Source organism: Mustela nivalis (genome assembly GCF_964662115.1).
Source record: "Mustela nivalis genome assembly, chromosome: 11".
NCBI lineage: Eukaryota > Metazoa > Chordata > Mammalia > Carnivora > Mustelidae > Mustela > Mustela nivalis.
Window position 1 is genome coordinate 14,072,273 of NC_139030.1, and position 72,089 is coordinate 14,144,361.

Genomic DNA, 72,089 nt, shown 5'->3' on the forward strand with positions numbered 1-72,089 from the left:
AATAGACCCATATATCTATGGCCAAGTGATTTTGACAGCAATCTCAAGACGTTTCAATGGAGAAAAAGCGTCCTCTTCAACAAATGGAGCTGGGACAACTGAGCCTCCACACATAAAAGAACCATAGTTACATCCTTACCTCACATCATATACAAAAATTAACTGAAATGGATCAAAGACCAAGATGTACGAGCTAAAGTTATAAAACTCTTAGAAGACAACATAAAGGAAAATCTTCATGATCTTGGCATTAGTAATATTTTCTTAAATATAACATGAAAGCTACAAGCAATAAAAGGAAAAAATGGTAAATTAAACTTGATCGAAATTAAAACTTTTGAGCATCAGAGAACACTAGTAAAAGACAACCTACAAAATGCAAGAAAATCTTTGCAAATAACGTATTTGATAAGGGCCTAGATTCTAAAATAAAGAACTTTTACAACTCAACACAAAAAAACACAAAAACAAACCCACTTTTTAAAAAGAGCAATGAGGGGCGCCTGGGTGGCTCAGCGGGTTAAGCCACTGCCTTCGGCTCGGGTCATGATCTCAGGGTCCTGGGATCGAGTCCCACGTCGGGCTCTCTGCTCAGCGGGGAGTCTGCTTCCCTTCCTCTCTCTCTGCCTGCCTCTCTGCCTACTTGTGATATCTCTCTGTCAAATAAATAAATAAATAAATCTTAAAAAAAAATAAAAAATAAAAAGATCAATGATCTGAAAGACCAATTTTCTAAAGAAGATATACAAATGCTAATGAGCACATGAAAAGAGCCTTAAGACATTAGTCACCAGAGCAATGCAAGTCAGTCTCAAAAGATACAATTTTACACCTACTAGGATGGATATAATTTAAAATACAAAACATAACAAGTATTGTCAAGGATGTGGAGAAATTGGAACTCTTTTTTTTTTTTTTAAGATTTTGTTTATTTACTTGAAAGATAGAGATCACAGGCAGAGAGGCAGGCGAGAGAGAGGGGGAGGCAGGCTCCCTGCTGAGCAGAGAGCCCGATGCCTGGCTCTATCCCAGGACCCAGGGATTGGGGATCATGACCTGAGCTGAAGGCAGAGTCTTTTAACCCACTGAGCCACCCAGGCACTCCAGAAACTGGAACTCTTAACACTTTTCTGCCAGAATGTAAAATGGTCCAGCTATTGTGAAAAACAATCATGGTTAAATAGGTCTGGGGTGGAGTCTGAATTTCTCATTTCAAAAAAGCTCTCGAGTGTTGTTGGTCCATGGTCCACACATTGAATGACAAACTGCCAGGGTAATCTAGGAAGATATTTACCTCTCAGAGAAAAAAAGGGAGAGAGAGAGACTGAAAGAGAAACTTGCCTTCCATCTTGCATTTGATATTGTCACATGAAGCTGTGATTCCTGGAGCTGCTGTAACCTTTTTGTCACCATGAGGACAAAACAAAGGAAACCACAGAGGAGATCACACAGAGCCCTGAATGACCAACCCTGAATCCCCAGCCCTAGACTTCCTGTTAGATGACAGAGAAAAGCCCCTTATATTTTAGGCTGTTTTATGGGTTGAGTGTCCTATCACAGATGAAAGCCCCCAACAGACACAGTTCCACTCTCTACTGAGTGTGTTCCCTGGAGAAAAAAGGAGTGACATGGGAGCTGTCCACCTGTTACATTTGAAATTAGTGTCAGGTTCCATATTTCTGTCACCGTGAGGATCTCACTTGACTGAGTGAGAGATGAGTATTTTCCCCCATTGGAAATGCACTGGAAATGACCTGTGACGTTAAGACAATCACTTCACCGGTCCTCTTCAAAAAAAACAAAAAACAAAAAAACAATCACTTCACTTGTCCTCTAAAAAAAATCTGTTTCTGGAGAAACAATCAGTTTTGTTTGTATTTGCGGAAAGTATTATGTCAAATCTCTAACCAGGCACGCAAATGTGGCCAAAATGAACCTAGCATTGATGGCCATCAGCAGTCACTCAAGAGACATTCATTCGTGGGGAATTTTTGGGTGATTTAATGAATTTTCTAAGGAAAGTTTAACTATATAAATTTTCCACATTACATTATGGACTGAATTTGGAATCTAATTTCTATTTAAAATGTAATCCCACTATTATTCTATTTTTTTCCCCACAGAATGGAATGGTAGATTCAGAAAGTCTATCGTATCCTCTCTCTTTATTTTGTAGATGAGTGAACCGAGGGCCAAAATGGTGAAATCCCAAATCACACTATTCCAGGACTCCTGATGCCCAGACCAGTGCCTTGTTTTGCAAGAAGATAAGTTATTACTGCATTTTTGGTATATCGATTGACTTGAAACACAAAATTTCTAATGATAAAGAAGCAGTTACAATTGCAGACAGACAACCGGGCCCTGAATTTTGATAGGCAGGAAAGTGAACCAACACAGAAGGTGAAAAGAGAAACGTATGTAGAAGTATGGAATAGAAGAAGTCAATAAACTAGAGAAGTCCTTCCATCAAGAAGGAGCTAGAACATGTGATCATAAGTAAAGGGTTAATGCTAATAAATGCAACAAATAAGAAAGCAAAATTCCAAATAAAAGCAGACTGAAAGTATAATTAAATGTTAGTGGTACAATGTCGGTGTAAATTGATGGGTATTTCTGAAAATTTTTTTCAACTGTGCCATATGTTCGAATTTTTTCAAAATGAAATGTTACACAGACATCCTGATGAAGCAATCCAAAAAGAAGAAATACAAGCGGCTAAAAAAGATAATGAAAAAGTGTTCTAACTCCCTAGTAAGTAAATAAATACGAACTACTGGATACTCAACATTTGACACTTAATTAAGCATCGGAGACTGGCTCAGCTCTCCCCACCTGCGGGGCACATCAAGGGCACATCAAGGCACAGGGAAAGCACCTGAAGCAGTCAGACGCTATCCTTGCCGGAGGGGCCGCCTGGCCTGCATCTAACCCCAAGTCCATTTAAGGCAGTAGTGGGGTCAGGCAGAATGGGGGTGGCCCTACGGATGCACCAACACTGGGTTTCCGGGGTTGGGCTTTTACCAAAACCGGGGGTCATGCGCGGTACCCAGAGGCTCTTAAGGTGGAGGTGAGGTTTCTTCAGTCTGTAGTCTCCTCCCAGGTCCTCCTGTAGGTGTGAAAACGAGCAGATGGGACTCCGCTCCTGAGGATATCTGCATCTGTCTGATGAGGGCCGATGTAACTATGGGGCTAGAAGGGGGCTGTGGGCACAGGTCAGCCTTTGCTTGGGCCTCCCTGGGCTCATTCAGGGGTGCTCTGCCTCCACTCGGCCACCTCTACTGACTCCCGGTGCAGAAAACCTAGTCTCTCTCCTGCAGGCCCCATTGGCCTGAGAGGATCGACCCCCACGTTCTTAGTCAAACACATTTATTTTCATTAAGACAACATAAAACTAAAAATAGTCCTCACTATTGTGGTGGCTTTCCCTTCCAAATATATCTGAAACTTGAAATTTTTAAACAAGTATGGAATCCATTGAGGGCCCAAAGAGAACACAAAGGCAGGAGTAGAGCAAATCACCTTCTCCCTGTTGGAGCTGGGGCACTCATCTTCTCCTGCCCTTGGACCTTGGTGCTCCTGGTTCTCGGCCCTTTAGACGTGGCCTGGGACCGACACCACTGGACCCCCTCCAGGTCCTCAGACTTCAGGAACGGGACTCAGCCACCCCACGGCTTTCCAGTTTGCAGATGGTGTATTGGGGACTTCTTAGCTCCCACACTCTGGAGAACCAATTTCTAGAATAACTCTGTCTCTAGATAGATAAGAAGGCAGATAGATAGATCGATCGATCTCAGGCCAGTAATTCTACCCTACATCTATTCCCAAGAGAAATGAAAACCTGTGTCCACACGAAATCCTGTTCAAATGTCCGTTGCTGCATTGTTTATAATAAACAAAACACGGAAACCACCCAAGTGTCTGTCAGTGGAGAACCAGATAAATAAAATGTGGTTATAGTCACACCATGAACTGTTCCTTGGCCACAAGGAGGAACAAAGTGCTGATACGTGTGAAAACATGGATGAACCTTGAAAACGTGTCAGGTGAAAGAAGCCAGGCACACTGGGCCTCCTACTGTATGATTTCACTTTGATGAAAAGTCCAGAACAGGCAGAGCGATAGGATAATGGGACTGGGGAGGGGGACAAACCATAAGACTCTTAATCTCAGGAAACAAACTGAGGGTCGCTGGAGGGGAGGGGGTGGCTGGGTGATGGACATTGGGGCGGGTATGTGCTATGGGGAGTGCTGTGAAATGTGTAAGCCTGATGATTCACAGACCTGTACCCCTGAGGTAAATAATACATTATATGATAATTAAAAAAAAAAGACAAGACAAAAAACAAGACAGAATGTGGATAACAGTTGCCAGGGCCTAGGGCAGGAGGACGTAAGGGAGGGACTACTAATAGGTACCAGGTTTCTTTGGGGCAAGGGAAATGTTCACACATTGATTGTGGTGATGGTTGCACAACGCTGTGGGTGAAAAACGCTTTAAATGTGTGAATGAGGGATGCCTGGGTGGCTCAGTTGGTTGGACGACTGCCTTCGGCTCAGGTCATGATCCCGGAATCGCAGGATCAAATCCCACATCAGGCTCCCAGCTCCATGGGGAGTCTGCTTCTCCCTCTGACCTTCTCCTCGCTCATGCTCTCTCTCACTGTCTCTCTCTCAAATAAATAAATAAAATCTTTAAAAAAAAAAATGTGTGAATGATATGGTATGTGAGCTACACAATAACGCAGATCTCAATAAAAGTACTGGAAAGTGCTCAAAGGGAGGCGACCCCTCCAGTCCCTCAGACCGTCTGGCAGGCCTGTGCCTTCACTCACTCTAGAGTGGGAAAGCCCTCCAGTTTCAGCTGCCATTCTCCAGCTGGCCCCACTTGGGTATTCTGGGCAGGGGGGCTTCTCCTGTTCTCAGGTCCATCAGCGGCTGCATTCTTTCCTCCTCTGCTTTGTCGAGAACAAGCAGGTCTCATGGCTGTTCGGTGCGTTGTCCCCCTCCCCCCACTTGTATTTTGGGGACACCTGTCACCTATTTCTGTTGCAATTATTGCCTGCGGCTTTTCAGTTTTGCTCTCTAGGTGCCCCCACTTTTATGTGGGGGGGTTCAGAAAAATCCAAAAATGATCCTGGCGTGGCTGCCACCATCTTCCCAAAATTCCTGTGGGAGGCCTTTGAAAAGACCTTCTTTTTTGATATGAATTTCAACACTGTCCTTCCATCCCCATTTACACGTCTTCTATCATTTGAGCTTTTGGGATGGGTGGCTTGGAGGTGAGTCGTGGGGGAATCTCCAGGGGAGTGACTCCATTTCCCCTTCCCCCACCCCTAATTTTTAATAGCCTTGAGACTGGTGGAACAATTTGGACTTTCTCAGGTTACTAGTTTCTCCTGGGCTTCTCCCATAACGCAATGCAGTTCACCTCTTGCTCAGAAAATATTGCTATGGAAACCTACGCAGGCATGAGAAGCAGGTCCTTAGAGGTGAGGCGGAAGATGGACAAAAGCAGAGTCCTCCAGGCTTTTGGTCCCATTTATGCCCCCAGGCCCTGAAAGAGTTAAGGGAGGTGCACACATAAAGGTTAGTTGCCAGGTAGTTGGGCTACCCCCACTGAATTTGTTGGGGGACGATTCTCTAAGGCAGGGAAAGAGGTGAATTTAATTCCAGGCCACAACGGGGTTTGTAGAATTGTCCGTCCTGAGGCCACTAAGTGTCCAATTTAGGGTCGACACACAGCTTGTCTTAAAGTTTCTTCAGTTCCTGTGGAGTTCCATTAACATTTAACCCTAGTTTTTATAGCTGTGAAACATGGTCCCAAGACAATACAGCAGCCCGGCTTTTTACAGCTTCTTTCAAATGGTTGCCAAGAATCCTGAGAAATGTGCACGTGTACAAGCAAGTCCTTCAACTGGCAACTGAGGGTGCAGAGAACGAGGTTGAGGCCGCACTCATGTGGTTTCTAACCTTGTTTGTTCTCCTCAGTGAAAGCCGGTGGCCCAGGTAGCCATGAGGCGTGGTGTCCTTGCCCGGGACCAGCAGCCCCATGAGGACTCAGGCTCTCAGGCACTGACCGCTCTCCCCCGTCTGCACCCGGAAGCCGGCTTTCCCTCTCCTGCAGGAGTTCAGCCCACCCAGGAGCCCAGTGAGAGGGATGGTGCCCGGCTTCCAGCCGAGGACAGCACCACGGAGACAGTGCCGTACCTAAGTGGCTAGGCCATCGACTGAAGAGCTATTAGTGACCTTCCCTTAGCTTCCTTTTCCTCTTAATGTGGGGAGGATACCTGTCCTGCCCAGGGATGTCGGGATGCAGGTGTAAAGGAATTCAAGTCTCCGGAGCTCTTAGGTCAGAGCCTGGCCTCTCTGAGGGTCCTCAGTGTCCTGAATGCTCGCTTTGAGGATGATAGAGCCTGGTGGGTGTTTGCTCCTTGCTCTCCCCCAGACTGTCCCCTTCTCTAGCTGGAGAGAAGCAGCCCCCTGCAGCCCTCCTCTACCACAAACCAGAGCCCAGGAAACCCCTCACTCCCAGGAGCCTATGCAGAGATGTGGGGGGAGAGCCAGTGGGCCTGCAGCAGCCTCACCCCTTCCAGCCCTGGCTAAGGGCCCTCCCTCTGCTGCAGAGCTTTGGGAATCAAAACAGGGAGAAAGGCCAGTTTCTTGGCCTAAGGCCGCTGAACACATGACATTCTGGTGGTGGGGAGAGCAGGGAGGTCCTAGAGAATATCATTTTGTCTTGTTTCTGACCATGTACCTACCCCCTTTCCTGATATTCTTGGAAGTGGTATCAACAGCTGTCATTTTTTAAAAAAGATTTTGTTTATTTGACAGAGAGAAAGATCACAAGCAGACAGAGGGGCAGGCAGAGAGAGAGGGAGAAGCAGGCTCCCCGCTGAGCAGAGAGCCTGATTCGGGGCTCGATCCCAGGACCTTGAGATCATGACCTGAGCCGAAGGCAGAGACTTAACCCACTGAGCCACTCAGGTGCCCCAACAGCTGTCATTTCTAATAGGTGAAATGCTCTGCTAAATGCTTCTCTAGCCCGACTGCACTTAATCCCATGGCCACCACCGCTTCCCCTACAGCTGAGGATCCTTGGCCCAGAGACGGAAGTTACTTGTTCAAGGCCTCATAGTAAGCAGTGGAACGGAGACCCCACCCAGTTCTGTCTCCCTCCAGAAACTGCTGCCTGGGGCCATCCAAGGACTGTCAGCCTGCCCCTTCCCCTGGCTAGTATTCCTCAGATGCTGGGGGTACCACTTTCTCTGGCCTCCGAAACCTCCAGCAACACACCAGCTTTTCCAGAATCTGTTCCGAGAGGTGACGAGCTTGTCACTCATTCTTCCTTTGACGCATCTTTGCCTTTCATGCTTCCAGTCTCAGCCTTGCTACAAACCCATCCTTCCCTCTGAGCTCTGGAGCAGGGTGGCTCTGGGAAAGGAGAGCTTGAAGGATAGGAAGCAACCTAGATACTTTACCCACAGAGGGAGAGACCAGACTAGTCTGAGAATCACTAGATGTTAGAAGGGCCTTGGATTCTCAGTTACGAGCAACAGAGAGCTACTCTGAATTCATCAAAAGGAGTGAATTCAAACAATGGCAACTGTAGATGTTTCGGGGACCAGGGCTGGAAGACCCAACCAGTCATGCCCCGCAGTCTCCTGGGTGGCCCAGCAAACCTGGCCTCTGCTCCTGGCACAGTGGCCTCTGGAGCGGGATGATGAAGCTGCCACCTGCTTCACTAGTATCTCCTTCAGAGGCTTGGGAGGCATAGCTCATCTGTCAAAGCTAGGTCACAGACCACTCCTGGCTGCAGGGCACCTTTCTGATGGGAAGTGCTATGAGGGCCCAGCAGGGCTTAAATAGCATGGTCTCCAAACATAGGAAGGTAAGACACTGGGCAGCGGTTCCAACAAAAAATGTCCACTAGTGTCACCCACTTTAAATTGTCACATTCCCCCTTAAACATGGATGAGGAGACAGAGTTCTAGACAAGTGGCCAAGACAAACTCTTTCCTCTCCCATACCAACACCCATCAACTGAATTCCAATTGAATGGGGGTTCTGGAAGCTCCGACTAGAGGCAGTGGGGGCCATGGCTGTTAGGATGAACTACAGTGTGCCTCTTCCCATGTAAGCTGTTCAAACAGACTCATAGCTGTTCTTTCTGGAAAGCCCGGTCTGTGTGCCTCCTTGGGGCCACCTGTTTGTGGATGACTAAACATCCTAACACCATTTCCTGCATTGGGCATTTTCACCCTGCAAGATGAGAATGTAAAAGTTTTATTACTTTCCATATCCATATGCATATGGATATTCCTAAACCTATCTGTACATAAGAACACTCTAGAGGTTCTTCTGTCCCACCAAACACATCAGTCACGATATCCTGGACATGCAGCAAGAAAAATTTCAAAACATGTTGCTGTTTCTTAAGTAGCTATTCTGGCACAACCAATATTTGGTAACTCCCATGCCAGAACAGAGGGCTACCTTCTACATGCAGAGAAGTTTCCAGTACCTTTCTACCAGCTAACGTTTACCAGAATCCAAGAATGTAGATTTCCCAGGCTTAGAAATGGTTGAAATCTCTATCTTCCAAGTCATGCAAAGGCTTGGAAAACAATACTCCAATTGTTTAGGACACCTCTTTCCCTTTGCTGTACTGTAACCAGGTTTCTAAGAGGAGCTTGGCGTATTTATTCCTGTCCTCTGGCAGTGAACAAGCTTTCGATTCATGATGACCTGGGATTATCCGAAGGCACAATTACTGCCTCCATCTAATACACAGTACGATGGAGAGTAGCCCTGAAAATTGCATTCTTCTGACAGTTGCCTGAGAAAGATGCTGACCTGGAGCACTTTCCAAAACCTGGGCCAGATCACAACTCCAGGGGACTGAACGGCCAGAAATCTCGTGTGCACTCCAAAAAGCCCAAGCTGGCTCTGGATTTGACGAGCCACTGTAGCTGATGCTATTAACAGCAGGCCTTTCCTAGGGAGTGCGCTCAACAGAGAGCATCCTAACCCTCCTGGATGAAGCCACTTAAATCCTGTTTGTCCAGTTCATGGCCTCAACGCATACCACCAGTGGCTGTGCTCATAGCATAGAAGCCCAAGTATCTCTTCCTCTTGTACAAATGAGCCTTGCATATGAGGCTGCCCTGACCCTGTTTCTGCTTCTAGTCACTGGCTCCCTCACATCCGAATCCTGGCCAGGTTGGTCAAGAGTAACTGTTAGGTCCTTGTCTGGGCCACGCCGCCAGCAGAACCTCCTGACTCCGCGAGGACCTGGAATGAGCCATTACTATAGAAAGCACAATCTTTCCTACTTAACTCATAACATCTCTGCAGACTGACTTCTACTCCTACTGGATGTCAACCATGGCAGGACAAACAGAAGCATGAGACAGGTTGATACAGGAGAGTCCCTTGGGGATGAGTAGGGACTTAGAATCTTGGTCTACACAGACCAAGCAGGGGTTAACAAAACAGTCATAAAATGAAATATAAAATGGAAGTAATTATTTAATGACACAGGAAAATAATATGTTATGAAACAAACTGGTTACAAGCAGGGAGTAAAGGATGACTTCATTTCTGATAGAAAATTTAAAAGTACGTATATAAAGCCTCTGATGGCTATGTATGAAAATACTGAGTTTTCATTCTTGCTCTGTGATTAAAGAGTCTTCCCTTTGTTTTTGTGTGTTTTTTTGAGACATAATTATTTCTTAAAAAAAAAAAAAAAAAAAAGTTACTAAAGGTCTTAGGTGAAGCATTCTTAAATGCCACGAGTCTAACAGTCAAGGCCTGAATCTGAGGTCAGGTCCGGCCAGTGGACAACAGTTGAACCCAGACACAGGGAATCACTTTTTTTTTTTTTTTAATTACTGGGATGCTATTTGTATTAAGCTGTTTCCACCACATTTGATGTTCTCAGTGTATTTGTACTTAACAGGAGACTATGAATATTAACTAGCACAACAGCAAAACAATGCCAACAACTTTGGTTTCAAACTGATCAAAATGTAATAACCATTTTATAGTTATAAAATGTACTGGAAATAGAACAAGACATACTAAATACTCTGGAAGTCAAGAGTTCTACAACAAAAACCCCATGTGATGAAACCCCCATCTTTGCTGCTCTTTTTGACCGTTGTTCATTTCCAATTTCATCATAAACCTACTTTCCATTTCACAGATCTAGAAAGGGCAATTTTTCCTCAAAAAATGTTCTGCCTCCCTGAATACTCTGCAGAGTTAGAAGGGTTCAACAAAATCCAAACCACTTGGAACAAAGTTGAATGAGCAGTATCATCATTATGTGCCTTTTGCAAAAAGATATTTGCTAAGTTATTAAAGGGAGAATAACAGATGATTACACATATATTGGTGTAAATGAGGCTCAAAAATCTCAGGTTCCCACTGTTTCCAACAAATGTTAGGACTGCGAAGGGTGCTTTATTCAAATAACAATGACAAATAACCTACACTGTGGGCTCTTAAAAAAAAGAAATTAGGGAAGGCTCACCACTTTAAAATCTGGAGTATACAAAAACCCAACGCCACCTTTAATGTAACATGCTTCCTAGCCACAGTAGCATTTTCAGGGGAAGTCAAGAACTATGGTTAAGGTCCAATAAACAACCAAAACAACAACAAAAAAACCCAAAAACAAAAACAAAAAAACTGAGATAATTTTCTGCATCACCACCCCAGTGTACCAGGTCACTGCCTCCGAAGGTAGGCTGAACTGGGTAATGGACATTAAGGAGGGCACGAGATGTAATGAGCACTGGGTATACAGAAGACTGATGAATCACCTAACTCCACCTCTGAAACCAGTAATATATTTTATGTTAATTACTTGATTTTAAATAAAAAAATAAAAAATACCCTGCCCCCCAAAACAATGACAAATTCGGAGGCAAAAGATATAAAATTCTCTGCTGCCCAACAAAATCCAAAAGATCCCTTGTTTTGCTCTTGAACAACCTAGAAAAATTGAACTCGGTTTTACATCCCCAAATAAGAGCGGTATCTCCCGGAAGTATCAGTGCCTGGAGCTTGAAACCGTCAACTCATACTCTTGTTCCATCAGTCCCAATCCTGAAGCTACAATTCCTTTGTTAGAGAAAGGTGAAAAAAATCCATTTCAGGACAAAGCTACTCGAGACAAAAGGAAGGTGTGTCTTCAGTGGGAGAACTGCCGGCTGTCAGAGGACTTCTTGCTAATGTGTTTGAAGATTTTGGACTTCTCGACTTTTTTGGCTTTCTGGTAGCCGAAGCCACCACCACCTCCTCTCTTTTTAAGCTTGCCGTCATTGCTGTTCACGTCTAAAGGTGAAGGTTAAGGAAATTAAGCAACACCAAGACAATGAGCTCTCATCTAATACTCACACAGAGAACAAGCCAGCACGACCCCCACCGCTCCACTCCCACAACCCCTTCCCACACTAGGAAAACGGGACCTTAAGCCCACTTGACCCATTTCCAGGAAGTCTGGAGTGGTCACGGGATCACTGACTAAAGTGAGCAGGTGGGACTTTGAAACCCAATGTAAAAGCTGTATTGTTTTCCATGCACAATGAAACTGAAGACCATGATTTATAAGTTTGAGAGGTACATCAGCAGCAAGTCTAGAGAAACACAATAAAAACCACCCTGTCAAATGACTTTCACCTCTGTTCCGAGTGGAGTGGATTCAGGAATGCTTAGCCACCTGAAGGAGTTGCCGCTCTTCCTCACGATTCAGCAAGTATGCATCACAGCAGACACTTATTCACTACCTACAATGAGGACGGGGACCCCTGTCTTGTCCCCTTGGAGTTGGCGCCACAGCGCTCACAGGCCTCACTTTTGCTGTTTGTGCCTCGCTGGGAAACACGAAGATCAAGTACAGATGATCAACTGCAACAGAACCAATTGCAGGTGTTCCCTTGGCTTTTACCCTGGGTAGCACTTATGTGTTGCTGTCTTTTGCTAGTCTTGCAACTTCCTTGCACGAAATCCTTCCATGGCTCTGAGGCGATAAACATTCGGAGGCCCCATCTTCTCCCTTTAGCCCCAGGGTGTGCTGCTCTCCATGACCTCGTAAGGGGAAGCCTCAGAGCGGCCGAGCCCTGCCACTGTACCTCTCTGGCTTCTCTCCGGAACGCACAACTCTCTCGCTCTCCCGGTCTGCCTGACAAGTTCCTAAAGGCCTAAAGCCCAGGTTGTCCTGTGTCTGCAATCCCCACCGCGACAGCTAACCCCTGCCCACGTTGTGCTAGCGCTGACAAGCAGACAGTGACCAGAATGAACTCCCAGGGCTCCAGATAGTTGAAGCACACCCCAAACCAAGTGCTAAGCCCAAGTCGACCTTCTGTCAACCTTCTGTCCCTCAGTTCCCAGATGAATTCCTGCCAACAAAGAAAAGGATACTCAGATCAACAAAAGGAGGCACCTTGAAACCAAAAGAAAGAGCAACCTGAGGCAAATTTAAGTTATTAACATTGAAGATCTGTTTCAGAGAGTGGGAATCATATGCTCGAATGTAGGACTTATATGCTTCCTGGGCTGACTTATGAAGAAAGTAGTTCTTTTCAATCAATTTTTCAAGCTGAAACGAAAAGAGACATTGGTTTCAATAAAATACAAAAGCAGATTTCGTATATATTAGAACAAAAAAAATTTGTTCCAATACACTTATTACAAGTTTTGTAATATTTGCAAAATTAGGATGCAGTAAGAATAATGTCATACCTTATAAGGTATGAACTGGAACAAGGTAGGGAACACAGAAACATGGTAAGCAGCATAGCAAGGAACCTAAAAGATCACAGTCCAAACCTGGTTCATGAAAGGGGAGAGTCAGAGGACAATGATTACCAACTGAGACTCCCTCTTCCTCACAAATGTTTAAATAAAAAACCTCCAAAAAACAAAAACCATGCAAATAAAAATACCAAACATACCAAACATACCTGAGACTGAATGTCAGAAATTTTGGACCAGGAAAACTGAAATTCACTTAATGGAACCTAGAAAACAAAAACACGAAGATTAGTAAACCAAGATGGATCAATATTCAGACTTGTAGATGATCCAGCAGTGACAAGCGTCCTGTCCCATGAAGAACCAGAAGGACAGCCAAGCCTGCGGGACTCCCTCAGGACAGAGAGAGCCACTCCTCTGGTTTCCTGCAGCCAGTGGAAAAGTCTTATCTAACCTCTGCTATCTTCACATACACTGTGCTGAGGAACCTTCCTGAAAGGAAAGCCGAGAAACTAGACAGGAACATAAGTCAATGAAGCCCTTTTTTCTACGGATGCAGCACGAGACAGCCTGATGCTTCCAGTCAGGACCACTGGTCTCTCTCTCCATGTCAGGAGAGCTGTCCTACTGCCACCCTGCCCTGTGACTAGGGTCTGTGATACTAGAGCTCATGATGACCACACACCCTCTATGGGAAGGATCTCTCACCAGTCATCACTTATTAGGTAACTGAAAAAATGCCAGATCTCGGAGAAGTGCTAGAAAAACAGCTGTCCAAGTCCCGCCCTCAGAGCCTGCAGTCTTGCATAGAAGATAGGTTGGGGGTAAGGGTACAGCTGGATGGACACTCGTGCTGTGGAAACTCCCAACAACAGGAGATCAGTGATGGTGTCCCACAACATAGCACAACTCACTGAAACCAGGAGCATTCAGAAGATCCAGAAATGGGTATTCTAGAGCAAGGGCACCAAGGCCATTTCTGGGAACTGCACACACTTTCAGGGTGGAGGAAAATCCTCCCGGTAAGACTGTGCCAAAGGAGGCCAAAGGGGAAGCAAATGTCAAGAGAAGTCCTGACAGGTGCACACAAGATCGAGCAACAAAGAGGTCAGGTAGGAGTCTAATGAAATCAGGTGTGGTGGATGGAGTTGAGGCCAGAGCCAGATGAAGGTGGGCCAGGGATCAGGCTAAAGGGACAGTAAACAGAGGAAAGAAAAGCCACTTTCCAAAACAGCAGAAGGAAGAAAGACAATCAGCAGCAGCCATGGTAGAGGGAGAAGGAGAATAGATTTAGGGTCGAAGTTGTTTTTTTAGTAGGAGACTTGAGATGTAATAGGAGAGACGGGAGGTAAAAGAGGGTCAAGGACTATGGGGCAGGAAGAAGGAGAAGAGGCAGGAGTGAATGGAGTCCTCATGAAAACAAGGCTGCAGCAGTGGGGCACGTGGAGACAATCTGGTATGAGGGAGCTTAGAAGGAGTGGAAGCGGTTCCACACAGGGCAAGGGAAAGGGACAACACCTGGGGACACTGAGATGCACTGTTGAGCAAGAGGGGTCAAGGGCTGTTCACTTTTCAGGCCAGATGCTCATCTTTTCTTCACGGCCCAATCTAACTGTTCTAACTGTTCCCAGAGCACTGCAACAACTCCCGACGCCTCAGACCCATCCAGAAATGGTGCGTAAGGCCAGTGGTACCGACGCAATTTCTACCAACAGGAATCTGCCCCCAGCTTACAATTTTCCAAACCAAGATCTTTACCTTGGATTGCTTCAAGTAACGAAGGAAACCCAATTCTTCAGGGCGTAAAATGAGCAAGGCATGCCCTCTCCCGTTTAGGCCTCTAGCTGTTCTTCCTACACGATGAATATATTCCTTTGTTGGAGAGAGAAAACCTGAATTAATACACCAACTTCCATGGGTACCTGCCTTTCTAGAACCTCCATCGTAATGGACAGAGCATGTCAGCCCATCTGGATGAGATAAGCGCTCTTCCCCTAGGGCCACGCCACACACATGCTGGCCATGTTCCCTACTTCTGTATGGACCATGACCAAAGAGGTAACGGCCATGATCGAGGCCTGATACCCACTGGATGAGGTATTCACATTAATGACTACTAAGTGTGCTTTGTCTTCAAATTACTTTTTGAACATGTTTTTGTGCTAGCTAACAATTTATATCATATACCGCTGTTAACAATATTTAATAAAACTTCTTCTACTACATATCCTGCAGAATCTTACCTATTTTCTGGAAGTGAATTTTATTTTCTTCTAACACCTACCACTCTTCACAGACCATTCAAAGCACATGGCACTCCCAACTTCAGCCGCACTGAGGCTTCTCAAATCTTGGCACACCCCCTTTGGATCTTGCTACTGTAGCCCTAGCTACCAGAGAAATACTGCAGTCAGCGTGCAGTACAACAGGACATTGATAAATATGGATCAATCTCTGAATATGAAATACGGTGTGTCTCAGGGAAACCAGAAAGTTCATTCCTTGGCACAGAGCCCTTGGGGAGAAATCCCAAGGATGCCAGTTACCTTGGGGTCATCTGGAGGGTCATACTGAACAATCCAGTCGACTTCAGGAATATCCAGCCCTCTCGCTGCCACGTCAGTACATAACAGTATCCCTGAATCTGCGTTGCAAAACTGGAAGAATGTGGTTGTACGCTTATTTTGCTTCTGCCTTCCCTAGAATCAAATCAAAGCATCCATTAGAGCTGGAAACTTGAGGTCATTTCTGGGAGGTCTGGATGTACAACCCCCTAGCTGTGGAGTTGTTAACCTGCTTCATTTCCATTTCACTCTCTGCCCTGGATCTCATTTCCCTAGGTGAATGGCATCTCTTATCCCTTTGTGGTCTGCACCCTTCCACACCCAGCAAAACTCCCTCCACATATGATCATTCTATATTTAGAGAGAGTGATACCGAAAACCCCACAATCCATATACTTGATAAGTGTTAACTGTTTTTTAATAAACTCATGATGACCACTTACATGAATGGCCAAGACAGGCAAATCGATGTAGTTCAGCAACTCATAGTGGTATTTCACGGACTTACAGGATGAAAAGAAGACCATCAGTTTCTTCTTCCGGTTCTTCTTAAGGAATGTAAAGAGTAGGAGGAATCTCTTTTCCGAGGGACAAACAACATAGCCCTAGAGTCGTTCAAGTGAACAGATAAAAATAATCACACTTTCAGCTTCATGAACCAATATAATTTAATGGAGAGCTCAGATAAATAGTGCGTATATACCAACGTGCCTGACCTAGAGCAAAATTACTGAGTTCATTATAGTAAAGCATCTCTAAACTGAAGACTAATTGTAGCCCTTCTGACTCCTGTTACTGGGTACAATCACTAAATACTAAATACTTTTTGTATTTCTGAGGTTACAGACTTCTGGTTATCCACAGTTTGTGCAACCATAATAAAGTAACATCTCTACGTGTTGGAACCCTCAAAGCATAGCAACGCTTCATTTTTGAAAAGGTCCCTAGTAGCAAGATCTCAAAAAACTACAGCCTGAAGGCACTGTCTTAAACAAGGTAACAAAGCCTAGTAAATATATTTTAAAAAATATACAACGAACACAATTTTTTAAAGATTTTATTTATTTATTTGACAGACAGAGACCACAAGTAGGCAGAGAGGCAGGCAGAGAGAGAGGAGGAAGCAGGCTCCCCGCCGAGCAGAGAGCCAGATGCGGGGCTCGATCCCAGGACCCTGGGATCATGACCTGAGCCGAAGGCAGAGGCTTAACCACTGAACCACCCAGGTGCCCCTATAACGAACACAATTTTTAAGCAAGATCATTATTTGAAATATTTTATTCAGCAAAATACTCAAAAGTTCTGTCTTCAATCCACCTAGTTTGGATCTGTTACCTCATTTCCAATTTTTCACAGCAATGTCCTGAAGCCAGCCTCTCTATCCGCTAACTCACCTTGCATCTTAGAGCAAAAGATCATTAAAAAACTTTCACTTTTTATTGCATTTACACTTGGTAGTGATCAGTGTCTCCTATGCAGCAAGAAGTATTAAGAGACAGAATAAAGAGAGCTGATCAAATTATTCAGAATTCAACATTTGTGATGTCAAGAGCCCATACCCAAATTCACTGTATTTGAATTAAAAGTTCACCAGTCCATCTGCTTTTGGGATGATCCTCCAAACAATTATAAGGACACACCGAAGATGATCCGAAAATATAAGATTTTGGGGCACCTGGGTGGCTCAGTGGGAGCCTCAGCAGGGAGCCTGCTTTCTCCTCTCTCTCTTCCTGCCTCTCTGCCTACTTGTCATCTCTGTGTCAAATAAATAAAATATTAAAAAAGAAAATGTAAGATCTTGACAAAGAGTACCTGCTCAAGACCATCCACTGTTGCATTAGCTTTATCGTCATCAACACCAACATACAATGGCTCCTTTTTCAAAGAAATCCTTGCCAAGTCCTCAACTTTTCGAGTTTGTGTGGCAGAAAAGAGCATGGTTTGCCTGCGTGCTGAAACAGATACAAATAAAAATAACCCCAATATTTCACGGACTTGTTAGCATTGCCTCACTGCTAGAAATACTGAGTAGAACTAGCAAGAATGGGATGTGTGATATCACTACAGATATTAAGATGGGACTATCTCAAACAACTTTACATCTATAAATTTGACAGATAAAACGGACAATTTCCTTGAGAGATAAATGGCTAAAGCTCGCGTGAGATAAAAGAGAAATCCTGAGGGGCGCCTGGGTGGCTCAGTGGGTTAAAGCCTCTGCCTTCAGCCCAGGTCATGATCCCGGGGTCCCGGGATACAGCCCCGCATTGGGCTCTCTGCTCAGTGCAGAGCCTGCTTCTCTCTCTCTGCCTGCCTCTCTGTCTACTTGTGTTCTCTGTCAAACAAATAAATAAAATCTTTAAAAAAAAAAAAAGAGAAATCCTGAATAGCTTTGTATCCATTACAGAAACTGTAGTTAAAATTGTCACATAAAGAAAACTCCAGCCCCAAAGATTTCCACTGGTGAATTCTATCATATACTTAAGGAAAAAATATTAATAATTCTGCACAGTCTCTCCAGGATCTGCCAAGTTTTTATTTCCCAACTCATTCTTTGAAGCCAGCCATTACCCTGATACCAAAACCGAACAATGATTCTTAAGCACAGATGCAAAATTTCTAAAAAATTTGAGCAAAGGTGAATGCAGCATATAAAAAGGATAATGCATCATGACCAAGTGGGGTTTACTTCAGGAATGCAGAGCTGTTTAATATTTGAAAATTAAGTGATAAAATTTACTGAGTTAACAAATTTAAAATTTAAAGAAACATTTAATGAAAAAAGCAAACATCTGATCATTTAACAGGCATGGTAAGAGCATTTGATAGAATTTAGTATCTATTTCTGATTGTGATGTTACTGTTCCGTTTTATGCTGTTCCTGCATTTTTTTTTTAAAGCTTTTTAAAAAAAAAGGTTTTATTTATTTATTTAACAGAGAGAGATCACAAGTAGGCAGAGTGGCAGGAAGAGAGAGAGGGAGAAGCAGGCTTCCCGCTGAGCTTGCACTGCAAACTACCTCTAGGGCTGACTACACTACCGCTTGGCTTGGCAAGATTACAATTCGGGGATGACTGGCTTTCCTAGAGGAACCGCCCTCATCTCTTCCAACAACCACTTGGCAAACCACATGCAGCTATTAAGCCTACTTACTTGGCAGAAGTTTAATAATTTGTTTTAATTCCTCTTCAAACCCAACATCCAAGATACGATCAGCCTCGTCAATAACCAGACACTGCAGATTTTTATACATAAACCCTGGGGTATTCTAGCAAGACAAAGGCAAAGAAAAACATATTAGCTGTCAGGTTCAGGTTTCACACGAGACAAGAAGACAGGCAGCCCCCTCCAGTGTTGCTCTACCTGCATGTGGTCTAGGAGGCGGCCTGGGGTGGCCACGATGATGTTGATCCCATTACCGAGTTTCTGTGCTTCAGCCGACCGGTTGCTGCCACCCATTATCAAGCCGTATGTGTGAACATGGTACGTCATTAGCTCCTTAAGAACACCGAAAGTCTGCATGGCCAGTTCCCTAGTAGGTGAGAGGATAAGAACTCCCGTTCCTAAAAGGCAAAAAATGACAAAAGGTTAAAGCCTAGCTGTAGTTATTGACATGAGCCCGTAACAGCTATGATAACCTTCTATGGAGATAGCACCAAAAACCACTAGATCAGAGACTCACCATTCCTAGGCATGAACTTTAACTTGACAATGAGTTCGACTGCAGGGATGAGAAACGCCAGCGTTTTGCCACTACCTGTTTTTGCAGCTGCTAGAAGATCCCTAAATATTAACAATGGAAAGGAAAAAGAGACATTCAGTCTACTTATTCAACAAGCATTTACTGAACACCTACTATGTACTATCACATTCCAGGCATCAAGGCTAGAATGTGAATAAGAAAAACAAAGTCCCTAGCTTCTTTATCACTGAAATCGATCAGAGGTTACAGATCTAACCCAGAAATAAGAATTATGCTATAAAACAGAAACGAACACTTTTCTTCAAACATTAGTAACTTAAAGCCTTTAATGAAGCGTGGATGTATCAACCCAAAGCACAGTGCAAACATCAACAGAACATCTTCTTTCTAAATGACTAGCACTAAAAAAGGCACTGATGGGGCACCTGGGTGGCTCAGTGGGTTAAAGCCTCTGCCTTCAGCTCAGGTCATGATCTCAGGGTCCTGGGATTGAGCCCCACATCAGGCTCTCTGCTCAGCAGGGAGCCTGCTTCCCCCTCTTTCTCTGCCTGCCTCTCTGCCTACTTGTGATCAAATAAAGAAATAAAATCTTACAAAAAAAAAAAAAAAACCTAAAAAAACAAAAAACCTAAAATAAAGGTACTAATGCCCAAACATCAATGTTAATCATACCTGCCTTCCAGAAGTGGTCTGATACTTTTATGCTGAATTTCAGTCATGTTTGTAAAACCCATTTCTTTTATTGCCCTGAGAGTGTTCTCATTGACAAGATCAGTAAGAGAAGCAAATGAAGTATCCTCAAAAGCGCCTAAATAAAAGATTTATATCATTAGCAAACTTATCTTTAATAGTTAATACTGCAACGGCTATATGAATTAGTTTTGCTGTTTGAAAACATCACCGGGTGGCAATGAAGCTGAAAACAGCTTCTTCCAGTAAGAAAGACTAACCCCCACCATTCCCATATAATAACGAAGAAAAAGAATCTGACTTTTCAGTTTCTCCACTGCTGACAGCTGTGTAGCGTCTAGAACCTACCCTGTAACAAAAATAGTAATGGGCAGAGAGAAGATATAGTCCAGGGACTTGTGTGAGATGAGTATGTCATGCACTGGGGTGGTGCCGAGAGAAATGAAAATGTTTAATAAAAAGTGAAAGCATCTAGTATAGAGAAACTAAGTGCAAAATCAATCAAAAGAGCTGTTAATCTCACGCCAAAAAGACAAGCGAGAAGATCAGATATAGCCACACCCCATTAGACTGGACTCACACGTCAAGCGTGCAATGGTTCTTCAACCGGGGAAGACAACAAAATCCCCTGGGGAGCCCCCACCCCATCCTTGCCCAGCTTGTCAGCCAGCTATTGTCCACCTTGGTGCTACTGACATTTTGGGTTGGATAATCCTTCATTGTCAGAGGCTGTCCCATGATTATTGGATGTTTTGCAGCCTCCCTGACCTCCACCCACTAAATGACAGTACCAGCCCCCAGTTCTGAAAACCCATGGTTTCATGGTTTGCCTGTGACTAGTTTATGCACAGGACTTTGGCTGCTAAAATTGGTCAAGTACTGAGTAAACCGGGATGATGTGATCCCCCCTCCAAGGAAGGAGAACTGCCCTGGTTGAGAACCACTGCCATAACCTTTACAATTTTGATTAAGCAACCCTGGGTTAGAGTTAAATTTAAATATATTTAAAAAAATTTATTTAAAATTTAAAAACAAATAAATTTAAGTAAAAATTTAAGTAAAATTTTTATTTTAACAAATAAAAAATGCACACCGAACAACTCAAGGAGCTCCTAGACATTTCTGGTTTGGGCAAGTTATTTTGGCCAAATTCTTGACCTTACGAGGAAACAGGCCAGAGGAAGTCACCCTGGCAAAAGTCCCTCAATAATGTGAATTTCATCCTTCCTTACTACTAAGTGGGTCAGTATTAAACTTCTGGGCTAATTATTTTCCTACTACAAAATGGAATGAACTTTAGAAAACAACAAACCAAAGGAAGAGAGGACCCCAAAAGCTGTTTGTGTGCTAACCAAATATTTAGTGTCAGAAATGCAGAAAAAAAATAAAACAGAGAAATGACAAGAACTAGGCATATAATGTAGATAAAGCAACAGTAACTAGATAAAAAATATTTCTTGTCAATACTTTTCCTAGGTAAATTAAAAGTTACAACTGAAACTTCAAATCCTATAGTCCAGAAGGCATGCCATGTTTACGGTCTCTCTGGAAAACTTCGTAAAATTACCTGTTAGTCCTAGGGGTAGGCTGGGCACTTCATTGTCCTCTTCCTGATCATCTGGCTTCTCCACACGGTTTTCTGTTCCTTCAGGAGCTTGGGCCCCTTCTTCAGAGTCCCCTTTGTCTTCAGTTTTCACTTTTTTGGTATCTTTGGTTTTCAAGGAAAACACCCCCCCCCCCATTTTTTGGTTAAAATAAAATACCAAATGCAATCACAAAACTAAAAGATGTGTAATGCAAAGAGGCATGTTTTCAAAAGCTTAACACACTTCCAGTTTTAATATGCTAAGAATGTCTTTTTCATGACTAGAGATTTAATTATATGTAAAAACCCAGGGAGACATGCATTTGCCAACAAAACTTCATTTTTCAGGTCTATTCTAGCAGCCTGAGTGATTTTATATATATATATACCGTTTTTTTTGGGACAAAAGAACAGTAAATAAAAAGAGTCATTAATGCAACGTCTACTGAAATAAAGGCCTGAGACGACAGGAATGTGTATATATATATATATATATATATATATATATATATATATATATATATATATATACACTTTAAGATTTTATTTATTTGAGAGAGACACAGTGGGAGAGGGAATACAAGCAGGGGGAGCGGGAGAGGGGGAAGCAGGTTTCCCGCTGAGCAGGGAGCCCAATGCAGGGCTCGTTCCCAGGACTATGGGATCATGACCTAAGCCGAGGGCAGACGGTAAAGACTGAGCCACTTGGGTGCCCCGAATGACCAAGACATATTTGAAAAGTTGAACCATCTAAGTATACTGATTACATCAAGTTCTGTGTATTCCACCGAGGGAAAAAAACGACTGTGATTAATAGTTTGTCGAACTCTTAAAAAGCACTAATTTGTCCGACTGTACCATTAAACATAAATCTTCCATTAAAAAGCTAGCTTTGGTTCAAAGATGAGCAGAAACCCTGAGGGCTCTTCATGTTACTAAAGAGACCTCAGTGCAAGTACAACTCCCTTAGTCAGGCGTCGGACACTGGTAGTTCCTGGAAACCAAGTGGTGAGGGGAAGCAGGGGGGAGGCCTCCTGGCATTTCACTTCTACATATAGCTTTCCTAACAGGGCCCTACACTATCCTTCCAGCCTTACCTCCCATCACACTCCTGAATGTTCCACTTGGGATCAATGGGTTAACTACCATGCTGGGCTCCTACAAATTCATGGTAGCTAACTATGCGAGTTAGAACAGAACTGACTTGAACCAAAACTCAGGACTCTCTGTGGCCCAGGACTGGCCTCTTCCTTGCACCTGACTACCACCCTTCTGGAAAAGTCAACCAATGAGCAGCAAAAGCTCCTTTCTAAATGAAACCCTCATTTCAGCTAAGTTAGATGAACAGGAGATTCTAACTCAGGTGTTGAGAAACTTTTTCTATAAAGGCCCAGAGAGTGAACATTATAGGTTTTGCAGGCCTATAGGAATTGTCACAATAAAGACACAGGGATTGTCACAATAAAGACCAAGTAAACAAATGTGCACTGCAGTGTTCCAATAAAGCTTTATTTCCAAAAGTAGGTAGAGGGCTGCATAGTTTGCTGACACCTGTTACATTCTCCCTTGAAATCTCTGCTTGCTTACATCTCAAATAAAATGCCTCTCTTTCACGTAAGCTTATCCAAATCCAACCATCTTCCAAAAGCATCCTGCCCCCATCCTGGCCATTCTACTCATTGGAAATTAACATTCCATATATACAGAAGTTACCTGCTATTTTTATACACTTTGCACATCCAAATTATTACTAAGTCTCCTTTCAAGAGGAGGAATTTACAGTAGGCAAAGAAAATTGGGACAAAAAAACGGTAAATAAAAAGAGTCATTAATGCAACGTCTACTGAAATAAAGGCCCGAGACGACAGGAATGTATTAGCCCAGATGTCTTTAGCGTAATGCCACAATTCTGTTTGAAAACAGTTAATAAACCTAAAACCCTATGCCATAATATGGTCTGTTTAAAAGCCTAGCCTAGGGGTGCCTGGGTGGCTCAGTGGGTTAAGCCACTGCCTTTGGCTCGGGTCATGATCTCAGGGTCCTGGGATCGAGTCCCACATTGGGCTCTCTGCTCCACAGGGAGCCTGCTTCCCTCTCCCTCTCTCTCTGCCTACTTGTGATCTCTGTCAAATAAATAAATAAAAACTTAAAAAAAAAAAAAACGCCTAGCCAACTATCAAAAAGAGCAAATTTCTAGAATTCAAAGGAGGCTTTCATTGAAACTCAAGGTTTTCTTCAGTCCTTAGAGCATGTAAAAGCATATGAGACATTTCTCAGTATCTTAATACAAATAAAAATGTCAAACCCCCAGTCCGTACTCTGCTTCTTTTTGCTACTAGGTTATTTTCTGGTATGTTAGTGAGTATAGTGACTCTTGCATGTTGTGTGAATACAACATTAGAAGGAAGGTGAAACTCTGAAAATTGTCTGAATGTCTGAAGTTCAAGGAAACTGAAGTACTTACCAGGCCCAGCATCATCCACCATTTTTCTCTTTTTCTTTTTCTTCTTTTTCGGTTCTGAATTGGGAGGCTGTGTTGCTGCTTCTCCATTGATTTTTATGGTAGATTTCTTTTTTTTTTTTTTAACTTGTACAGTTTCCACTGTTTCTTTGGTTCTCTCTCCATTCTGGGCTTCTGAGGAGCCCACATTCACAGACTGTTTCAGGGATTTTTTAACCTTTCCACTTCCCACTGGTTCTTCAGACATATCCACATTTTGCGTTTCTGATATGCTCACATCCGAGACTCCTGTTTAAAAACAGAACGCAAATTGTGAACAAAGAAGGGGTTTGCTTAGAAACTTTGGAATCCCAGGTAAGAAACCTCATGGTATCCATGACTGAAATGATTTAGCTTTTAATACCCTTTCAAGTACATTATTAAAACCACTTAAATTGGGACGCCTGGGTGGCTCAGTTGGTTAAGCAGCTGCCTTTGGCTCAGGTCATGATCCCAGCGTCCTGGGATCAAGTCCCACATCGGGCTCCTTGCTCAACAGGGAGCCTGCATCCCCCTCTGCCTCTGCCTGCCATTCTGTGTGCCTGTGCTTGCTCTCTGTCCCTCTCTCTCTCTGACAAATAAATAAAATCTTAAAAAAAAAAAAAACACCACCTAAATTTATGGCATTCTACTAAAGGACAAGTAAGTTTCCTTTAATGAAAAATGCTGCAAAAGGGAAAGCTATATTGATTTCTTAACTTCAAAAAGCCACATCTCTGTCCATACGGCTTTAAGAATCTGGGACAGCAAAACTTCAGTGAAGTTAAACATTTAAAAGGATGGGGCCAGACACCGGTAGCTACAAATAAACATTTTTGTATTAAGTATTTGATAAATATATGGCTAGCTGACATATCAGAAAAGACTATCATCTATTCACACAACTACTGCTTTTCCTGTAACTTCAAAACTTTCATTCTAACTTTCCTAAGCAGCAGTGAATTGAAAATTCACTTACTGGTCCCAATATTTATCATGTATATACAAATGCCTAAGGATGTCTTTAAAAGTTTCCCTGCTTACATATAATAAAAGGTAACAACACTTTAAAACACTTTATTTTTTTAGAGTTTTAACGGTCTCTTTAAGTACCAAGATGTAGTTAGTAGTGCCATATAATTCGTAAGAACTGAAAATACAAGGGAAATTCAAAAAACCATTTCTAAAACCCACAAACCTGTCCTCGTCTTCAGGATTCCTCCCAAGCAACTAATCTCTGCTGGAATCCAGCTAGGGTCAAGAATTATGCCTCCAACATATGACCCCAAAAAGGATAAGGTAACTTCAAGATCTCTGGCTCACTGTTAGGAACTTAGAACTGCAGAGGAGGTGGGTAAGAAAGGTCACGGACATTCAGGTAAGCACCTTTCCAACGAAGTCTTTATTAAGGATGCAAATACCTGGAAGCGCTCGAGGAATTCATAACCTAAAGTTAGGAGCAACGGGAAGAGAGGGAGGGCACGCGCTGGACACGTGCAGAAGGCACTTCTAGAGCTGAAAACAGTATTGTCCAGGAATCGAGAGAGCCGACCTGAGCAGGGGCAGGCGATGGTGAAACGAGCTTGTCTGAAGCAATGCCGGCATTACATAGAGGTGAAAAGGCGGCGCGTGGAGATGACCGGTTCCACGTGTCTGAGTGGACATGGGCCGGCGGGTTTGGGTGGGGGCTGAGGTGGGACCTGAAAGTCGGAGGGACACAGAATAAGGGAGACACAGAAAAGCCGGCTTGGCTGGAAGCCCGGTGGGAGGCCTGGAGAGAAAACTCAGGCGGCCTGCTCCTGCTGCGACTGTACGGGGACACTGAGGCTCGGAAAACCTCAGGAGCGGACCGGGGGCACGCGGAGAGCGGCGCCCGAGCAGGAGCGACTGGAAACCGCGCCAGGCTGCCTTTCACTCTCAACAAACACACGTGCCGCGGGGGCAGCGGCCGCGCCACCTCAGGGATGCAGGGACTCCCGAAGCAGAGCAGCGCCGCGACGCAGGGGCGGGCTCCCGCAGTCCCCAAGCTCCGCGCATCTCACCCTGAAGCTTTAAGTTTCGCTGGCGCAATTTGAGGTTCCGTTTCTCGATCTTCTTGCGCAGGAGTTTCATGGGTAGATGGGACATGTTGTCGGTAAAGCGCCTCCGCTGCGGCGCCACAACTTGGCTACCGGGTTGACGTTACTTCCTCCCCGTCGCACGTGCGTACCCCGGACGACCGGAAATACGTCACGGGACCCCCTGGAAGACGGCCGACTGATAAAAAAATGAGTCCGGGGTGGAAATGCTTCCGGCGACCGGACTCTGCGCAGCGCCCTCTAGAGGAGTGGAGGTCCCACTTAGGTTCACATTGTGTCCGCCGGTGGCGTGTGTTAGGGGCGGTGGAGGGTCCTGAGAGTACGAGCTTCCGCAGAGGAGGCTGAAGAAACAACGACGAGCAGGGGGTTTAGGGAGTCTCCAGTTTCATGTGTCCTCTTTGTATCCTGGGCTATTCGGGATATTGAATAAAACCTAAATTTCATCTTTACCTCTGGAAGAAGATTCCGAAGTTAAGCAGTGCCAAGAGAGGGTGGGGAGCATATTGAGAAGAGGGGTCTCTTCACGGCTCCTGTTTCAGCTCTTGGAACACCTTGAGTTCTTGACTTCGGTCAGTTGCAGCTGGTTGGTTGGGACCGCCTGCAACACATTCTTCTACTTCGGACTGAAATAGAGCTAATGTAACTTCTGCAAGCTAGATTGACAATGGCATAATAAATAGTCTTTTTAACTTTGCGGGGGTAATAGTAATTCTTTTGAAACAAGTTATGTAACCTTGTGGCTTTTGCCTTATAAACCTGCTCTCCCTCCTTGCAGTTCAGAGTCTTGACACTTTTAACAGAGCGAGTTTCGAGGTCTAGCAAACAAATCAGTATCATTAGATCAGATCCCAGAAAGCCTCCAGGAGAGTTTGGGGAGGTGGAAATTGATCATGTATGTGCCTCCGAAATTCCTTTTGTCCCTCACTGCTAAAACCTATCTTAGTATCTGTTCAGTGTATGTTTAACTATTTGAAATTTCTGGCTTGGGGTCCCCATCCCAAGTGTCTCTTTTTCCAGAATATATTCATTATCAGTTATTCACTGATTTAGCAATTTTTAAAAGCATATGTATGCTAGTAATATGTGATAGGTGTGTGCTCCGTCCTGGGAATAGAATGGTAGGTAAGATGCACACAGTTCACCTTCATGAAACTAACAGAGTTGACATATGGAGAGGATAGAAAATTAAACAAGGTAAACTACACAGTGACCAGGGAAGCATGTGACAGTTCAGCACCTCTCGTGTGGGAATGGGGATCTGATGGAGTCTTTCATGCCATACCCTCTGTGCATATGCACTGTGCTAGTAGCAAACAGAGAAGAGAATGAAGATGATGCCTTTATTTAAATATTTAAATTTCATAGGGATCATGGCTCACCCATGCAGTTCTTCCAATTTTGTTTTGTCACCTGTGTGCACCCTTGGCCCCCTGAACTCAGGACTGGCTCCCTGAACTCAGGGCTGACCTCCTGAACCCAAGACACTCCTAGAAGCTTATGCTTAATTTTTTAGAAACTAACTAACGAACTGCTGAAGCACAAAAAGAAACATTTGAATAGGAGGTTTTCAAAGATGAATCAGGAAGTGAGGGAAATGACCAAGAGTTAACCTCAGCCTCAGTACAATGTTAAAATTCCACTCCGAACATCATTGCAAACCCTATTGAAAGGATCCTGCTTTCCCTTGTTCAGGGAGTCATGTTTTGGAAATTATTTAACAAAATCACCTTGTAAGGCAATCACCTGGTGCAGGTTCTGTGTATAGCTCACCAAGGAGCAGGCTCTATTTGATCCAGTAACAATCTGAGATCCTTAAGCCTTAGACAAGTGTTCATATAGTGAAAAGAAGATTTATGTGTATTATCTTTTCATTCAAATAAGTTAAAAAAGCCTCAGTTTGGAGTACATGGGTGGCTCAGTCAGTTAAGCATCTGACTTTTGATTTCAGCTCAGGTCATGAATTTGGGGTTGTGGGATCGGGTCCCAGTTCCTACTTCTTTATGGGTGTGGAGCCTGCTTGAGATTTTCTCTCTCCTCCCTCTACCTGACCCTCCCCCCACAACAAAACAAAACAAAAAAGTGGCACTTCACTGGGATAAGAAAACATGTCTATTTCACAAACTCCTGAATTTTAAAAACAAGTAACTCACTCACTCTCTCCAACCATTGCATTAAGACTCCTTCAGTGATTTTCTGGGAACTTTCAAATGCTAGTTGTTACAGGCGAACCACTCTGTAGTGGATAGGAACTTAAAAAGGTCTGCATTACTGTAAATAAGTGGGGTGTTTCTCCCTTCAGGTGGCTTGACTCTGGTTCTCTGGATTGTACTAAGCAGATGGCTGGTGCTTAAGAAATGTCTTCTTCAATGAACGGATGGATGTGAAAAGGAGAGATGATTTCAGGGAGCCCTGCTACAATTCTCCAATGCATCATTGGTGTCGCGCTTCTAGAAAGTGGAGAGGATATAGAAGTACATTACAGAAACCTTTCTCACGAGAACTACATTCACTTATGGTTTTTAAAGAAATCTACTCTGTGCCAGGTGCTATTTTGGGCCCCTAGGGTCAGACAGTCAACTAGACAGGCAAGACTTTTGTTTCCAGAGAGCTTACCGTTAGAGAGGGAGACAGATATGGATCAAGTAGACAAGTGAGACAACAAGGTAACTTACATGGAGCTAAAATCTGGGAAGACATTAAAACAAGATGATGAAGTGTAATAGAGACAGATGGCGGCGGTGGGGGTGGGCAGGGCAGCACGCTCCTTTGCGTTAGAGGTGTTTTTGTGGAAACAGCCAAGCGAAGACCTGGGGTCAGAGAAAAGACTGGCAAAGACAGCCTTGTATATCATTCAGTAACAATACAGGACCACAGGAGCAGTTGTGCAGGGGGCAGTCCAGGGCTCTGCTGAGCTTGGGGGGGCGGTGAGGCTTGAATGCGGAGGGGAGAACTTCAAAAAGACAACTTCCTTTGACCTTCCCACCCCAAGTGCCCCAGTTTGACCGCTAGTGATTGAATTACACACTGACCCTTGCTTCTCCATATATCGTGGAGATAAGACTTCAGAATTGGGATTTATTTTTAATACGCTTTTATTTGACATGATTTTAGATTTACAAAAACATTGCAAAAATACTATCCCCCACCCAGTTTGTCCTAATGTTAACAATTCAGCCATGAGACAGTGATCAAAATTAAGACATTGACTTTGATAAATTATTATAACTATAAACTAGTTACTATTAACTCAAGTTTATTCAGATAATACCAGTTTCTCCACTAATGTCCTTTTTTTGGGTCCTAGGATCCTAATCAAGATACTACACTGCTCGCAGAGAATTTTCTGAAATGTAATTTTAACTGTTTCCTGAACAATCCATATGAGGGTGTGAATGAGGGGAGGGTGTAAATGAGGGGTGTAAATGACTTACCAGAGGCTGGTAAGTCCACACTGTAATTCTCAACATGTCATTTTTACTGGTTCGTTATTTTTATTTTTATATTTTTAGACACTTCATTTATTTGTCTGAGAGAGAGAGAGAGCGAGCGAGCGCACACAAGCAGGGGGAATGGCAGGCAGAGGAAGAAGCAGGTTCCCTGCTGAGCAGAGAGCCCAGTGTCCTCGATTGCAGGACCCCGGGACATGACCTGAACCAAAGGCAGACGCTTAACCGACTGAGCCATCCAGGTGTTCTGGTTCATTTTTTGTTCATGTACAGCTCAAGATCTCTCTTCTCCCCATGCTGACTCACCTGATTTCCCAGAGTAGAGTTGGGAGTCACATAACAGTCCCTTCAGAGTCATACTAATATCCATCAGGTCAACTTATTTCCATAAATATTTTTGAAAAGGGATTACTTTTGGAGAATGAACTTAGGAAAGCAACTGTCACCCCCCAGGCTTCTACCCACCTATTTTACTAGAGTGAAAACTAAAATGTCCGACTCTTCACCAACGCAATTTATCAAACTATCTGCCCATATTTCATCTTTCGTCTGGGTCTTAAATTCTCAGCTAAATTTGCCTTCTTGAAAATGGGGCTGTTAGTTCATTCACTTGGATGAATCCATCTGGGACCGCTCAGACGAAGAACTTTCCATTCATTCTCTCATTCTTTCAAACTAGTATCCATTAATCAGCGGTGATGGGCCAGGAAATTGGCGAGGGGCTGGCAATATAAAGTTAAATTATCCAAAGCTCCCACCCTGAAAATACACTTTCAGTGGAAGTCAAAGACATCCAAGTTAGACTTCCAATGCCCAGCATAGTACCTGGAGTTAAGTAGGTCCCTGATAAATATTTGACACCTGTTTGGAGAAGAGCTGTGACGGGAATGGAGAGAATAGTGGTGAGATGATGAATCGGGTATCTGTTGCAGTGGTTCAGTAGGGATGTTATGAAGGACATGGGGGCTAGAACGGAGTACGCTGAGATATGTTTTCTTGGAGAGAATGGACATAACTGAGTGGCCAGATATGGTGTGGGTGTTAAGAGAGAGGAAGGAATAGGGGATGCTTCTGAAATTTCCAGCTTGGAATGCATCATATAGAACATAGGAAGAGGAAAACCCATTTGGAGGAACGAGGGGAAAGAGTACATGAAGTTAGTATGGAACATTTAACTTGAGAAGAATTATGTAAAACATGTGACCCACAAGTAAGTACCCATTGAATGAGTGAAGTAGGTGGGGGAATGGATGAGTGAGGGGTCCATGAGGTTTTACATGCTACTTGAGTAATGGTGGGCAGATGGAAAGATGGACTAAGGGGAGATAAGGTATAACATTACCATTCTGAGTGTGATCCCAGTTGCCCAGCAGTTTTGGCAGTTGGAGTAGGCAATGGAGGACCAAGACTAGGTGGCATAGGAAATGGGTCCTGAGCATGCATGCATAGGGTTGGTAGAACAGCTGTAAGTTATGGTTGAACCTACTGTCAGCAAGAGAATAGACTCATTCAAAGTTTTGGAAGGGATCGATCAATAGTAGTGAAGATAAGGAAATGTGGGAGCAGATCACACATAAGCCCTTTAAATAAGAGGCAGCAGCATTTAGGGGACAATTTTGTAATTTATGACAATATAGGCTCTTGAGAAGGAGGCAGGGGTGGAGGGTGACCGAAATTATGCTTCTGGAGAACTTATTTGTCAGCAGTGTTCAGGCAGACTTGGATAAACAGCTGGTGGCTCTTTTTTCCCAGTATTTGGGGAACAAAGTGATGGGACTTCACCGCGCTTGTTTCCTGCCCCCACGTGATCTCTGTGGCCTTGGTGCACCCTCTCCTCCTTCTCTGCCTTCCCTCAGTCTTGCCCAGCTCTCAGCCCCCTTCTCAGCATCCCCCAAGACTCAGTTTTAGTGCAACCCCCGCCCCCCCCCCCTGCTGAAGAACTCCTCCAAACCTCCAGGCTCCCTCTGGGGAGCTCCTCCAAAGCAGGCCAGGGTTGCTCACTCCCTCTTCGGGGCTGCCTGTGGGTTGTGAACAATTTCTATTGATGTTCCTTTTGCATCAAATGGCAATGTTGTTCTCTTAAATAGCTTTCTTTTTTTTGTACCCTGTGAGCTACTTGAGTACAGAGATATCCCTGGTTTCCAGAGTTCTGCCTTGTATGTAGTAGGTACTCAGTACACTGATTTTAATCGTGTTGAATACATTAATGACAGAAGGAATGGAAAAAAATATGGATCAAGGGTATATTTGGAAGAAAAAACTGGTAAGATTTACTGATTAAAAAAAGACCAGCTGTCACTATGGAATTGTTGTATTTGTTGTGGGTATAGTGGGGGTGGTGGGACGTTTGGGAATGACAGATTTGGTCTGGAAGAGGATCATATATATGAATATATAACAGTACATAATATGTAAATATACTTAAAATAATATAGAGTGTATGTAATAATACATTGTATGTAAATTATACACACACACACACACATTTACTTTGGAAAACATAGAGTGCTAAATGTTTTGATTCCAAGAGAAGAATTAAATTTAGTGGTTAAGGGCTCAGGTTTGGAATAAGACAGGTATAAAACTGAATCTCAGCCCTCTGTTTACTGGCTATGTTGGTCTGGGCAAATATTTACCCTTTAAGAGCCTCAATTTCTTTATCCATAGCAGACATGTAGTAATGGTTTTTATCCCCTGGAGCTGTGTGAGGGGTCCATGAGGTTTTACATGCTAAGGACATTTAGCTTGATGGTCAGCTGTTAGTATGTGACAACTGTCATTATTATTCATACACATGTGGCAGAATTAAAGCACAGTTTGCTCGGAGGAGGGAGAGCCAATGAGAAACCCCGGACTGTGGGGAAGCCCTTGAGCTGAGGTCTAGAATTTCTACCAGCGCAAGAAAATGAGGTGTACGAGAAATGTCTCTCTCATACATTCATGTAATCACTGCTGAGTACGTTTAATTAAACTTGCACCTATATCATGGAAGCATCTCACGAAAGAATCTCTGTATTTTATACAGGAAATTTGAATGGAAGTACTAACCACGTTCATGTAACTAATTGGAAGGAATATATATACGCCAGGATCAAATTTCTGCATCAGAAGGAAGAGGTGTTAGCCTTGGGTCTAGGGTTATGATTCTTGAGATGAGATTTCTTGAAGCCCCGTGCTGTCTATCCATTTTTAGAAGACAGAAAGAAGATGGTTATCAAAGCCAAAGGAGTGTCTTCATATACCTTAATTGAATATTATTATTATTATTATTATTTTTAAAAGATTTTATTTGTTTATTCTGCAGAGAGAGACAGCGAGAGAGGGACCACCAGCAGGGGGGGTGAGAGAGGGAGAAGCAGGCTCCCGGACAAGCAGGAAGCCCTGAGGCAGACATGCCCAATGCCTAAGGCCTTGGAGGAAGGCCATGGAAACATGGGCAGGTCACATACATGATTACGCTTTGTTGCCTTCTCTCTAAAGTGAGGATGATGTCACTAACTACCACACTGGGTTGCTGAAAGAATAAAATGAATAAATACATGCCAACTGCTTAGAATAGACTTGTCACATAGGCAAAAACAAAACAAAACAAAACCCTCGGGGTGCTTGGGTGGCTCAGTCGGTTGGGTGGCTGCCTTCGGCTTGGATCATGATCCCGGCGTCCTGGGATCAAGTCCTGCTGCACCAGGCTCCCTGCTCGGTAGGAAGTCTGCTTCTCCCTCTCCCTCTGACTGCCGCTCTGCCTACTTGTGCTCTCTCTCTATCTCTGTGTCAAATAAATAAATGAATATATCTTTAAAAAAAAAAAAGAAAAGAAAAAACCCTCAGTGCTTATTGGCTAATGTCGGTAAAGTGTTCCTCTCATTTGCTATTTTGTGTTTGTAAAGAAAGCCTTGTGCAAAGTGAAAGTAGCCAGAGAGCTCCCCAGAAATGCATTTACTGGGCCCTGAGTTCTCAGTGCCCAAAGGACGTATCTTATTAAAGTTATCTTCCAGCATGAAGCATGGTGCCTGTCCACAGTCAGTACTCAGTAGGAAGTGACTGAAGGAACCTGTTCTCAGTCTGTCTTTAATTCCTCTCACATCTTCTTTGGAACCTACTTGTGAGTTACTTGGTATAGTTCAGATCCTTTGGCTTGAAATTGTCCAGAGGGTAGGAGAAGAGGGAGCCTCTTTCAGGTGCAGAATTTAAGACATGAAGTACCAAGGACCTGTTTTACTAGAATACCTCTCCCCAGAACTTGCCATTTGCTTTGAAAGCTTCAAAGAGTCTTGTTCAGAATCTCCTTCCATATTTTTCTACTTGAAGTAATATTAGCCCTGCAGATCGTTCTCTTTGCTGGCAAGGTTAGCAAGTAGGGTCAACTGAATAATGAGTAGATTAATCAAAACTTCAGATGCTGCCTTTAGCTCATAACTTACAGACTGACAGGTTCATAAACCTTAAAATCATAATTTTCCCTAGGGTGCAGGGCTCTTCTAAACTAAGCAATTCTTTTTTTGTTTTGTTTTGTTTTTAAAACACATGGAGTTTCTCAATGAAAGGAATACAATCTCTTTTCCATCAAGAGAATGCACTTCGATTCTACCAATTCAGCTAAAAAAATGTTTAAAGAAGTTCTGATGAGAGATGGGTTCACACACACATACGCACACACAAAGAAACATATAGGCTAAACCTATAGACTTAGCTACTGTTTTCAGTTCAGAAAGCAACTTACAGCCAAGAAGTCACGCAAAAATGCAAGTTGCTATTAAGTCATTATTGTTGTGGGTTTAAAGTTTGTAGTTCACTGTCTGGACCTAAACCAATGTCTGAGCAAATATAGTATAATTGTTCAGGTTCTGCATTGTATTGGGAGGTGCTGAGAATTTGGATTTTTGTGACTAAAACAATATATTGAATCATACTATTTTTAACCAGAATGACACAGACACGGAATGGGATAAATATATCTTTTTTTTTTTAAAGATTTTATTTATTTATTTGACAGACAGAGATCACAAGTAGGCAGAGAGGCAGGCAGAGAGAGAGGGGAGGAAGCAGGCTCCCCGCGGAGCAGAGAGCCCCATGCGGGGCTCCATCCCAGGACCCTGGGATCATGACCTGAGCCGAAGGCAGAGGCTTTAACCCACTGAGCCACCCAGGTGCCCCCTTCCTTGACTTTTGATGGAGGTAGATCCTGATAAACTTGTCTTGACTGAAAATGTCTAAGTTGAACGTGAATTTACAACATCTCACCTACCGCCCATCAAGGCTCAGCCTCATCTACCTAAACATGCTCATAACACCGGCATTAGCCTACAGCTGGGCATATCATCAAACAGCCCGTTTTATGATACAGTGTTGAATACCTCATGTCGCTTGACTGCCACATTGAAAGCGAGAAACAAGATGTCTGTCTGGGGACGGAGGGGTGGTCCATGTATTGGTTGGTTGTTCTTGTGAGTGCCTGGCTGACAGGGAGCTGCCCAGCCCAGCATCAGGAGACAGCATGTTGCTGGCCTGGGAAAAGATCCAAATTCAAATACAAAGTATGGTTTCTGCCGAATGCATATCATTTTCACACGATCCTAAAGTCAAAAACCCGTTAAGTCAAACCATCATAAGTTGGGGACTATGTGTTTATAATAAAAATAAAAAAAAAGTATGGGACATTAATGATGAAAAATGCCTCTCACTTCAATTTTAATCCCAGTGGCGACTTCTTTTAACTTTCTAAGTTCTTTTAATTCTCGTAGAGATCATATTTCTAAGGAATTTATAGATTGCTATATCTTAATTTTAGAATTTTAGGCTTTTTTGGTTTTCTGTAAGGATAAGAGCCTTTTGGGGCACCTGAGTGGCTCAGTTGGTTAACCCTTTGACTCATGATCTCAGTTCAGGTCTTCATCTCAGGGTTATAAGTTCAAGCCCCGTGCAGGACTCTATGCTGGGTGTGGAGCCTACTTAAAAAAACAAACAAACAAACAAACTAAAACCAAAACCAAACCAAAACAAAAAATACCCAAAAGGGATAGGATCCTTTTTCTGTTGAAGAGGGTCTCCCTTTCATCCTTCCCGGTACTAATTATTGTTCTTAATTATTAATTCATGTTTACCTCATTATTCACAGGCAAATATTATCGTGACAGAAGCATGAGGTTTTTAAAAATCTTTTCCAGTTACTTTAATAGTCGTATTTTCCACCAAATTTATTACCCACCTATGTTAAATTTTGAAAAGATGTTGTAATATCATGAATGTTTCCTGGCCATGGGATTATCTTTTTTTTTTTCTTTTTCCCCCCAGAGCCATCTTTTCTGGAAATCTCTATTCTACTCTTTCAATCTTGTCTGCTTTCTGGAACTGTTACCTGGTGCCAAAATTTTCAATACATTGGGGCAGATTTATACAGCTTGATAAATATCTCCTTCCAAACTGTAAGAAATAGATTGGGAGAAAAGACGCACACATACATCACTTTTAATGAGAATGCTCTTAGGATCTGACACTGAGAAGTATTTATCTTTTTCCCCATGTGTGACTTAGGCTCGAAAAAGCCCGCTCTTGGCTCCTCTTGATTCCAGCAACGTTTTGGGCTACAAAATGGGCTTTATGATTTGGAACAACCGAGTCCCCCTCTCTGGTCCTGATAATCACATGTAAAATAAAGAAGAGTGAGCTGATCACATTTCCTGGCGTCTAATTCCTCTGGCGCAACAATTAGACCCTGGTGCATCTCATCTGTGAATAACCTGAAGCCCGTGAATTGACTAGAAGCTCCTTTGTGGCCTCTTCCAGATCAGCTTTTATGACAAACTTGTATTTTGTCCCTTTCACCATTATTTGAAGGTCTATTACAAACTGTGTGATTTGGCTGTTAGTTTGGTGCTACTGTAAATGTGAGTACAAGCTGAACTTGTACTTTTTAAAAATAAGATTTTATTTATTTATTTGAGAGGGCAAGAGAGCATGAGCAGGGGGAGGCATAGGGAGAAGGAGAAGCTGATCCCCTGCTGAGCGGGGACCTGGACACTGGGTGATCCCAGGATCCTGGGTCATGACCTGAGCCCAAGGCAGATGCTTAACTGACTGAGCCACCCAGGTACCCCTAAACTTGGTAGGTCTTAAGGACAAAGGAAATGTATTACACTTAACAGATGATATGGACAGACATTTGTGTCTCCCCACCCCCAAACTCAGATGTTGAAACTCTCCCCCACAGTGTGATGGTATTAGGAAGTAGCCTTTAGGAGGTAGGAGGGATTAGATGAGGTCATGTTGTGGAGCCCCCATGAATAGAACTGATACTCTTGTAATTACCTGAACTTGACTGTCCTCTCTTCTCCCCTCTGTGTGAGGCTACAATGGGAAGAGGGTCGTCGTCGTGCTGGTATCCTGATATTGGACTTCCAGCCTGCAGAACTATGAGAGATTTCTGCTATTTATAAGCCACCCAGGCTCTGGTATTTTGCTATAGCAGCGGAAACTAAGACAACAGGAAAGACACATAGGAGCTCTCTAATCAAGATAATATTCCTTGTTATGTCTGAGCTTCCATTCTGCTTCTCCTGTCAGTGCTCACCAGCAGAGCCAAGCACGGGGCTGCCTGCTTTTCTAGAACACAGCACCAGAGGACTTGTGTTCAAACATTCACTCGGAGAAGTGACAGAGTGCCCACCTCGGCAAAGCCCTAGGAACGTAAGGACAGACAAAATGCCTATTCAGTGACTCTTCCCCAGGAGCCCCAAGTCTATGAAGGTGTCAGACTGTGAATATTTACATGAGGATGTTGTATTACAGAGGAAAATCAGGGGCCAGCCAGGGCTTATGGTATGTGGTCAGTGCTAAAGATCAAGGCTTCTATTACCTGTCACCCAGGAGGAGCTTTCGAAATTTGTGGGGGCACATTTGGTTGCCCCCACAAATGATTGGAGGAATTTGATGGGAGAGGAACAGAATGTTAGACATACCACAGCTCACAGGGCAGTCCTCTCCAGCAAGTATCGTCTCTATCCATATGCAACTTCTTTTCTCTTCTCCCTCTTCTGTTCTGTTCTGTTCTCTTCTTTTCTCTTAAGATTTTATTTATTGTAGAGAGAGAGAGAGAGCATGCACAAGAGAGCACAGGCAGGGGGAGGAGTAGTGGGAGAGGGCGAAGCAGGCTTCCCGCTGAGCAGGGAGTCTGACATGGGGTTTGATCCCAGGACGCTGAGATCATGACCTGAGCCAAAGGCAGTCGCTTAATTGACTGAGCCACCCAGGTGCCCCTTCGCACGTGACTTTCAAATGACTTTCTGGATGCTTATGGGTTTGATTATCTGAGTTTGGAGCTGAACTCAGTTTTCCATAGAAATGCAAAGCATTTTTGCATGATTTTAATGTACCTAGAAGTTTCCAAGAATGTAACGTCAGCGTACATGGAGGGAAGATTGTACTTGATTTTGTTTGCAACTTGCCTAAGAGCTGCTCGCCATTTTGGAAAATCACGTCGCTGGTTGCAGAAATGCAGATGGAATTGAGTCACCAACACAGCAAATCTGTGTCAGTCTGTGTTTGGAGCTCTTTCATTCTATATATGGAATCCTATGCAAACATGTGATTACTTTATTGGATCTTTTTATGTGGCCATGACTAATCATTTACACGTTGAAATAGAGATTACTTTTTATTATAGATTACTTTCCTATAATTTCCGCTTTACATTGCAGTTTGGGTGCTATGCTGAGTGTTCTAAAAATTTTATTTATGGGGAGGTTATATGATTCATAAATGTAATTTTAAGACACTAAATAAAACATGACAAAGTATTTTTTGTAAAAAGTGTTGGGTCTCATGGAGTTAAATACAAGTCTAAGACAGGGAACTTTTCAGGACAAGTCACACCTCACCTGAAGACTGAATGATGAGTCAGGATTAACTAGGCAAAGGGAGAGGGGAGGGGGAGTCGTGTGGTATCAGACAGCATGGTAAGTGTCCTTGGAGGATGGAGTCAGATTCAGCGGTTGAAAGCAATTCATGTGGCTGGTACTCAGAGTGAGACGGAGAGTAGCGGGAGGTGAGGATGGTCAGGTGGGTGGACTGGTGCCTTCTAGGACTTGGAAACCAAGTTAAATTAGATTTTTGGTTTTAATTTCAAAGTCAACTTAATTTGAAAGTCACTGAAGGGCAGAGAATGATGCTATCATATTTTCACTAAAACAAAACCAGGGGCACCTGGGTGGCTCAGTGGGTTAAGCCTCTGCCTTCGGCTCAGGTCATGGTCTCAGGGTCCTGGGATCAAGCCCCGCATCAGGCTCTCTGCTCAGCAGGGAGCCTCCCCCGCCCCTCACCTGCCTCTCTGCCTACTTGTGATCTCTCTTTCTGTCAAATAAATAAATAAATAAAATCTTAAAAAACCCCCACAAAACCTGAAAAACTGTCCATGGTGTGAAGAAAAAAAATCAGAGGGGGTCGGATGCAGAATGAATGTGGGGAAATGATGGTGCAGGTGAAGGATGACTATATTCTGGGTTGGGGTGGACGTAGGGGTGATGAGAAATATTTAGGAGGTCAACAGATAAACTCTGGAATGAACTGATTGTTTGTTATGGGAAGAAAGGCACCACATAGAGAATAGTGTCCATGATGAATCACAGGACCTTGGCTTGTGCATGTGGGCCGTGACATGAGTAATGGAACCTTGGAAGAGGAGGAGGACCTGGTTTGAGTAGGGTCAAGATCACACGTCTGGCCCTGGGACGTTGAGTTGGTGATGCTGTTGAAACCACGAGGTGGCGATGTTGAGTAGGCAGTTATTGCTTAGAATCAGCTGACTGGGAAGTCTGGCCAGAGCTAGAAACATGTTTAAGGGGCAGTCTTGGTGGTAACTGTATAGAAAGGGAGGATAATGTAAAATGAAAAAGAGTCCAGGATAGAACCTGGAGGAACTTCAATATGTAGTATAGGAGGGTGGTTCTTAGAGTCCCTAGGCCAGCAGCCGCAGCATTGCTTGGGAACTTGCTCTTTAAAATAAATATATGAGGGCTGCCTGGGTGGCTTGGGTGGCTAAGTGTTTGCCTTTGGCTCAGGTCATGATCTTGGGATCCTGGAATCCTGGAATCGAGCTCCGAGTCAGGCTCCCTGCTCAGCTGATAGCCCGATTCTCCCTCTCCCTTTGCTGTTCCCCCTGCTTGTGCTCTCTCTCTCTCGTGTCTGTCAAATAAATAAAATCTTAAACTAAAAAAAAAAATAAAAAATAAAAAAAAATGAATGAATGAATGAATAAAAAATCTCACTAATTTTATAACTCCGAAGTTACTCTGTACAGCTTAGCTTTTATAGTTTCTGTGAGCATGAGATTTAAAAATTTATAATTGGCTGTAACTTGAAATATTAAGTAGTGGGTAGAGTTTATTGGCTATGTCACAATCTTGCATGTAATTACAAGGAGGAGAAATAGTGGAAGAGGGGAATGTGGGTGTAGAAAGCCACTCTTCCTATTCTGGCCTTAGTGTAAGTGGACATGGGAGCAGCTCCACTGCGCTGCTTGGAGTCCCTGGGAATAGTGTGGTGGTTCTCAGCCACTATCCTTAAACATTTCATGGGCAGTTTTTACAGAATACCCATGCCTGGGGCTTATTCCAGGCCAAGTAAATCAGAATGTCTGGAAGTAGGGTAGCTTCCTCTTCTTAAAAACACTCGCTTGTTGATGATCATGTTCATTATAATGAACTTTTGAGCAGGTTCTTTGGTGAATTCAGGTTATACGAATTGGGCTGTCCACCTTTGGGGTGGATTTAGAAGAATGGTTTATTAGATTCGTCTCCCGTGGCTAGGGAGAGCATGGCAAGTTTAATAGACCACCGAGAAGCTCCCTTTTTGGGTTGTAGTTCCTGGTAAAAATCAGTTACATACTCCTTTCCATTTTGTTAAATCCACCACTTCTAGCAACATATTGGCACTTAAGAGATTTAAGCCAACAGTAATTCATTTGGCAGCACGGAGAATAAGTAAATAAATAGATTCCACACAGATTTATGAGTTTGTATTATACGACGCTAACCGCAGTGTTGTACAATATGCTTTTGGATGGAATTATCTGAAGAAGGAGACAAGGAGGGTTATTTGTGTCAAGGCATTAAATGTTCATTTTTTTAAAGTTGCAGGGAATTGAGAGGTTAAAAAAACAAACACCCCCCCCCCTTTTTAAAGTAGAGTACACAGGTTGAATCCACTGTGGTCCAGATGGACAGACTGCACACAATGAAAATGCTAAGAATCTTGTAGACAAGATACCAGTTTGTGGAACCTGGTCGTAGCTCATTTGATTCATGGTCATTTTTATCTGATGGTCAAGGTCCATAAATCACCAGCAGGGGGCCCCTGAAGCATTTTTATCTGATTTCAAGGATAGAAGTGTCTTCCAGGGAGTGCCCTGATAAAATACTCCCAGTGCAAATTGGAGGAGTGCCTTGGTCCTTATTTAAATTTGGGCTTTTTCCATCAACATTTTCATCTGGAATGGGGCAGCAGCTGCAGAAAGGGCTTGGATATAGTCTGAGTTTTATAAAATTTTTATTGTAATGTTGAATAATCTTTTATGCCTTGACTTCTTTTTGATGAGCTAAGGTTTTGTGTAAATTTGATGTTCATTGCGATAAGGCAAAAAGGTCCATTTCTTCTTAAAGGCCAAAAAAAAAAAAAAAAACCCCCAAAGTTAGCTGTGTTTCTCTACCTTTTTACTGAGCTAGACTAACGAGGGATTTGCAAGGTCCGTGCTGAGTGTGGTAAGGTTTCTTGACACTCTATTCTTTGGACAAGATCTGTCCTGAATTTTCCTCTAGAGCATCTATTTCAAACCCTGAATTATTTCCAAATGAATAATTAATTGTGGCTCCTACAAGGTAACTCTTAATTGCCCAAAGGGGATAGGATTTGTAGCCATAAAATACTCATATGAATCTGGGCAATTCATTTGAGTTTTTGAAGAAATACTTCTCATATTCAGATAGATCATAACAGGCTATGCATCAGTTTCCAATTGTTATTATTTTTAAAAAATTCTCTCTTTTAAGGATTCACACTACTTAAAACGAGATACAGGAATAGTAAGGCTCTATCATTTTGAAGAAGAGGGAGATCATTTATTCTGCTTATGTTTTAAATAGCCTTCTGAGGGTTTAACATTTATCTGAAGTATGATTATCTTCAAGTATTAGAATTTTGTAGTTTTACTAAAACTTACATTGGATTCAAAATTGAAATTGTACCAACTGCAAATATTTAGTAGTACATGAATATATTCTAGTAAGATTGAATACATATAGCACTGATCCAGGACGTTCTCTGACCCTGTGTTCAATGATAAGCAGAGGAGCACTTGGGGGACTTGGCAGGAAAGATTGAAGCATATAAATCTGGTGAGTAGAGATGCCCTTTAAGATACTGGCCACATTTCACATTTTATACCTATGTGAAATCACCTATGACATTCAGTGTGTAAAATTGTGGTTCCCCCAGACTCCATGGTTTCTTTAAACACAGAATGTTTTTTTTTAAATTTATTTATTTATTTTAAGATTTTATTTATTTATCAGAGAGAGTGGGCGAGAGAGCAAGCACAGGCAGACAGAATGGCAGGCAGAGGCAGAGGGAGAAGCAGGCTCCCAGCCGAGCAAGGAGCCCGATGCGGGACTCGATCTCAGGACGCTGTCATCATGACCTGAGCCAAAGGCAGCTGCTTAACCAACTGAGCCACCCAGGCGTCCCTAAACACAGAATGTTTTTGTGATGTGAAATAAACTTGAAGTTTAATTTAAAGGATGTTTAAGGCCCCTAAAGGAATTAAGTCATTCGACTGGCTTTGTTTCTATAACTGGTCATTGGGTGCAACCAATCTATGCACTTCTAAGGTTTATCTGTGCTGTGTCTGTATGTATGCCTTATGAGATGCAGTGACCACATCATCTTAGAACGGGTTTAACAGTTTGTTTCTGGAGATAACTTCTTTCTCTTGGTGAACTCCAAGACTTCTGGGTTAAATGACAAAGTCAGGTGTTGTGTTTGTGTATGTGTCTGGGGTGGAGAATATTTTCTTCGCTGGCACTTATGGATACATATTTTATATAAACTTAAGTGGAAAGACACAAGAGTCAATTCAACAATTTGCATTTGAAAGTTAAGTTACTAGTAGATACAGTTATTAGAGTGAGAGATACTAGAAATATTTCCTCAGCTGAGAAAATAGCATCACCATCTACTGTGCTAATTCACGCTTTTTTAAAAAGATTTTTATTTATTTATTTGACAGACAGAGATCACAAGTAGACAGAGAGGCAGGCAGAGAGAGAGAGAGGAGGAAGCAGGCTCCTGCTGAGCAGAGAGCCCAATGCGGGACTTGATCCTAGGACCCTGGGATCATGACCTGAGCCGAAGGCAGAGGCTTTAACCCACTGAGCCACCCAGGCGCCCCATGCTAATTCATTCTTGATGGTAGAGAATTTCTTTACCTACCTACAGGTCACTTCGCTTGTAATACAGATTTGGCAATCTGGAAATCCGACAGAAAAACATGTTTGGCTATCAAGATAGATCACTCAAGGTACAGAATGTAAAGCCCATGTCCTTTATTCAAGAAAGAGCTTCTCATGTCCTGCTAGTTTCTGGATTCTTGATTTACCCACACTTCTGTGAAGCCTAATGACTTTGATTTCTCAGTCTACAGAAACCACAGATGTTGGGGGTGCATGGGTGGGTGGAGGAGAGAGCAGATACTGGAGGTCACACTGATTAGCCGCAAGAAATGATTGCTAATGTTGGGAAGCACACATAAAACACAATCAAATTAAAAAAAAAAAGCAGTTTTGGATCATAATTCGGGATTACTGACTATGGCACAATCTTCGATCTCTTAGCAGCCCTGGAAGGTGTTTCTATGTGACGTGAGTATTTTCTGATGACGCTCCCATAGTTAAGGTTTTGTATTGTCCCAGAGATACTGAGTGGGTGGGACTATGCTCTACCCCCATCCTTCATTTCTACTCTTCTTTTTATCTGTGTTATATGTTAGAATTCTATCAAAGGGCTTTTCAGCTAAAATGTATATTTGAAATCCAACATTTTTGAATATGGTTTGGTCCCGTAATAAGGCTGAATCATAAAGAAAAGTTTAAATTATTCTCAGCATTCTTTGTGTAAAAGGCAAGGAAAGATACAAAATATTTCAGAAGTATTTGCAGTAACATGGTGAAAATAAAAGTTTTGGCATGGGATGCTGTAAGTAAATGTTTACCGAATGGGTGAATCACAAAATGCAAAGAGAGGAACTCCGTGCATCAAAACACTTGCCTTCCTCCACATCCCTGAATAAATAAGGCATTCCTGAATGTGGCTCCTTTGTTGAATTTTGTTGTGTTTATAGATACGGGGTTCAATCTTGTAAGAACAACTCAAATAGAGAAGTGACAACATTTGGCAAGGCACTTGAAGAAAGTGCCTTCAAGTATCATCCTGTAATCTTTAAAACATCTTTAAGAAATATATCATCAAAGTATTTGGAGCAAAAGTTGATGACCTATTCTTTTACAAATGTAGAAATTGAGACTAAAATCAGCTCTGGAGGCAAGTATTTTGTCTATATAATTGATTTTTTAAAAAGTTTTGTTAGTTGACACACAGTGCAATCTTGGTTTCTGGAGTAGAATTCAGTGATTCGTCACTTACATACAATACCCAGTGCTTATCACAATTAAAGTGCCTTCTTTGGTACCCATCATCCATCATCTATAATTAATATATTTAATTAAAGAAAGGAGTATGTATTTTTTTTAAAGATTTTATTTATTTATTTGACAGACAGATCACAAGTAGGCAGAGAGGCAGGCAGAGAGAGAGGAGAAAGCAGGCTCCCTGCGGAGCAAAGAGCCCGATGTGGGGCTTGATCCCAGGACCCTGGGACCATGACCTGAGCCTAAGGCAGAGGCTTTAACCCACTGAGCCACCCAGGTGCCCCAGGAGTATGTATTTTTTAAAGGTAATTGGTTTACTTGCTATTTTGTACATTGAAGGCCTTTGCCAAAAATGAGGAAGAGCTAAACATAGAATTTCATATATATATGAAATATATATAAAGTTATAAAATATAGCATGTATGTATATAAATACAACATATATGACATAACTTACATTGTATATGTATATTGTGTGTAATAGATAATGTAACATATATTATAATATATGTATATTATATGTAATAGATAATGTAACATATATTATAATATATGTATATTATATGTAACATATGTAATATATACATACAAAAAGAAAACGTACAGCTCGGTGATTTATTATAGGGATTGGCAAACTTTTTGTGTAAGAGGGCAGATGGTAAATATACTCCGATTTTGAAAAAAAAATATATTCAGATTTTGGGCTACATGGTCTGTGTTGCAATTACCATTGTTACTGTAAAAGCAGGCACAGGCAATACATAAAGTTATGCGTGCCTGTGTTTCAATAAAGCTTTATTTGCAACAACAGGTGGTAGAGTTGGGATCTGAGTGTCCCTGGGAGAGAGAGGGAAACTGACCATGGCCACCTCCCACCTCCCAGCCCACCAGGCTCCTTGGGCCTGAGTCAACCACAACTGGGGGCAAAACCTGTCTACCACCTAGGATGGCCCACTCCAGTCAAATGTGGTGGGGGTTTGGGGGGGTTAGTGTGGAAGGGAACACACGTTTTCTCTTGTTAGAGAAGTTCTTGGTTGATAACATCCTCAGTTCTGTCTCTTGACTAAATAGCCTAAAACATTTACTATCTAGCCAAGTTTGCCAAGTTGCCAAGTTTTTCCTATTCTGCAGTCTCACCAACACTTGGATGTTGTCACAATTTTTTAATCTATTCTGATGGGTCTGCAATTATATTGCATTATAGTTTAGCAAGGCACTTGAAGAAAGTGCCTTCAAGTTTAGTGTGTATTTCTCTAGTTTCTAGTGACATGTTGATTGGCCATTTGAATATCACCTAAGAGTGTCTTCTCAGGCCTCTTGCCCATTTTTGTTTTGGGCTTTTTCTTATTGATATGTAAGAGTTCTTTATATATTCTGGATATGATGTATGATATATGATATATGATAAATGATAATTTTGCAGTTGTGTTACAAGTTTCTTTTTCTGAGCAGTGATTTGTTGTTTTCTTCATAGTATTATTTGATGAACAGAAGTTCTACCTTTTTATGTCCTCATCTTCTCCTTGGTAGCTGTGCTTTCTTCAGGAAGTCTTCCCTTCCCGGGATCATGCAAATATTCCCCTGAGTTGGCTCTCAGACTTCAATGTGGGTGAGAATCATTTGGAGGGCTTGCCACTCCTCCTGGACTGAAGGATCTGTATCTGACCCAGCAAGTCCGGGGTGTGAGTGATGGGGGCGAGATGGGGGGGGGGGTGAGGGAAGGTTGCAGAATATGCATTTCTAGCAAGTTCCTTGGTGCTGCTGGTCTAAGGACTACACTTTAAGAGCTAGTGATCCAGAAGTTTTGTTGCTTTGCCTTCCACATTTCTATTTATAATCCTCCAACAATTATGACATGAGGGTCAGTTTTCATTCCTTTTCTATGGGAATCCAAGTACCACTTGTTGAAAGGCTGTCTTCTCTCCACCCCTTTGTAAACCAAGTGTCCAAACATGCATGAATCTTTTTCCGGACTCTCCAGTCTATTCCACTATCCTCTTTGCTCACTTTGGGCCAGTACCACACTCTCTACATTACTGTAGCACAGTGATAAGTCTTACTATATATTGAAGCAACTTTCTACATTTCCTTTTCCTTCAATATCCATATCCGTTTATGACCAGCTTGTCAGTTCACACACACACACACACACACACACACACACACACACAGTTTCTCTCTCTATCAGAATTTTTATTAGACGTGTACTGGATCCATAAATCAGTTTGGAAGAACTGATATATTAACAATAGTGAATCTTCTAACCCAGTGCTTCTCAGCTTTTCCCCCCTCCTGATATTCCCCCCAAAGAATCTTTTTTAGATGTTCCCCTTAAATAACCCCACTCCCCTGAAATTTTAATGTCACAGATAACTGTATATCTGTGCCTTACACATATAAACAGATTTCTTTACTCCCCAAAGAACCACTTTTTACCTCTGTGGATGGGGACTTCATCCTCACTGTGACTGTGAATCCCAACCATAGTGTAGCCTTCCATTTATTTAGATATTTTTTGATTTTTCTGCACAGTAGTCATTCACACCTCTCTGTGGGTTGATTCCTAGGTCATTAGTGTTTTGGAATGTAGGGATGTAGGGTTCATGTCCTTTTGGATTGGCTGTACGGCTCCCAAGTGGGCTCAGGGGAACAGCATAGTCACTGCTGTGCAAGTCCCCTTGTCCTCTTGACTCTACACTTAAGGGTCTGTCCGTTGGCTGCCCCCACCTCATCAAGTCCTGATTTGTAGGATCCATTTTTCAAGACATATGCTTGAGGGGTACCTGGGGGGCTCAGTTGGTTAAGTGACCGACTCTTGATTTTGACTCAGGTCATGATCTCAGGATCTTGAGACCAGGCCCTGAGTTGGGTCCACGCTGGGTGAAGAATCTGCTTCAGATTCTATTTCTCCCTCTCCCTTTGCCCCCTACCCTTCACATTCTCCCTCTGTTAAACAAACAAACAAAAAACAAAAACATATGCTTGAAAGTCCTAGTGTAATTCCAAAATTATTTATCATTTGTGGCTATAAAAGTAAATAATTTATGAGGTTTTAAGTGCAGAACAGACATTTGGGAAGAAGGGTCATGTCTTGGAACACGTTCATAATTAAAGGCAAAAACAAGTTAATTTTCTCTCGGTTCACAAGAACAGTGTCAAAATGCACCAGTAGATGGCGCTGTTTCTCAAGAGATAGACAAAGCCCTAACCCCGTGGCGTAGGTTTGAGGAAACCATTTTTCTGCTAAATTGGAATTAAGAGTAGTATAAATAACACTAGCACAAGTTCTGTGTAGAGTCCCTTGTGTACTTCTCTGGTGAGTTTAATTAAAGTCAATGAAAGAACTTAAGCCCCCCCCGCCGTGTCCCCCCCACTCCTCTTACTTTTGGGGAGCTGGGGCTTTCACTAGGTGTCTCTCCTCAGACCAGGCTGAAGGAAGTGGCAGCATACTGTCCAGCTGGTGTGGCCAGAACACAGTCACCCAGACGGAAGCCCCCATGCTTTCCTGTATGTGGCCCCGTGCTCCAGGGCAATGCTGGTTTTCATTGTGAGACCCATCTTTGTGGTGGGGTGGAGGGGCTCTGCCATATACTTTGCTATTGGATCTTGGAAAACGGTTTGATCTCTCTGACCTCAGTTTTGTTGCCTGAAAACCGGAGAGATTATTGACATGACACAGGGTGTTGTGAGATTAAATGAGGCAATGCCCGTATAGCATTTAGCCTGGCACCAAGCGGTGACAACGTGCCATTGCGATTAGTCCTTGCTCTCTGGAGCTTTGAAGTGCTATAGGAAATAGAGCTCGTGGGCTGTAAGTGGTACCTGTTGTGTGCCCGGAGGACAAGCGTCACTGAACCAGGTTACTTGCCATGTTCCCAGGTTCGAACTCCTCAGCCTGGCATATGGCCCTTACATAGCAGAACCCAGATCTCTTTGCTTCCCGGCTCCCCTGAGGAGCTTGCAAAAAATATCAATGCCCAAACCTAGAGAATCTGATTTAATTGGTCTGTGGAGGGTCAGGTCCAAGGTGACTATAGGGGACAGCTGTGTTGAGAGATCCTGTCTCCAGTATGCTGTGCTTACACGGTGTCACTGACAGAGGTGAGACTGGGTCTCAGGCCTGGAGTGTGGTTGAGGGTTAGTATCTGAGTATCTGTGGGGTATGAATGCTGATCCTTTCTTCCTGGGCACTGGGCAGGTCACTGACAGTTATCTATGACAGCCGATTCTGACTGGGCGGAGGTTAAAATGTAAGGGCCATGCTTTCTCCTGAGAGTCTTTACTGAAACAGAGAAATAATGAAAGTTATAAGAAAAAAATAAAGCATCATGAGATACTGTATTTTTTTCTCATCTTCTTGCTAAGTTTGTTTGTGTTTCTGCTTCTGTTTGTCTGTGTGCCTGCCCGTTTTCTTTCTGTCTTGTCTGTTTCTGTTCCTTCTGCTTCTATGTTTCTCTATCCGTGTGTCTCTCTGCTCTACACATACTGTCTGTCTGAATCTTTTTCTGTATGTCTCTGTCTCCCTATGTTTGTGTCTCTCTCGACTCCTTTGTTTTGGTGGGGTCTGGTTTATATACCCCAGGGTCACTAAGTGTATCAGTCAGGGTTGTCCAGAGAAAAGGAAACAATAGATGACATCTATCTCCTATCTATCTGTCTATCTATCTATCATCTAATCAATCATACGTATGAAGGGAATTATTACAAGGAGTTGGCTTACATGATTAAGGAGACTGACAAGTCCCAAGTTCTACAGTCAGCAAGCTGGAGACCCAGGAGAGCTTATGGTATAAGTTCTAGTTCAGTCCAAGTCCAAAGGGAGGAGAAACTGAGGTCCCGGCTCAGTCTCAAATCAGTCAGGCAGAGAGCAAATTCTCCCTTACTGAATTTTTTGTTTTATGAATTCAATTTTTCTTCAATGAACTGGATGAGGCCCACCCACGTCGGGGTGGACGATCTGCCGTGGTCAGTGTACCGATTCGCGTGCTAATCTCCTCCAGAAATACTCTCACAGACACAGCCAGAATGATGGTTGACTGGATACCTGGGCAGCCTGCAGCCCAGTCAAGCTGACACATAAATTTAACCATCATACCATGGAAGTCCCGACGCCTATCATCCTTGAACTTCTGGATCACAGAAATCTTTCTTTTTTTTTTCTTCAGATTTTATTTATTGATTTCAGAGAGAGATAGAGTGTGTGAGTGTAAGTATGGGCTGAGGAGGGGCAGAGGGAGAAGCAGACACCCCACCGAGCAGGGAGCCTGACCTGTCTAAGGCAGACTCTTGACTGACTGAGCCACCCAGATGCCTCTGGGTTGTCTGTCTTGAGGAGAAAACCCACTTCCTTAGGTACTTATCTGTGGAAAGAAGCATGCTTCATGCGTTTGTACCCCTGTGTGCTAGGGTGAAGCCCAGGACAAAATTTTGCTGTTTGCTGCTGTCCATCAGGAAAGAGGGTTTCCCCTGACCCCCCTGTCTCCCCCATCCTGACTTTTCTTTTTCTTTTTTTTTTTTTTTAAAGATTTTATTTATTTATTTGACAGAGAGAAATCACAAGTAGATAGAGAAGCAGGCAGAGAGAGAGAGGGGGAAGCAGGCTCCCTGCTGAGCAGAGAGCCCGATGTAGGACTCGATCCCAGGACTCTGAGATCATGACCTGAGCCGAAGGCAGCAGCTTAACCCACTGAGCCACCCAGGCGCCCCCTGACTTTTCTTTTTAAAGGTCACCTAATGCTCCTTCCTTACTGGAATTTTGCAGGACATCCCCTGACAGTTCAAACCTTAATCAAGTGGGACACACACCACGGGCTGTTCTGGGCGTAAATGTTAGAGTTTGAAAATATAGGTTTGTCAGGACATAAATTTTACGATTTTAAAACAGAACTTAAAAGGTTTTAAAACAAGCTACTCTATCTGACAGGAATATGAGAAAAGACAGATTTAGAACTATAGAGGAGGAATCTAAAACCCTAAGCTAAAGACGATGTAATTATGCTGGTGTTTTGCATCCTTTTCTGAAAATCTTTGTGACAGATTATCACAATTTCTCTGTCTTTATGTGGTACATTTGAATATTTTGAATATTGTTATAACACTATTTTGAATAGTGTTATGTTTTGGAAAGTGTAGGGCAAGAAGCAGCCTCAAATATTTAACACTCTAAAAATATGTGGCCATTTCTGGGCTCTTGCTGCCTGGCAGGTTGAAGGTGGAGGTAAGGGCTGTGGGGAGGGAGATGAGGTGGGAGCTGGCTGGGGAGAAAGCCAGAGAAGGCGAAGAATGGACAAGGGAGGCCCAGGGCTTTTTTCCCTCAGGATGTCAGCAGCCACTTCTTGGCAATCCTGGTCGATACTTAAACCATCCCAGAAACACCCTCCACTCTCCGGGAGCAAGTTCAGAATCAGTCTGGGTCCTTTCCAGTCCATCCGGGTCCTTTCCAATCAATCAACCCAGTGGCATCTCCAGGTCTGGAAAGGGAACTGGGATAAACTCTGGCCATCCACTGGGTAGGAGTTTCTGAAGCCTCCCAGTCTAGTGAGAGGCAGATTGTTTTTCGTACTTCAAAGGAATCCAGCTTTTAAAGTAAAAACGGAAGCAGGAGGCAAGGATGGTCTCCTGGCATTCGGGCTCCTGGTTTTTGGGTTGGCTGAGCACAAATCATGAATTCGGTTAGTGGCACCAAAGAAATAGATGAGAGGACAAACAAAGGCTGTGTCATGAAGAAATGACAGCTTGGTTTGCTTTGAGGAACCCTGGGGAAGAGGCCTCTAGGCCTCCATGGCTTGACTAGAGGTAGGCTGGGCTGTGTTTGCTTTTTCAGAGTTGCTGTGTGCCAGACATCAGTGGAGACTGATCGGCGGTTGGATCATCTCCAGGGGCTCCCAGCACTCTCTAAAGCCCTGTCTCACCACCGTGGCATTCCTGGCTGCTCTTCAGCAATGGCGCCCATAGTTCCTCTGGAACGTTCTTCTGCTCCTTTCAAAACCAGAGTAAGTAGACGTAGAGACTTGGGTAAGAAGTCTTACACAAGGCTGAGATTTCTGCAGTGCACTTGCTGACTGCATCTCTTCATTGAACTGTAAGCTCCTCAGAAACAGGGTGACAAAGATGCTCTCTTGGGCCAAATCTGTCAGCCTCATCGGCGCCGTCTTTTTGACGAGACCCTGATCTTAAGCTCTGCCCTTGGCCCATTTAGTTGGGTTTAAGAAGAATCCTGCTAGACCAATTGAGTGAAACCTCCTACCCTAGATATTGAATCAGATTGCTCATTCCCACAGCCTCAGTGTCTTGTCGCCCTGTCCTGACTTCAGCAAGAATCCTGTTGAATCGGTCTAGCAAGAATTCCCTCTTCCCCCTCATGGTTTTTATTTTTTTTTCTCTTAGAGTAGAAGTTTTAAAATTTTGGTGGTTTTTGTTTGTTTGTTTGTTTTAAAGCTAATTAACAAATGGTATTATATTAGTTTCAGGTGTATATACAGTGACTCAACAATTCTCTACATTACTCAGTGCTCATCAAGATAAGTGTACTCTTAATCCCCTTGATCTATTTTACCTGTCCCCCCCACCCCCCGCCCTTGGTGACTAGCAGTTTGTTCTCGTAGTTAAGAGTTCTTTTTTTTGAGGGATGCCTGGGTGGTTCAGTTAGTTAAGCAGCTGCCTTCAGCTCAGGTCATGATCCCAGTGTCCTGGGATCGAGTCCCACATCGGGCTCCTTGCTTGGCAGGGAGCCTGCTTCTCTCCCTCTGCCTCTGCCTGCCACTCTGCCTATGCTTGCTCGCTCGCTCTCCCTCTCTCTCTCTGACAAATAAATAAATAAAATCTTAAAAAAAAAAAAGAGTTCTTCTTTTGTTTACCTTTTTTTCTTTGCTTGTTTGTTTGTTTTGTTTCTTAAATTCCACAGATGAGTGAAATTATATGGTATTTGTCTTTCTCTGCCTTACTTCATTTAGCAGCATACCCTCTGGGTCTGTCTATGTTGCTGCAAACGGCAAGGTCTCATTCTTTTTTTTTTTTTTTTAAATTTTATTTATTTATTTGACAGACAGAGATCACAAGTAGGCAGAGAGGTAGGCAGAGAGAGAGAGAGGAGGAAGCAGGCTCTCCGCGGAGCAGACAGCCCAATGTGGGGCTCGATCCCAGGACCCTGGGATCATGACCCGAGCCGAAGGCAGAGGCTTTAACCCACTGAGCCACCCAGGTGCCATTCTTTTTAATGGCCGTGCAATATTCCATCATATATATTTATGAGATCTATCTATCTATCTAATGTCTTTTTCTTAGTAAATTTCTCACCCTTTTCTGTGGCTCTAAATCCCCACTTGTCATTGTTGTAGTCAGAGTTGAGCCTGATCTCCCTCCCAGACTGTGACCCCTCCTTGCAGGGCCCCTTGAATAAAGTCTTCCTTACTGTCTCCACAAGTGGCAGAATCATTTTTTCTTTGACAAGGATCAGGTTGACTTTGTATCCCCAAGATCTAACATAGGTAGGGCCTGAATCATAGTGGGTGCTCAATTAATACTTTTTTTGAAATGACCAAGGAATGGAAGATAGGAAGAAATAGGAGGTTGGTTTTGGATTACAAAGCCAATGATCTGCCCACAGATCTGTGTTCAAATTCCTGTTCTCATATTTACCAGTTATGGCATCGTGGATAAGCTACTGAATTTTCTTGTGCTTGACTTCCTTAGCTGCAAAGAATGAGGACAATATAATTTATTTTACAGAGTTGTTTTGAGGAGCAAATGTGACAACATGAAAAGTCAGGCACTTCATAGTTGACCAATAAATGGCTACCATTGTTATTGATTTTAGTAACAATAATGTCAAGATGACCACCTAGTCTGGGGCTTGTAAGAAAGGTATAATTCCACCTAGAATTTCTCCACTTGTTCTAATCGTTTTTCCATTCTGTTGTGGACTCAACTGTGTCTCCCAACCCTTGAAGACTTAATGTTCAATGTGACTATTTTTGGAGAGAAGGCCTTTACCGGGACATAATTAAGGGTAAATGAATTCAGTATGGTGGGGCCTAATCTGACAGGAATGTGTCCTTATGAGAAGAGAAGGAGATGTGGGAGACCACTCTCTCCCCGCACTCCTACAGAGGAAAGGCCATGTGAGGACATGGCTCCTGTCAACAAGCCAAGAAGAGAGGTCTCATTGGAAACCAATCTTGGTACCTTGATCTTGGTTCCAGAACTGTGAGAAAATAAATGTCTGATGTATACACCACCCAGTCAGTGGTGTTTGTTAGGTCAGCAGAACTGACTGAGACCCATTTTGAGACCCAGGGCTGTCACTGAGCTCCCCGCTGTATAAAACCTCCTCCCTTCTCACACTGTGATTTCTTCCCTCATCCTTGTATTCTTATCCATTGAATCTGACTTTTTATCAATTCAAGCTGTTACTTCCCAAATTTGGCTCTTTAAAGACTATGATTATCTTCTCATCGAACTATCTTCCAAATGAAAATTGGTATTCAATATTTTGAGTTTATAATTTTGTGTGACCAAGGCACTAATTAATTTTGTAAACAAGGCTTGAGATGGTTAGAAACATTACAGAGAACTGACACAGACTTGGAAGGCTTCATGGAGGCGCTCTACCATGTGTGAAGAAGGGAGGAGAGTTTCATTATCTTGGCCAAAGAGAAGGTGGAAGCCTGCATTTTTTGAGGCACTAAGCTCATTCATGTTTGTAATTCAACTCTTAAAAGAGTAAATCCCTTTTCATGACACCATTTGGATAAGCAGCTGTCCCAGTTATGTGTTGCCTAACAGACCACCACATGATATAGTGGCTTCAAATAATAATAAGGATTTATTTTGTCTGGGAATCTGAAGTCTGGCCAAGGCTTAGCAGGGATAGCACGTCTCTGTTTTATGTGCTGAGAGCTGGGGCAGATCTATTGGGAGCTGGAGGAACCACTTCCAAGATGGCTCATTCACATGGTTGGTGAGTCTGGTTGCTCAACCAGGCTCTGGGTCAGGACCTCAATTTCTTTCCATATGGGCCTCCCAAAGGCTGCTTGGGCTTCCTCTCAGCATGGTAGCTGGGTTCAAAGAATGAGGTCTTAGGAGAGAGAAAAAAGTGGAAGCTTCCAGTTGTTAAGGACTGGACCTAGAACATGGCCCAGCATCTCTTTTGTCTTATAATCTATCAGTCAAGTTGTCATGAAGCCCAGATTGTAGGAAAGTTTCCCTAGACCCCACTTCTTAGTGGGAGGCATGTCAAAGAATTTTGAGTCCAGATTTTAAATCTGGCACAGCAGATGGTATAAATCAGAAGTTCTCAAGCCCTGGCTATTTTTTAAGAAACTCTTTGAAGTTAAAAATAAAGCACCAATGCTTGTGAATACCTCAAGAGATCCTGCTTTGATTAAATGGTGAAATAGGTATTTGAAAGAATTTCTAGGTGATTCTGGCAGGCAAAGTGGTCTCTGGGTCAAAGTTCCTATGTCCAAGAATTGGCAAAGATGGGCCATGAGTGTAGGGGTGGGAATGAGGCTCTTCCTGCCATGCTGATCCCAGGAAGAAGGAAACACAGCTCCAGAGGTTGACTCAGGAGTTGTCCCAACACCACTGCCTACTGGGGAAACTGCTTCCAAATGAGTATAAGGGAAAGCATTTCCAAGTAAATGGACCTGCCATCATCACACATGCTTTTTCTCATATTACATTTTACCTACAGTTTGTAAATATTACAAGCAAATATCAATAATGCTGCCATATGGCTGTAATCGAATTTGTATTTTCTGATTGTGCAAAGCACGAGTGGGCGTTTGGCATCACATTTCCAGACCTCAGAGAGCGATGTTAAACATTCATAGTGCATTTAATCATCTGTCAGAAATGTACAAAGGCATAATGTCTCATTAATAATTATTAAACCATTGAGTCGCACAGAAGGAGATGTTTCCCTCCTTACTTACATAATGACCAGTAACCACTAAAACGCAGGTCATTTGTGATGCACGGCCAGCGCCTCTGATAGTGGAATCTACTTGAGGAAATTAATAAAAAATCTTATTAAGACACGGGCTTTTAGAATAGAAGGAAACATGCATAGGGATTGCTCACGATATATTCAGACACGGCAAAGTAGATGCTCCCTCCCTGTTCAGAGTCAGGTTGAAATTCAGCCAGGTAATTGCTAGGAATGAAGAGATGTGAAAGGAAATGATCTTATTTGCTCTTGGAGGTTAGATAACTCATTTCAAAATGCCCAGCTTTGGGCTTTTATTCATAAGTATATGTATCATTTTATGAATAAAAGAGATACATAGTTTGATTTGGAATGAGGTTGGGATGGAAGGTACAAGCTGAATTTTTTAGGGCTTGCATTTTATTTCCGATGCTGTTTGTGAGGGTTTTTTTTTAAATTTTATAAGAACTTTTAATATTGAGCAATGCCATTTTAGGTTCATATAAAACAAGAATTGAATTCCATCTGTTGTAAATTCCATCCCCCATCACCCCATACTCAGCCTAGAGAATTTTAAGTGTTAGCCTTTAACAAATTCGCAGGCTGTATGTGTCTTTAGAGCAAGCTGTTGTGACATCGACGCTTCCTCTTTTTCATTTTTAACCTTAAACTTTCTTTATTCTGGGAAAAAGCAAAGCCTGGCAATCTATACATGTTGACAACGGCATGATGCAGTCAACCCAGGTGGTGGGTCAAGGTTGCGTGGAACAGGTATGGGTGTCCGGAGCTCTCAGTTTTGCTCTGGTGTGATGTTCTGTGCCACTAACCTTCTTCCTTTAGCCAAGCCTTTGGAGCCTTTCACACCTTGCTCCTTCCTGTGCTTGGGCTGGTCTTTGGCAAAAGTAGGACTTTGTTGCGCATCCTTCCAGTGCTGGGTCAATAATCAGTAACCACATCCTTCCCTGGCAGTTGTCTGCCTGCCCAGTCCTTAAACACAGCATTGCCTGTTGATCTTAGAAACCTTGTGGTTTGAAGCACTTTTTGTTGCGTCTTCTGGGAAAAATCATCAGCACACACCTTGTTTGTGTTACCACGTCTGACTCGGGTTTAGGGATGGAGGACCTTGTTTCAAAGGCCTGTCCACAAATGGTAAGATTGGATTTCGTGTTAGTGTGCCTGAACAAACTAATAAATTTATGCCCTTCTCTTGTCCACACATGATTTAAAGCACCTTTGATTTTTCAAAGCTCCATAAAGAGAAGTAGGTGAGAAACGAGAAGACAATTTACTGGTGGAGATATAAGAAGGGGCCAGAAAGGAAGCTAACCCAGAAATGCAGACGATACAATCTGTTACTCTTGTAGCAGATGGGCCTCAAATTGCTCTGTGAGTATTCTAGAAGTGAAATGAAAAGGGATATTTGATTGGTTATACTACTGAGCTCCTGAGATTAAAAACAAATCCATACGTAAGGAGTGTGTCATTCATTTTGATACCATGGCAAGACCAACATCCCTTCTAAGACTCTCCCTGATGACAGCACTGTGTCCTGCAAAAGTACCCTCCGCTTCCTTGGTGTAGATACGTGGGGTCCGAGGGGGATGTCTCTCACTGAGTTTCTCAGTGTAGACTAGACTGATGGGGTCACACCATAGCCTGAGTCAGTGGAAGCCTTTCAATGGGAGGCAGTAGAGGGGGAAAGGGGTCAAAGACTTTCTTAGCTCACAGATTTCTGCTGGTCCTGCTTAAATCGGAAGTGGACTTTAGAATATCTGGATTGGAGGATATGAAGGATAGATTTTATGTATCCTCCCAAATAATTTTTTTCCTCTAAGTTGAGCTTTGGGTACATCCCCAAAGGCAGCAACATGTTTAACGTTATACTTCCAGGCAAATGTTTAATTTAGGACATGTGCACTTTGTGCTGTCAGTTAAGTGTGGTGCTGGACGCCCTGACTGCTTGATTGGAGTGCCCTGTCAAATCCTCGTGCTGGGAGGGTGCTTCCCTGAGTCGACTGCCATTCGGCTCCACTAGGAGGCGAGCTGTGTGCAAGGGCAGAGGGCTCATGTGTTTTACTGTCCCTGAGCATTTTGGCAATCACTGTCTCAGGAACATGAGTCCAAGAAGATGAGCTGACAAATAATCATAGTTACCGCCAAAGGCAGAGAGAGTGAAGAAGTAAGATGGCTGATCCATCTAGATTCCAAGGTTTGTCTAAATGGAGCTTTCTGGCAAAGCGATGGATTCACTTGTCATTTAATTCTTGCAATGCATACCCTCTGAGCACGGGTAAGCACAGTGCTGAGTGCTGGGCATGCCCCTAGAAAAGGCGCTTGGTTTCATTGTCTCTCTCCATTTTTTTCATTCTCATCTTCCACAGAGAGATCGATGTTCCTGTGCCTCCCACCAGAGGTTCTAGAGCTCGCAATTGATCTTCCAGCTTCTCGGCACCAATGACTTCAGAAAGCAGAGGGCCAGGTCTACTCCTCTGCTCACGTAAAGACTTCCATTCTGTGTTCTGGTAATGACAGAGGTCTTGGTGTCTAGGAGAATATTGTGTTCATTTTTGTGTTCTTAAATCAAGGGAGAAGATGACAGTTAGGAATTACTGTCAGCAACACAGATCGGAGAGAGGCATTCTAGCTTCCTTGCCAGAGTAATTGTTGGGAAGCCATAGTTTTATGCTGAATGATTTTGAGACCTAATTACTGAATCTGAACGGCTGTGTTTTAAATGTCAGTAATGGTAGAAAAAGAGTCTTTATTCTTAAGGGCCAGCAGGGAAAGAGCAGTACAAAATGTTCTCATTAAAATTTCCCTTCCCTTTTTAAAATAGAGGATCAAAGACTTCCCAGAGTTCCCAACATTTAAAGGCAATGTATACATGTATGAGGAACGACACCTAGGAAGACTCAGATCTCTACCATGGCACAGAGAAGTCCACAGAATATAAGAGAATTCGAGCTGCAAAGCAACATCTAGCCCAACCTCCTGAGTGCAAAGATGAGGAGACAGTTCTAGAATGGGGCATGCATGACTTATAAATGTCACAAAGATAATGACAGAGAAAGTACTGAGCTTCATGCTCCCCATTTGGAATCTAGTGGACTGTCAATAGTGTTTAGTGCACACGGATTGCCTCATTCTTCCTTGCTCCTGGAATACTTGCTTTATCATTGTAATAAATCTTAACGTACCCAGCCTCAGGGGCAGAGATGGTGATTGTCATGGTAATCGTGTTCCCCTTTGAGAGCCCATGTGCTCTGGAATACAATATGTAACAGGAGCTTTGCTGGCGCCCTTTGGAAAAGCTTTGCACATGGACAAGAGGGAGGCACTTGAGAACAGACCCTTTTGGTTAATACATCCCTTGCTTTCTCCTTCGGACACTGTTGTAGGAAGACACAAAGCGAGATGTGACAGCTCCCCTCGTGACTCATAAGAAGAAGTAGTTACCATTTCCTTGGAGCCAGCAGAGAGGGGGCCTGGTATGTTCAAGAATAAATGAGGGGCCCTGTGTTTGGAGAGCAGTGAATGAGAGGGAATATAGAAGAAGATGAGGTTAGGAGGTAAGGGGAAACCAAATCAGGTAGGATTTTGTAGCATGGTTAAGAATTTTTAGCCTTTACTCAGTGGATGGGAAGCTATTGGAGAGTAATTAGAAGCACGAAGTGTTCCGACTCATGTGTAACTGAATCAGTCTGGCTGGTATGTTGAAAGTAGACTGTGGGGGGTCAAAGGTATCACCAGGTAGTCTGTGGGGACTCTACTGACATAATCCAGGGGCAAGATGGTGATAGCTTAGACCAGGAGAGTAGTGGTAAAAGGGGAGAGAAGTCATCATGTTCTGGAGACATTCTAGAAGTAAAGAACATTTCTTTTCTCCTTTCGTTTCTTTTCTTTTATTCCTTTCCTTTATTTTTTTCTCTGCTCTCCTCTCTTCCCCTCCCCTTTCTTTCCATCTCTTCTCCTGTTTTCTTCTCCTTTCTTTTCTTTCCTAAGAAAGGCAAAGTGTTACCTGCAGGGCCCCATTTGAATGAGTCTGGAATGAGTGTGGAAACTTGGCTACTCTGTGTTTTCCTATCAATGGACTTGGAGAGCTTGTGTGGAGGTTCTAAAGGGGAGCACAGCTGCCAGATACCCTTGACTGAAGAATGGTCCTCCTCTGTTGAGGAAGGTTGTCCTCCTGGACCAACTGCGCAGCTTTGAGAGGGATGCACATGGAATGGTGAGGGAGGAAGGGGACTCTTGCCTAGCCAGACAGATCAGCCGAATCAACCCTGGGGATCAAAGGGGTAACAGATATTGCTTCCAGGTTACCCTCACATCTAGAACATTTCTTGACATAATATGAGGCTATATCTCTGTCGATTGCTCAACTGCTTAGTCACTCTATCACTCTTTCACTCTATCTATCTATCTATCTATCTATCTACCCATCCATCCATCCATCCATCCATCCATCCATCTAACTATCAGAGAAAGGGAGGATCTAGAATGACTATAAGATTTTTTAAAGATTTTTTAAAAATTTATTTATTTGACAGAGAGAGGTCACAGTAGACAGAGAGGCAGGCAGAGAGAGAGAGAGGAGGAAGCAGGCTCCCCACTGAGCAGAGAGCCCGATGCGGGACTCGATCCCAGGACCCTGAGATCATGACCCGAGCCGAAGGCAGCGGCTTAACCCCCTGAGCCACCCAGGTGCTCTGACTACAAGATTTTTGACCTAAGCCATGGAAAGATGTAGATGCCATGTACTAGGTGGGGAAGACTGCAGAAGGAACAGTTTCAGGGGGCAATCAGGAGATCTGGACACATTAAGTTTGAGGTGCCCTATGACTTATAAATAATAATATTAAGTGGGCTGTCAGATCTTGGAGTCTGGAGTTCACAGGAGAAGTCATACCAGAGATATCAGTTTGGGAATTTTTATCACACTGGTTGTATTTAAAGTCATAGTAGGATGTGATCTTTTGGGGGTTGGGGATAGGAAAGAGGAGAGACCCAGCGACTGAACTCTGGAGTACTAACACTTAGAGGTAGAGTGAACCCAGAGACTGAGAATGAGCGACCAGGAAGGTAAGAGGAAATGCAGGAGTGAAGGTGGTCTTGGAGGCCAAATGAAGATTATTCAAGGAGGAATGAGTAACCAACTGTGCCAACAGATTCAGATCAAATCCCATTTCATGATATAAGGATATGCTCAGGGTTTCCTTCTCCTCCTCTATTCTCCTCCTCCTCCACCTACCCCTCTCCCTCCTGTTCCTCTTCTTTTTCTTCTTTTTTTAGTTTGAGAAGGGGGAGGGATAGAGAGAGAGAGAGAGAGAGAGAGAGATGGCTGTGGGTGGAGGGGCTAAGGCAGAGGGAGAGAGAGAATCCCAAGCGGGCTCCATGTCCATCGAGGAGCCTGATGTGGAGCTCAGTCTCACAACCCCGATATCATGACCTGAGCTGAAATCAAGAGTCAGATGCCCAGTCAACCGAGCTGTCCAAGTACCCTTGGATTTCCTTCTAGTATTTCTCCATAGTCTTGGATGGGGGGAGATGCTTGCATTTTTCCAAGTTGCTTTTGACTTCAAGGTCTGCTTGAATAGAGTTCTTAACCTCTACTCTGTATTTTGACTCCTCTGTTCACTGCCCCATTTGTTACCGAACCACTATGCTAGAGACCAATGTATCATCCCTTTCTCCTAGTCCACTGTCTCCAGGGTATGTCAGTAAACCAGTAAATTTAGGAGTACCTAGGAGGATGACATCACAGGCACAACATATGATGGAATTCGTCAACTGGGATAGGCTAGATTATGCTGTGGTAACAAACAACCCCAAACACCAGTGGCTTAAACCAACAAGTATAGCTCATCAGGGGCACCTGGGTGGCTGAGTGGGTTAAGCCTCTGCCTTCAGCTCAGGTCATGATCCCAGGGTCCTGGAATCGAGCCCTGCATCTGGCTCTCTGCTCAGCAGGGAGCCTGCTTCCCTTCCTCTCTCTCTGCCTGCCCTTCTGCCTACTTGTGATCTCTGTCTGTCAAATAAATAAATAAAATCTTAAAAAAAACAAGCATAACTCATCAAATGGGCATGTAGAATTTATGCATGTCATCTCATACATTTATACATTTCAAAATATATATGTACATTTTGCCAAAAAAAGGAATACAAATAAATACTGGGCTCTCCATAGCAAGATGCATTCGAATGGACTCCTGGGTGGCTCAGTTGGTTAGCATCTGCCTTGGGCTCAGACCATGGTCTCCAGGTCCTGAGATTGAGTCCCGCATCAAACTCCCTGCCCAGTGGGGAGGTGGCTTCTCTCCTCTCCCCTCTCCCCCTCCCCCTGCTCATGTGTTCTCTTTCTCTCTCAAATAAATAAAATCTTTAAAAAATATGCATTCATAAGTATTTAGGAATGGGCATTATACTGACATCAGCAACTTAACTTTGAAATGTATCCAAAAATAAAATGGACTGATGAGTGGATAGAGGGATGAAAGAATGGATTGCAATGAGGTAAAGCAAATATTGTAAAATGTTAATTGTAGGCTCTAGGTGGTGGATACAGAGATGTTCACTGTAAAATTCTTCTGATTTCTGAGCGTTTGAGAATTCCCATAAGAGAATGTTGGAAAAACAACTATAGCTCATGTTATGCACCATCAAGGGTCAGCAGGAGGTTCTGCTCACCATGGGTACTCAGGGTCGTAAGTGAGAGTAGCCATCATCTCAAGTGGTTTGGATCCCAATGGCAGAGGGCAAGAGAACTCTCAAATAAATGTACTGGACGGGAAGGGACTCATGTCTTTTTAAAGAGAACTAGGCGTATGGCTCTACTCAGTCTTAGGGTCTAGGAATTCCACCTCAACTGTGTGCCCAGAAATGGAAATACCGGAAGTACTGGGTGATTATCTCTAATGACTTCTACGTGAATCACTAGATGTCTTTGTTCTTTAAAGCCCCTTAGCCATTTCCACCTTTGGGAGTTTTTACTGGCAGTATTTCTTATCCAATTTCCACCTTTTGCTGTGTTTGTTGGGGCCCCCTTTTCCACTTCTACTTAGCACACTTCTTACTTTCTTGTTAGTTTCTTTTTAAACCATTTTTTCTATGAGAAAATATTTTATTTAAATTCAGTTGATTAACATATAGTATATTATTAGTTTCAGAGGTAGAGTTCAGTGATTCATCAGCCTTATATAACCCTCAGTGCTCATTATATCACATGCCCTCCTTAAAGTCCCTCACCCAGTTACCCCATACCTCCATCCCCTCCCCTCCAGCAATGCTATTAGTTTCTTATGATTAAGAGTCTCTTATGGTTTGTCAGTTTCTCATTAATTTCTTATATATAAAGGTGAACCCTCAAGGATGCCTGGGTGGCTTAGTCGGTTAAGTGTCTGTTTTTGGCTCAGGTCATGATCCCAGGGTCCTGGGATCGAGCCTTGCGTCGGGCTCCCTGCCCTGTGGGAGGTCTGCTTCTCCCTCTCCCTCTGTGCTCCCTCTGCTCCTGCTCTCTCTCTCATAAATATTAAAAAGAAAATCTTTAAAATAACCATAAACAGTGAACTCTCTATAGCTTTAGTTCTTCCAGACTATGCCTAAAGGGTTTCAAATCCCAATCCCAAAGGTTCATGAAGCACGTTTTATTTATTTAATTTTCCCTGAGAGGCATTTTATGGCTGTTCTCAGAGTAATCACCATCCTCCTTGCCTTCCTGCCCCATGTTGCCTGTAGCTGGGAGAAATTGGCTGTCATCCTATCTCTGTGAGGTGTGATGGCATTCTGTGGCAAGTTGACATGAAGGTCGAGAGCCTGAAGTCTGCAGACACATCTCCTGGTTTAGGCTCCATCTCCCCCAGTTCCTGGACTCTGTGACTTGGAGACATGGCTTCTCTGTGCATTGGAATCTCCATCTTTAAAATAGGGGTGCTTATAATAGTCCCCCATGATTGTTATGAGAATGAAATGAGTTAATCCACCAAAGTGTTTCTCTTAGAAAGTAGCAGCTATTATGCTACTAGCAGCCAGGAACCTTCAGCGGACTGCTTAACTCCTCAGAACTCTTTTGTTTTTTCCACGTATAATAAAACTCCCGATGGCACTAGCCACTTCATCAAATGATTTCTCTGTTATAATTTTTTTTTGCTCAGGCACTGCTGGGAGAGTTATGTGCACAGTGCGTACTGGGATTCTGTTCTGATTGCAATCCTCCCAGAAGGCAGGGACTCCACTATCTGCCCAGCTCGTTGCTGGGGGCAGACCACCACTTGAAACAGACATGATAATGAGTAAGACTGTAAACGTTGGGCTTAGGATCTCCCTTTTTCCAAATGTCCTCTGGATTCAATTTGAAGTTATAAACAACTGAAGTGTTTGAGAGTTTTAAAAAGGTGAGCTACACAGTCAAGGAGACTGTTAGAGAGACCAATATTGAATTCTGATACACTTTTCCTTCTGCCTTTTCTTCCTCCACCTCTGAAAAATCCAGTCTATGCCAAGCACTGTGCTAGGCTCTAAGTTTAAAGTGGTAAACAAAATAAAATGGTTCTGGCTCCCATGGGGCTTATAAGGAATGGAAATGCAGACAAGTAATCAAGTAACTACAGCCCAGTTGGGCTGGATCAGAGTAGAATGAGTGAAAGTTATTGAGTTTATCACCCCAAAACTGTTGTTGATCATAAGCGTCCCTAACCATATCACCATATCATACACATCTTCAGATGAATAACAGACATCATTCCCCCCCCCCCTCTGGTTCTTTCTTTCTTTCTTCTTTTAAGTTTCAGAGGTAGAGTTTGGTTACTCATCAGTTGCATACAACGCCCTGTCCTCATTACCTCAAGTGCCCTCCTTAATGCCCATCACCCAACTATCCCTTCTCTCCATCCACCTCCCCTCCAGCAACCCTCAGTTTGTTTTCTAGAGTACAGCATGTGACCTCACTTGTGACCCAGGATGTGATCTATTCTGGAGAATGTTCCATGCGCATTAGAGAAGAATGTGTATTCTGTTGCTTTGGGATGGAATGTTCTGAGTATATCTGTGATGTCCATCTGGTCCAGTGTGTCGTTTAAGGCCTTTATTTCCTTATTGATAGTTTGCTTGGATGATCTGTCCACTTCAGTGAGGGGGGCATGAAAATTCCCTACTATTATTGTATTATTGTTGATGTGTTTCTTTGATTTTGTTATTAATTGGTTTATATAATTGGCTGCTCCCATGTTAGAGATACAGATATTTAAAATTGTTACATCTTCTTGTTGGACATACCCGTTAAGTATGATGTAGTGTCCTTCCTCATCTCTTATTATAGTCATCAGCTTAAAATCTAATTTGTCTGATAGAAGGATTGCCACCTCAGCTTTCTTTTGATGTCCATTAGCATGGTAAATGGTTTTCCACCCCCTCACTTTAAATCTGGAGGTGTCTTTGGGTCTAAAATGAGTTTCTTGGAGAAAACATATTGATGGGTCTTTTTTTTTTTTTTTAATCCACTCTGAGATCTTGTGTCTTTTGATTGGGGCATTTAGTCCATTTACATTCAAGGAACTATTGAAAGATATGAATTTAGTGCCATTGTGTTGCCTGTAAGGTGACTGTTACTGTATATTGTCTCTGTTCCTTTCTGGTCTGTTACTTCTAGGCTCTCTCTTTGCTTAGAGGACCCCTTTCAATATTTCCTGTTGGGCTGGTTTGGTGTTTGCAAATTCTTTCAGTTTTTGTCTGTCTTGGAAGCTTTTTATCTCTCCTTCTATTTTCAATGAGAGCATAGCTGGATATAGTATTCTTGATTGCATATTTTTCTTGTTTAGTGCTCTGAATATATCATGCCAGTCCTTTCTGGCCTGTCAGGTCTCTGTGGATGGGTCTGCTGACAATCTAATATTTCTACCATTGTAGGTTACAGATCTCTTGTCCCAAGCTGCTTTCAGGATTTTTTCTTTGTCTGTGAGACTTGTAAGTTTTACTATTCAATGATGGGGTGTTGACCTATTGTTACTGGTTTTGAAGGGGGTTCTCTGTGCCTCCTGGATTTTGATGCTTGTTTCCTTCCCCAGATTAGGGAAGTTCTCTGCTAAATTTGTTCCAGCGTACCTTTTGCCTCCTCTTTCTTCTTCTGGGATCCCAGTTATTCTAACATTGTTCATTTTATGGTATCACTTATCTCTTGAATTCTCTCCTCTTGCTCCAGTAGTTGTTTATCTCTGTTTTTCTCAGCTTCTTTATTCTCCATCATTTGGTCTTCTCTATCATTAATTCTCTCTTCTGTCTCATTTATCCTAGCAGTAAGAGCCTCCATTCTTTATTGCACCTCTTTAATAGCTTTTTTGATTTCAACTTGCTTAGATTTTAGTTCTTTTATTTCTCCAGAAAGGGATTCTATTCTTATATGCTTTTGTTTCCCCCAAGCCTAGCTAGTATTTTTATAATCGTCATTCTGAACTCTAGTTCTGACATCTGTTGGTACTGCCTCTTGTTCTTTTTTTGGGGGTGAGTTTTTCCTGCCTCGTCATTTTGTTCAGAGAAGAATAGATGAGTGAGAGAACAGAATGCTAGAAGGACAGCAACAACCCCAGAAAAATATACACTAACCACATCAGAAGGGACCTGAAACTGTGGGGGAGAAGAAAAGAAAAAAAAAATATGATTAGGCTGGTGAATAGAACAGAGCCACACCCTTGACTTTGGGTGTATTTTGGTCTGTTAGAAGAAACTGCCTCCTGAAATTTTAAAGCAAGAAAAACATATATATAAATATATATAATGTATATTATATAGAATATATAATATAAATTTATATTACATAAATATAAAGAAAGAAAAACATATATACACACACACATATATATATGTGTAACAATGAATGGCTATAATATTACTGTAAATATGAAAATTAAAAACAGATTTTAAAAAAGGAATTGGTAAGAAGTTGTTTGAAAAAAGAAAAAAAAAGCAGAGAATGTGAGCAGGTGGGAGACTAGAACAAAGTCATATGCTAGATTTAGGGCATATTTTGGTCTGCTAGAAGAAACCACATCCCAAAATTTTAAAGAAAGAAAACTTATATGCACACAAAAAATAAAGTTACATACAATAAAGGGATAGAATATGAGTATAAAAATGAAAATTAAAAAAGATTTTTAAAAAGGTATGATGATATAAAATAGTTAAAATAGGTTAAAATAGGAAGGAGGAAAAATCTAAAAAAAACAGAAAAAGAAGAAAATAACAAAAATTAAAAAAATTTAATTATGAAAGAGCAAAGAATCATGGGGAAAAAGCCATGAATTCTAGGTATTGTATTCCTGGAGTTCTGAAGTTTTGCAGTTCTCATTGATAGGTGAACTTGGTCTTGGCTGGATATTCTTGCTGATCTTCTGGGGGAGGGGCCTGTTGCAGTGATTCTCAAATGTCTTTGACCGAGGCAGAATTGCACCACCCTTGCCAGGGGCTGGGCCAAGTAATCTGCTCTGGTCGCTTTCTGGAGCTTTTATGCTTTTGTTCCCTGATTTCTGTAGAGCTCTGGAGCAGAGGAATGAAAATGGCGGCCTCCCAATCTCCGAAGGGAGGAGCAAGAGCTCAGGGCTCTACTCCTCAGTGCACCCTCAGAGTAAAGCAGTCAGTCCCTCTATCTCCCTGGTCTCCGGCTGCACTCTGTGTTCACCTGGCCTGTGACTGAGTGCCTCCATCTCTGGCATACTCTTTGGAGTCTCCAAACTCCGCCGATTTCTGCAGTGCGCTCCAGTGCATTTGCAAAGGCTTATTCACTCTCGTATCTGGCACCTTGCTGGGAAGACACAGCATTTGGGGGCTGGAACAGCTGGGGCAATTGGGGACCTTTGGATACCTCTCTGCATCGGTCTGTTTTCTCCATGTAGTCTCTCCTGTTGGATGGCTTCATGGTAAGTGTACTTCTTATTCTTACATGGTGGCTCCAGGCTCTGAAGGTGTGTGTCTCCAAAGAGGGCACAAAACACAATGTCTCACTATTGTCACCTACTATAATAGAGACTTGACTCTTTTGCAGCACGGCTTTCATGCGTTCTGTTTGTGGAAGCTATCACAAAGACGTGCTCAATGTCAAGGGAAGCTAGATTCCATCTCTTGATGAGGGAGAGGAATAGCAGTTTACTGGAAAAGTATGTGAGACTACAGATATTGCTGTGGTCAGTTTTAGAATATGTCCCTTGCTGCAAATATTTTTCTTATGGGGAATGTGTGTGAAGCAGTGTCCAGGGAATGTGTGCGAAGCAGTGTCCAGGTGTGGTGCTTGGCCATAGTTTAAGGATGGGTTGGAGTTGGCAGTCTGGATGAGGTAGGTAGACCATGTTTATTATTTCTATTTTGTATATGGGGAAACCGAGGCACAAAGGAGTTGATAAATAAACCTAAGGTCATGAACATTCCTAATGGAAATGCTGGAAATGGTTTCTAGTCTTCTGGACCTCACTGTGGCTCTCAAGACAGCTACAGGAGTGTCATTGGTGTGGGGGGCATTTCCTCACCCCAGCTCCAGGAGGTACAACAAAATCTCCAAAAGTGGGATGTGAGTGCTTTTGTTTACCAAAAGGAAATATGCAGTTAGAAAGGGTAAAGAGTCTGTAGTATTTCTTATTGTTGCTATTATATACTCCTTTGTGAGTTCTTTGATTCTGAGATCTACCATTTAATTAACAAAGAATATTTTATACAAATTCCCAGATATTGGAGATTCTAGGAGGTACACTTGAATTTAAGGAGGAAAGAAGAAAAACCTTAACTTCACAGAGTTCATTTCTTAAGGAGTTACTGAGTGAATTGATGAATTGAGTTAGTAACTTATTGCTTCTCTCCTCTCCCACCGTCTGTTTTCTGTAAAGCTTTGGAGATGATTGAATGATCAGAGTACTGTCTTTCCTTAGGGATCTTCAGGTCAAAAGTGTTTATTGAGAACCTTCTATGTGCCAGAAACTGAGTTATAGGTTGAGAGAAAAAATGCATATGCCATAGTATTTGCTCCCCCGAAGCTTACACATAGTTAATCTGAATGTCAGACAAGAGCTGCTCTGATATGTCACGTGTGTGCGCTTCTATGCTCGTATTGAACTTGGTCGCGGGGGGAGGGCAGTCCCGTAGGACGGGAAGCTAAGCAGGGAAAGGAGGGACGCACAGGCATTCCCCAGGCGTAAGCTGATGGGAAACAGGCAGAATAAAACATAATCTTTCGGAATTTCATGGAATCCGGGATTAACTGGATTGGTAAGAATAGTGAATAAAATTCATTCGCTTTCCTTCTGGCATGGGAGATTCCATTTGTCTGCACATGGCGGGGGGAGGTTTCCTTCGCCAACGTCTCCTGGCACATTTGTGGATCATATAGAGGACTAACCTATTTTCTCATTTGCTTCAAAAGAGGAAAAATATTATAAATACATAAAAAGAACATAAAAGCACGGACTACGTTTCAAGTGCTTGTTGTTTCATTTGTAGAGCTGTAATTCCTTCACTTGACCAATATTAACCTCTCGAGCTGGTTGGGGTTTTGGATGCATGGAGGGCTCAATTTTGAAGGACTTGCTTTGATTGTTCCAAGGAAGATGTAGCTATGCTTTTAACAATTTTGTTTGTTTTGCCTTTTGTTTTCACTGTGTTAAAATATACATAACATAAAATTTGCCACTGTCACCATTTTTGGGTGTCTAGTTCCACGGCCTTGAATGAATTCTCATTGTTATGTAGCTGTCACCATCATCTATCCCCCAAACTCTTTTTGTCTTGGAAAACTGAAACTCTACCTTATGAAACGAGAGGTCCCCGTTCTCCCACCATCACTGCCCCAGCCTCTGACAACCACCATTACACTTTCTGTCTTCATGATTTTTAACTACCCTAAACACCTTATGTAAGGGGAATCACATAGCATTTGTCTTTCTGTGGCTGGCTTGTTTTGCTTAGCACAATGTCCTCAAGAGGCATCCATGTTGTAGCACATTGCAGAGTTCCCTTCCTTTTCAGGGCTGAATAATGTTCCATCGTACGTACATGTGCCATTTTGCTTGCCTATCCATCTGTCTGATGCCTGGGCCTGCAGCCATGTTTTAGCTCCAGTGAATAATGCTGCTATGAGCACAGGTATACAAATACCTCTTTGAGACTCCGTTTCTAATTCTTTTGAGTATGTACAGAATGGTGGACTTTCTGGGTCATAGGTAATTCTATTTTTAAATTTTTGAGGAACCTACATACTGTTTTCCATAGTGACTATTTCATTTTATATCAACTACACTTTTCAATGTGTTTTTTATTTGCAGCCTCCTTTTTAGACTGGGCTTTCATAGGAACTTCTTAGTTTCCAACAGATGTGATTTGTGGCCACTGGGAAAAGCGGGATCAGGGGTCCTGCGGCCATCATCATGGGAGCCTCAGCCTTGGATTATAGGCTCCACATCTCTCTCTCCTCCGGGATGCTTTCTCAGATCATTCTCAGAGGTCTGCCTGTCTCAGGTCCTTAAATGTACCTGGGTCACTACCACATGTCACAGAAAGGCTGTTCTAACAGTAAAAAAGCCAGTCACAGCTTAAATGCCCCACAATGGGAGAATGTCTACATAAGTCACCGCACTGCCAGGCTACTGAATGCATTGTCGTGGTTAAGACAAACAAGATAGCTCTGGGTGCTCTATCTGAGAAAGATCTCGAAGATGTATGGTTGAGTTAAAAAAAAGCAAGGTGCAGAGCAAAACACCATTTCTGTGAGAGTTGCTTCCATAAAACAGTGCTATGTATTTTCATGGGTACCTATATATGAATATGAATGTGAGGAGAAGCTCTGGAAAGAGACATGCCAAGCCAAAGAGTAGTGACAGGATAGAAGACAGGATGGGAGTGGTGTTCCAGTAGGAGTTAGAGTTTATCTGTAATAGCTGAGCGTTCTTGTTACTCGTGTTTTTGTTTTTTCTAAGGAAGAGACCATGGTCATGTGTTACCTACACGATTTAAAAACTAAAGAGAAGCCAGGTGGAAGTGGCTTTGTTCTAGGCGATGATTCTGGGCCATAGGAAGTTGGTGGCCATGGGGGTGTTTAATGTAACATCTAATAAATTAGTTGTTTTTAATTAATGTATTAAACAAGGAGGCCATTTGCCTGCCCATGTAAGCAAGCCCAAGTCTAAATATGTAAATGCCTCAAGGTCATGAAATCAAAACACAAAGGACAACTGATCACAAACAGCCAAGTAAGCTATAGCCAACCAAATAGTTTCTAGAAATCTCTTTCTGCACCTTCTCTCTCTATAAAGTCTTTCCCCTGCCTCATGTCCATGGAGGGTTCCCAATTGCTTCCTGTTCGACACTGGACCTTCAAATGGATTTTTGCTCAAATGCACTCTTAAAATTTTTTGACATGCTTTGGTTTATCTTTTAAAAAGGGAAAGGCCAAGATTCCCTCAAATGCAGGTTCCGCTGCTCAGAGCTGTGTTGATTTAGTGGATCACTTACCTCCCCAGCCACATAAGAACTGCCTTGGAAGGTTGTTAGAAGAAAGATGTTTGATAATTGATGAAAAGCACCAGCCTCTTCTTCTTGCTCTTGAATTTTGGTCCCTGGCTTTGGGGGCCCCAGCCCCGCTACTGGCTTTGGCCTTTTCAGGGTTAGACGCCCATTCAGAGGCTGCTGTCATTCTTTTGTTTCCTGTTCCGCTCTAGGCACCCAGCATTCTACCTGCAGGGTTGGTGACCTCCCTGGGGTGGAGGGGTGCCCACTGTTGGCACTCTTTGTCATTTGTATTCTCATCCAATCGACACAAAGAGGACCGTTTTCAATTCCTAGCACATTCGGGGGCTGTATTTTCCTCTGGCTGTTCTCTCCAGAAATGGTTCTCTGTGTGGGAAGCGGGCATTTGGAAATCAGTGGGAGTTTTGCCTGAGAGCAAACAACAAAAGGAGAGCCCACCGTGCCTGCGGATTTATTGGGATCCAGTACAGAGAAGGCAGGCTCTCCTGGGGCCAGCTGGCCCCTTTGGTTTCCCACAAGAGCAGAGCTGCTGCTTCCCCCGGGGGAGAGGAGAAACCCGAGTTATTCCATTTGCGGGTCAGCGGAGGACTTGAATGGGACACAAAAGCTTTCGTTCCCTCCTTTATACACAGTTGTGTTGTTTTACAAAATTATGTGCCTTTTGAGTTCTCCAGAGTGTTGGGAAATGTGGCTTTTAATTCCTTCTGTTCTTCCCGCAAGCACATACTGCCAACCGAGAGATTTCACTGCATGCTTATTGGTTTACAGAGTATGTTGGAGACCCAAGTTTCTTGTCAATAGCATGAAGAATGTAGATTTCTCATTCTTGATTCAGATGAGGCTTTGTTGTAGATGTCCTTGGGGAAATGACCACTCAGCCCAAGGAGGTGCTCACACTGACTATGGAAAGGATTGGCTCCACCCACAGATGGTCCAACAGCTGCAGAATGAGGGAGGTTTAGAGAATCTGGCCTCTTCACTCACTTCTCCTTCCTGGTCCTCCTGCCCTGTTGCTGGAAGCTTCCACCACTAGGGTCTTCCTTGGGGGTGGTAGCAGTAAAATGCAAACTTGTCTAGAAAGGGGAGCTGATCAAGACAGGGATTCTCAAATGGTTTTTGTGGACGACTAGCCCCCAAAATACTCTTAAAAAGAAAACATGCCCAAGAGATATGGCATTAACTATCTCTTATCAGATATAAACAGTGTAAGTCGGCACAGTAAAGGTTGAAGATGTTCTCAAGTAAACAAAGCCACTGACATTTTTAAAGCAGGTATTTCCCACAAAACACAATTTTCACGTAAACTCTTTTATTGCCTCGAGGAACCAGTGTTCTCAGAACATATTTTTAGGATATATTGCAACAACCTTGTGGAATCAGTTTGTTATTTTTCCCAGTTCCCTGAGCTGGGTGAGAGCTCAGGACCAGAGAAGGGAAGGCATGAAGAAAGTAGCAAATCCTAAAGTCCATTCCAGGGTCCGTGGGTGTTCAGTGACATCTAAAGGGCATAGAGAGCCCTGGTTAATTGATTAACAGGAAGAGGACCTCATAACATTACATCTTTTATGTGCTGGCCCTAATTGTATTAATTTTAAGAAAACCTGCGTTCAGCCATTGGCAACTATTACATTGTTTCAGTTTTTTTTTTTTTTTTTTTGCAAGATCTGGGTCTT

The 72,089-nt window shown here is 42.9% G+C and overlaps 1 protein-coding gene across 2 annotated transcripts; it reads right to left on the reverse strand.

The window, feature by feature from the left end:
• Positions 1–9,506: 9,506 nt before the first annotated feature.
• On the reverse strand, positions 9,507–26,054 carry DDX18 (DEAD-box helicase 18). 2 transcript variants are annotated; one of them, XR_014300409.1, is made up of 15 exons: positions 25,829–26,011; positions 23,772–24,056; positions 21,290–21,430; positions 19,705–19,840; positions 19,012–19,112; positions 18,693–18,892; positions 18,483–18,597; positions 17,142–17,281; positions 15,773–15,934; positions 15,312–15,464; positions 14,524–14,637; positions 12,975–13,031; positions 12,754–12,840; positions 12,433–12,610; positions 9,507–11,346 (listed from the first exon to the last, which is right to left on the reverse strand). XR_014300409.1 is itself a non-coding variant. In XM_082689866.1 (14 exons), the coding sequence occupies exons 1-14, from the start codon at positions 25,911–25,913 to the stop codon at positions 11,204–11,206; spliced, it is 2,010 nt and encodes a 669-aa protein (XP_082545992.1). In that variant the 5' UTR covers positions 25,914–26,054; the 3' UTR covers positions 9,507–11,203. The 2 variants fall into 2 exon arrangements, 1 of the variants encoding a protein (XP_082545992.1); XM_082689866.1 differs by lacking the exon at positions 12,754–12,840 and having other exon boundaries at positions 25,829–26,054.
• Between the last annotated feature and the right edge of the window lie 46,035 nt (positions 26,055–72,089).

Bases quoted from the DNA above. Each gene is read 5' to 3' on its own strand.
- DDX18 (XM_082689866.1), bottom strand. From the start codon at position 25,913: ATGTCCCATCTACCCATGAAACTCCTGCGCAAGAAGATCGAGAAACGG. The intron at 18,893-19,011 runs GTGAGTCTCTGA...TTTGCCTTTTAG, and splicing joins AAAGTTCATGCCTAGGAATG to GAACGGGAGTTCTTATCCTC. The intron at 12,611-12,974 runs GTATGTTTGGTA...TTTTCGTTTCAG, and splicing joins TTTCTGACATTCAGTCTCAG to CTTGAAAAATTGATTGAAAA.